This window comes from Myotis daubentonii, chromosome 11 (assembly GCF_963259705.1).
Source record: "Myotis daubentonii chromosome 11, mMyoDau2.1, whole genome shotgun sequence".
NCBI lineage: Eukaryota > Metazoa > Chordata > Mammalia > Chiroptera > Vespertilionidae > Myotis > Myotis daubentonii.
The window spans coordinates 18,640,563-18,711,332 of NC_081850.1; the positions used below are offsets into that span (position 1 = coordinate 18,640,563).

Consider the following 70,770-nt stretch of genomic DNA (forward strand, 5'->3'; position numbering starts at 1 on the left):
GAACAACTCTCCACAGCCCCACGGATGCTTTTTTCCCAAGGGGGCCTGTCAGAGGGCGGCCTCTTCAGCGCTATTTTAAGGATTCTTCCCTTGGAAGTGTCCAGCGTGTATGGATCTTGTGATCACGACGTTAGTTAGCATCGTGTTTAGATTCATACTCAAACTGAACCGGAAAAAACATTCTCATGACCTTGTATCTGACACGAGGAATCCAGCTTGTGCTCATTGTACTGGGAGGATTATGCAAACACAGGATCTTTTCAGTGTTTCTTTCTTTCTCCCTCTGCCTGGCTTCGTTCTCCTTCCTGCAGCCTGATTATGATGTGTGTAGCAGGAGCACAGGCACCAGCAATTTTCTTTTGGGGAGAGAGGGTGACCACAGGGAATAGAGACCACATTTTCAAAACATGTTTGCCGCTCGACTAATGCAAGTCACGTTCCCTTTCAGGTGGCCGTTGGCGCCAATGAGATGCATTGTTTTCACAAGTCCTGCTCGGCCCAGCGTTCTATTAAAATGAGGGTCATAGCTTTTCTTGAAACATTGAAGTATTTTACATAAAGAAATTTAATATGGCTAGAAAAGAAATAATTGCTTCTGTCTTGAGATGATGTAAAGGATTATGCTGCCTGTGATAAGCTACTCAAGAAAATACTGCCATAGCTTAACAGTCACATATAATTTATAAGTGGCCACCAGCTTTGAGGGTTTTTTTTTTTTTTAAAAATGTATTAATACATTTCTTTCCTTTTAAAGTGAATGAAAAATGAGTTTCTGGGGGTTTATTTTCTTTCTTGCTGTCGAGAAGACCTGATGGAAAAGAGAAGACAGGAACGCCCCTCTGTGGCGAAAGCATGGCATAGCGAGCTCCCTCTCACAGTGAGTGCCAAGAAGCAAACCACGTCCAGCTTACCTGGTCTCTCCATTGACAGATTAGCTCGTTTGAAGCAATCTGCATTAAGCACAGGAACACAAATGATCCGTAAGTGCATAATATGTTTAAATAAATCCAACCAGTGCAAAAGGCTTATATATATTTAGAAAATGCTAAAGGTGGCAGAATTTTAAAAGCATCACTTTTAATAAAAAGAATAGCTAACTCATGACTTACGCAAACTCGTGTTCTTGACCATTATTTTTTTTTTAAATCTTTAACTGGTCATTAATAATGTATACAATGAGAAAAAATTAAATTTATATTCCTTCTTAATTCAATTCTTAGAAATACTAACTATGTAACTCAAAAGAAATAGTAGAGCGAGATGGTGCCTTGGAAGCATTCAGGGTGGGATCTCATAGAGTCAGCTTTATTAGTGAATACATGGAGACCAGGCCAGACAGCCATCGATTAGGGTGGAGAATATTAGTGGCTTAGTCATTCTGTCTGCTCATTTTGTCCTTTTAAGTGGTTGTCTTTCTACCTGAAACTTCTCATGGACCTGACTTCTCTTCCTTTGGTGATACCAAAAATTTCTAAGATAACAATGTATATATCTTTAGATGATTCCTTTGGTACATCCTATTCTTGACTTGAGGCCATATAGAATCTATTCCCTAAAGTTCAGGGCCTGAACTCTTTGTGCAACAGAATTTGAAGTCTCTTTTTATTCAGTCTCTTTTGAATGTGTTTCAGGTTGTCTGATTACCTCTTAGTACAGTATCACAGTAAAACCTAAACAGTTTTAAGAAAAGTGTGCCTGTACCCATTTCCATTCTAGATTCTATTTATTAAACGATGCGTCCCCTAAGCCACATTAGCTTTGGGACATCAACATCACATTGCTGATTTCTAGAAATATGACTGTCATTTTATACCTCTGAGCATTTTCACACATTCTGCTCAGAAGCTACAACTTTTTTATCTCCTGCAAATGCAGCTGTATTTCTGTTTTTTTACCCAACTACAGGACCTCACATTTATCCCTGTTAAATTTCATTATGTTTTTCAGCTCAAAATGTTTCAGCCTGTCAAGATCTTTTGGGATCCTAACTCTGCCCTTCAACGCATTCTTTATCCCTCCCAGCTTTGTCATCTGCCAATTTGATTAGACTACCCTCTACAGTTTCTTGCAATTCACTAATTCTAAAAATGCGTGGGTATGACAAGACTATGGATACAGCCCTGAGGTTGTCGATAGAAATTTATCTCCAGATGGATGTTTACCTATAAATCAGGTCCTTTGGTTAACATTCTGTCAATTATTAGTTCACTTAATTATAAGGACACTCAATTCATACTTATCCTTCTTAGCCATGAGAATTCGTGATGTGCTCCGCACTAAATGAATTAGTGAAGTACAAACACTCCATGTCAAATGCTATGGCACCAGTTTAATAAGCTATCAAAGAAAGAGACAAAGTAAATCTGCCTCATTTGCTCATCGACCACATGGAAATCATCATTGCCTACCTCTTCCCATCACTTTCTAGGACTCTAGGATTAAAGAATTCCTTTCAGCTAAATTATTGAGTTTCGTGACAAAAGTGCATGAGCTAAAGGGAGATAAATGTAAACTCTTTTTTAAAAGATTAATTTAAATAATAAACATTAATTACTTTAAAAACAGTATAATCAATTTTTAAGTAAATATATAATAAAGTAGTATAAGTATTTAAAAGTTCTACATTTTATGAAGAGGAGAATATTTCTGATTAAAATCAGGGTTAGGCATGGAGTACCCAGGGCCTCACTGGTTTGAAGTTCTGATCCCTGCAGCTATTCATTAGGATTCCCTCAAGAATCCCCAGGAAGTCTCAGAACACAGTTTAAAAATCACTGCTTTAAGCCATTTGTAGCCATTTTACAATATGAATTATTTTTTTAAAATCAGCTTTCCAAAAACAGCTAGCTGTCAGCAGTCTCTTAAAGCAAAAATACATCTTGATAAGACAGAAGAAAGGAAATGTAGGATAGGATCTGAAAACAGGATCATGTGCAGACTCTTCAGTTCTTTAAAGGACTGGAAAGGTAAGATTCCTCTGAATTTTCTGACACAAAATAGCCAGCAGGCCAGTATATCCCTTCACATTGTAGCCACAGACTTGCTTCATAGATGTTTTGCATTCACACGAAAACAGGAGCTAAATGAATTGGAACTGTTTGCCTGTAACACAGTGCAGAATATTAAAAAAAATCTATAATAATAAAAGTGTAATGTGCTAATTAGGTTGGATGTCTTCTGGATGAAGCCAGGGCTGTGAGGGAAGCCCAGGTCCTGGGTGCCGGAGGGAAGCCAGTGCCTGCAGCCAGGGGAAGGAAGGCCTACTCTTGCATGAATTTCATGCACTGGGCCTCTAGTACTTATATATTTTTAGAATTCAAAGATAATCTTTTGTAACAGTTATGTAATTCTTTTATTCAATAGACATTTATTGAGCACCTACTATGTGTCAGGAACCCAATGAAGTACTTTTGAAGATGAGGGTATTATGCTAAGTGAAATATGTCAGCCAGAGAAAGACAAGTACCATATGACTTCACTTATATGTGGAATCTAAAGAACAAATAAATGAATAAGCAAAACTAAAACATACTCATAGGTACAGCGAACAGACCAATGGTTGTCAGAGGGGAGAGGCATTGGGGGACTGGGTGAAAGAGATGAAGGGATCTAGAAGTACAAGTTGGAAAATACAAAATAGCCATGTGGATGTAAAGTACAGCATAGGGAATAGAGTCAATAATATTGTAATAACTATGGATGGTGCCAAGTGGGTACTGGAAATACCTAGGGTAACATTTTGTAAAGTATCTGATTGTCTAACCACTATGCTTTATACCTGAAACTACTTAAAAATAATATTGAATGCAAACTGTAATTGAAAAATAAAAATTTTTTTAAAAGAAAATGATAGCATTATTCACCATCACAAAACAGTGAGAAACACATTAGAAAATTGAGACTCAACGCAGCTCATTTATTTGTCCAATTTCACAAAAGAGTAAGGTGCAACCAGGATTCAAATCCAAAAAATATTTCAAAGTCCTCGCTCTCAAGAAACTACTTGTATAATCAAATTGAAGGTTGTGCAAATCAACTGCATCTATAGATTTACATTGACAACTCTTCTATTTTAACCAGGGCTTTCTTTATCTTGCTTGAGAGAAGTATGGAAAACAGAAGGGAGAGCAGGCAGGAGCCAGGAAGTCTTTTCCCACTCCTAAGAAGGCAGGTGTCCGTTGCTATGCTGTGCAGGAAACAGAAAGTACATTTCCTTCACATGCTCTGTGTTTGAAGTACTGTCACCTAATAGGCAGCTGTACTGGGGTATGCTCATGACATCTGTTTTGAAAATGGCTTGCCAGAGAACTACTTTAGAGATTCCACTCTTAAACATCTCCAAGGTGTCTGCTAATGCTATGGTCCTGAAAATGCTAAAGAGACATTAAATCACGTTTATGTCCATGGCAGCTCTTAAGGCCTTGATTAATTTTGTTCATGGCAGCAAAGGGAAGAAAACAGGACCTGCATTTGGCACCAATATATCCCTGGCTTCCTTCCTGTGCCAACACGCCTGACTTGAAGCATGTGTAGTGGCTTGCAGCTGCTGCAGACCACCTCCACGCAGCTCAGCAGATGGTCAGAGCAGTAGTTGAAGCAACAGAGGCCATTTTAAGCTCCAGGAAATGTAGCAGGTGCTGCAGTTTCCAGAAGAAAATTACACCCAACTTTGCCTTTCATCGTTTTCATGTCTCTTGATATGTGAGATATTTTCTCCCTATCTCTCGCCTCTGTCTACACCTAACATGGTAGTAGAGTATGTCAATGAATTTGAGAAAAGGTTATAAATGTGCAAGGATAATTGCCTAGCAATTAAAAGGAATGCTTCTGGGTATTCTATGCAGAAGGCTGTGCGTTAAGATGTTTTCTACTTGAGGCTTAGGGTATTCCCTCCTAGGGATGCATCATTTCACTTTCCCGTGAATCCAGAGTTTGACCTAGGAGGACTCTCATAGGATTTGAGATCAGAGATATTTTAATGAGTAAGAACAGGAAAGTTTGGGAAAGTAACTTTAGGCCAATTACAGATAGCATTAAGTTTATGTAATTAGTATTCATTCCTCTAAAATTGCTCCCTCCTCTGTGTACTGGTGTGCTCAGCCAAGAGGAACTGTTTTAAATCTCTCTCTCTCTCTCTCTCTCTCTCTCTCTCTCTCTCTCTCTCTATATATATATATATATATATATATATATATATATATATGTGTGTGTGTGTGTGTGTGTGTGTGTGTGTGTGTGTGTGTGTGTGTGTATTTCAAAGAGGAAGGAAGAGGGAGAGAGAGATAGAAACATCAATGATGAGAGAATCACTGATCAGCTACCTCCTGCACGCCTCCCACTGGGGATGGAGCCACAATCGGGGCATGTCTGGGAATCGAACCATGACCTCCTGGTCCATAAGTCGATGTTCAACCACTGAGCCACGCCAGCTGGCCAATAAGAACTGTTTTGATGGCACTCTTTCCTGTTCCTTTTCAGGCCACTCCTCCCCAGGATCCTCATGCACCTGCCCTTCAACAATCTTAATACTGCACAGCATTCCACCCTTGAGTCTCAAATCTTGACATCCTATCAATTCTCCCTGGGTGACTCCATCTAAACTCAGGGCTTCACCTGCTATCCTTATGCTAATGATGGCTGGGATGGTCTTGTTCCAGATCTGCCTTATTGCCCAATTCAAACCAATGGATCCTTAGCGTAACCAACACCTTCGCCTCCCCCTCCCCACACAGCAAATATAGTTTTGTTTTCAGATTCCCTACCCAATACATCAGGTCTGTCTCTTCTACCATGGACTTTTCTCTGGAAAACTTTTGTGCTTTTCATTACTAGTACAGTTGCTTAGGCCCTCATCCCTTCTTGATTAGATTATGCGACTAGCATCTCAGCTTGACTCCCCTGTTAGCAGTTCATTTCCAATCTATTTTTCCTAAAATGAAATCTAAACACATTACTCTCTTATCTATCTGTCACAGTTTTCATTAACCCTCATAATCCAGACCCAGTCAATTTCTCTTCCTTCCTTTCCTAACATTCATGAATTCTATATGTAAGCCACACTGACCTATTTATAGCGCCCCTTAAGTGCTAACTTATTATGTACTCACATGCTATTTCTTCTGCCTAGAATTAGGTATTTCTCTTCTAGGTAGCCTCACTACTCTGGGAATTCATCCATCATAGCCATTAACCCTATAGACTAGAAGGCTGTTAGCAGACTGGTAGACCACATGGGTCCTGGGAGCAGACCAAGCCTCGCTTCATTCTCAATTGTGCTTCATACTAGTTGTGTGATCTTGGACAAGTGTCCCACCCTCTCTGTGCCTTTCTGTTTCTCATCCACAAAGTATAATTAATAATAGTTCCTATAGTTTAAGATTATTGTGAAACGGAAATGACATAAAGTGTAAAATGTTTGGAGCAAAGCTTGGCATATCCAGAGTGAACAAGATATTGTTGTTGCCAGTATTGCAATAATTGGTTTACTTTTTATGAACTTCTTGAAGACCAGGCGCATGACCTTCACCCCTATGCCATAGAGCAGTGGTTCTCAACCTTCTGGCCCTTTAAATACAGTTCCTCATGTGGTGACCCAACCATGAAATTATTTTCGTTGCTACTTCATAACTGTAATGTTGCTGCTGTTCTGAATCATAATGTAAATATCTGATATGCAGGATGGTCTTAGGCGACCCTTGTGAAAGGGTCATTTGACGGCCAAAGGGGTCGTGACCCACAGATTGAAAACCACTGCCATAGAGTCAGGTGCTTCATGATGGCTCAACAATGCTTCTGTGGAGGGCTTAAAACAATTCTTTAAACTATGCTTTGTGAAACTCTTCAATGATATTCAAGCCTTTTTTTACAAGAAATATTGTTAGCTTCTTCAGTTTACCAATAAATGTTATGATAGTGGATTCCTGAAAAGCCTATAATGCTTTTATAATTTGTCAAAACAGATACTGTCTCGGTAAAATTGGACTGAACGAAATGTCTAAACATCTCTTGATTCCTCATTAATTATTTTTATTGTTATTGCCTATCAATTTACCCTAAATTCCTAGAGTTAATATGCCTTGTTTCATCATTTAGCACAGTTTCTTTTTAAATGTGTATCATGTGCTCTGTTTACTAAACACCTCATTATGCAAAATAGTGTTCCCTTCTCATCACAGTCTTTATGACATTATATAGATCAGATATTGCATAAGATGATGAGGAAGAGCGGAATTTGAGGATGATTAACTTACTCTCTAAAGGACAATGACCACACTCAACTGCAACAAACATAATTTAAGAAAGATTGCATAATGTAGAAGCAGCAATTCCCTACCAAAGACATAGAGTAAAAACAGAATAAAAATAACAGTAAGTGCCTAACACACAGCCACGCATACAGCAAGCCATACATATTAAATGAATTCAAATTTAGAGCCCTTGCCACGTGGGATGATTCTGTAAGAAGTCTATGGCAATCATAGAGTTCATGCACATCTCAGGGACACCTTTTGAGAGCTTATTCCAGTTGCTGAGGTCCACTGAACCAAAGGTAGTCAACAGAATTAATTTGTCTACTATTAGCCTTCAGTGTCTGTAATTAAGGTGTTGATGCTGAACTGTTGATGTTTTCACATTAGCTGGAAAGGAAACAGAACTTCCTATTAGGATGTTAGATTAGATGAATCACTGATAGAAAGATCATTATAAGCAAACATCCAGTTAAAACCATCTATTGACAAAAACATTCATTAATGTAACAAATGCAGAGGTCCTACTATACTCCTACCAGTTTAATTAAATCTAAACTATGTGAACTAATTAGGATAGCTAGAAAAACATGTATTTCAGATTTATTAAAGAAAAAAATCACCAACATTTTAATAGACACCTTAATATAAACTTCTATACATCTGAGCTAAGTAATATTAATTTTCATAGTCATCATTATCTTCATTTAACCCACTACATATGTAGAGCCTTATCATCAAGAAATTACCTTATGGGGCCATGAGTATAATGATTGATAGTGATCTAGTGCATGACATCCAGGAGAGCTGATCAATCATATATCATGGTTGCCCAGTTCTTTGTATTTTAATGCCTTTATTGCCTTTGCCTGAAAGATTCCAACTGGAAAACTCGGTCATAACACTCAATTCAATTCCTACCTTTTTGAAACTTCTCCATTGACTAAAGCTGTGTTAGTAGCTTTTTTTCTTTTTCTTTAGCAAGTTAGTGAAGCATTTTGCTTCTATTTCAATTGCAGTACTTACCACATTGTGTTATAACCTATTGATTTGTCTCTCAATTAAACTGGCTTACTTATCTTTGCCTAATATACAACCAAATGCCAGACACACAGTGGGCATGCAATTACTACTTTTGAATGAATAAATATATGAAAGAATCAATAAAGAGGTTTTTATAAAAGACAAATTTTAGAGTAGTTTTAGGTTCAGAGCAAAATTAAGTGGACAGTACAGAGAGTTCGTGAGTACTTCTACCCCCACACCACCCCACCCCCCCCGCCACACACACACACAAAACCTCCCCACTATCAACATCCTACACCACCGTGGTACATCTGTTACAATCAGTGAACCTGCATTAACACATCACTATTACCCAAACCACAATTTACATTGGGGTTCATTCTTGGTGTTGTATATTCCACGGGTCTGTACAAATGTATAATGACACTTATCTACCATTGCAGTGTCATACAGAATAGTTTCAGCTGACATTTTCCTTGAAACCCACTGAAGTGTGTGTGGGAAGGGGATTTGGGGATGGGAATAGAGGAGCATATGGTGAAACAGTACAGGCACAAGCCCTAAGCAGGGGTGTTTCCCTCCTGCTGCTCACCACAGCCAATAGTGTGTATTGGGTAATGCCCTTCTAAACACTGGAAGATGAGTCAACCATTATTCCGTGGCCTGCCCAAATGGAAGGGGGATGGAAACCACAAGAGTCCACACTCTCTCAGGCAGAAGGTCCAAAATGCTCTGTTTCTAAAAATGATCTTTGTTCCACCTGTACATCCCTCATTTCTCCCCTCTCCCACCCTGCTGGAAAACCACTGATCTTTTTGCTCTCTCCATATTTTGCCTTTTCCAGATGTCATATTGTTGGAATCGTGCAGTACATAGTCTTGTCAGATTGGCTTCTTTCACTTAGCAATATGCATTTAAATGTTCCCCATGTCATAGTTTGATAGCTCATTTCTTTTTAGTACTGATTGCTATTCCATTGTCTGGATGTGCCATAGTTTATATATTCATTACTGAAGGATACCGGGGTTACTTCTAATTTTAGCAATTATAAATCAAGCTATTATAAACCCCATGTGCAGTTTTTTTGTGTAGATATGAGTTTTCAATTTATTGGGTAAAATTGCTAGATGGTATAGTAAGAGTATGCATAGTTTGTAAGAAATTGCCAAGTTGTCTTCCAAAGTAGCTTTACCATTTTGCATGCTAACCAGCAATGAATGAGATTCCTGTTACTCCACATCCTTGCCAGCATTTGGTGTTGTCAGTGTTTTGGATTTTGGCCACTCTAATAGGTGTGTAGGGTTATCTCATTGTTATTTTAATTTTCAATTACCTAATGACATACGATGTAGAGCATCTTTTCATATACTTATTTGCCACCTGTATATCTTCTCTGGTTAGGTGTCTGTTTAGGTCTTTGGCCCATTTTAAAATTAAGTTATTCATTTTATTATTGCTGGTTTTTAAGTATTCTTTGTATATTTTGAATAACAGTTCTGTATCACACATGTCTTTAAAAAATATTTTCTTCTGTCTGTGGCTTGTCTTCTCATTCTCTAAAAATCATTAGATTTTTATTTAATTCTATAGGACTTCTGTTGCAACCTTTCTGAAATACAGCCTCATAACTGAGGTCACCGAGGCCATGCCACTTTAATGTTTCATGCTAGAATCCACCATCAAATTACTATTTCATGACCCAATAGTTCTCAGTAACAAGCACCTGAAAATTAATTAAAATACATTACCCAGGACCTCTGGAATGTATTCATTTTTAAAATTCACTATAGTTATTTCCAATTCAAGTGACACTCAGAGAGCACTTTGCGGCAGGACTTCTCCTGGCGCAGAGGGACCCAGGAGCAGCCTTCAGCTCTGGCAGGAAGCGTGTGTGGAGACTCCAGGCCATCGGGAGTACCTTACAGCTGTGTTCTTCACAGAAACGTATTGAACTGTCCTCTCCCCCGCTCACAGGTCCCCCGGTTTCTGAGGCTGCAGTTCATCGTGTGCTTCTCAAACCTTATAGCAATGGTTTTATGCTTGCGGTGGCAATTGGTAACTTGCATGAAGATTAATTGGTTTTCCTTTTCTTTGGATCTCTGCCCTGAGATCAGACCAATACATACTTATTGATTTTCTACATGTATCTGGCACCGTGCAAAGTGCTAAGGACTTAATGATAAAAACATGGCCCCTATCTCATGGTTCATACAGTCCAACACACTTTCTTTTCTGGTCTTTAGTCCTTACCCATCTGTCCCAACTCAGGCTGATCTGTTCACTTTTAGATGGTAAATTCCTCCAGAGTAGAACGCACAGCTTATATACTATGTTTCATAGTGCCTTCACATATTTGACTCTTTTGATTTAACAATATAGATTTTTTTAAATGCAATAAACATGATTCTACCATCTAGAATGTATTATTACTATTTTGTTACTTTTTATTCAATATTTTATTAATAGAAGATAGAAATATAACAAGTCAGTCTTTTTTGAAAGTCTTCCCTAGTACCTCCCTCTCTCAACTGACACTCCACCTTCTAATTCTACCCAAAAAATGACTACTAGACATTTGGTATATAACTTTCCAGTTTCTTTGTATATTTTTAAAATACAATCTATAGATAGTCATAACTATGTATATATTATAATTCTATGTACATGTATATAATTTTGTGTATTTATATTAGTATATCTTATAGTTCTATATGTTTAAAATTTTCACAAATGCTTTTACATCGTACATAAAGGCATTTATGTGTTTATTTATCTCAACTTGTTCCACAAAAGAGCTTGGATTACATCAAAAGTTACATATTGAATTTAAAAAATATGTTATGGCAATTCATACATTTTATAAACCACCCAGCCTTCTTAATTTATTCATTTCAATGGGTCAACCCTATTGCATTGTGTAAATAAATTCTCAGTTCAAAAAATATAGATGCTATTGTAGTGATTTTTTTTACTAGAAAAATATAGATTATTATTGTCTACATTTTTCAAGAGGATTCAAAATACTTTAAGTCTCCTCGTCGGTGTTGTAATTAAATTTAAAAATCCACATCGGAAAACCTCACCAAGCTCTCCATTGAAATGATATATATTTTTTTAAGTTATGTCCCAAATACAAGACAGCAATTATAAATAAAACAATTAAATTCTCTGTCCAAGAAAATATGCAGCAGAAAACAAATGTATGTGGAACAAATGTAATAAAGATACTTATTGAGATAATTCATTGTAGAAAATACACAAAATTACAATTTGCAACTGTATTGACTTCATAATTTGCAGTTGATCATATGTTATGTCAGTCCCATCTAAAGTAGTGATCAAAAGAAGTGGGAGATTTCTAAGAGTAGCCACAGCCTTCACTTAGCTGCATGCAGCTCAACATCAACAAGCCTACTGGGCTCCCTTCCCTTCGGATGTAGCTCTGTTTTAGCTTGTTAGTTATGTAATTGGAGATGTTATTTCTCCCCCTGATGATTCCTTTCTACATAAGTTAATCAAGCATGACATATGGGATGCAATCAAATTGCATCTTTATTCTTGACTCCTGCCAGCCCTCTGGAATTTATTCAGTAGTGAAAGATTTTTAAAAATCTGTAAGCCCCATGACTTTCCTTTTTTAAATGTTGTTATGTGTATTTTATCGCAATAAAAACAACAAACTTTGACCGCATTAATTCAACGAGAAATAACCAGCACAGTAACATAATACTGGAATGCTGCACTGCCTGGGCCACTAAAACAGTCTTGCTAGTGCTGAGCGCCTCACAAGATCTTTCAGGAAGTTAACTCTCTCCACCTCTCAATGCACTGTGTCTGAGAGACCAGCAGAGGCCTGGGTGGTAACAGATACCAACCCTCATTCTGTATCTCTCGCCGCCTCCTCAGGAGCCTCAGCCCACTGGAAACATGATGTTTGCCTCCTTCTTCAGTCCCATCTCATTCCCATCAACATCAGAAAAGCCAGAGAACCACATGCCAATCAGTTCAAGTAAATCGGTGACCGTAGCTATAGCCGGCTCCCCAAGTTAGGATCCAAATTTGAGCCAGGAACGACCCACTTGTATAATAAATAAGATAGATAATATTATTTGGAAAATAATTTCATACTTGTCTTTATTCCCCTTGCAGGAAGCTAGTGAAAAGGAGAGTAGACTCCATGACTCTCAACATAGCTCACAGCAGGCCTTAGAGAAAGGAGAATAATGGTAGGTCTCTTCTCCCTTTCCCTAGTGCTCCTCCCCCGGTGTGTTACCTTGACTTCAGACCTCTGTGTGATTATGGCACAGAGAGAAAGAGGGGAGAAGAGCTAAGAAAAAAAGACTTCCTGGATCTGGCACTGTCAAAATTGAGCTTTGTGGCATCTGGGTCTGTGGGATCTTTAAAGCTGACTGCATCCTGGGGTACTTTTGTTTACCGGAAAATCCTAGTTAATCTTCACAAAAAGAGGTGACAAATCATTCATCATGAGGGTTAGTTACAGCAGCATTTGCACAAAGAGAAGGAAAGGATTATGAAACAAAGCTATCAAAGATCGTCTGTCTCTCATGCCTGCTCTTCCTAAGCCCTTCTTTGACACGTCTCTCTTTCTACATGTGTATCTGAGGTATCCCCTGCTTAGTAGTACATGGCCTTTGTTCCAAGCAATTTATGAAATTTTCACAAACTAAGACAACCTCTGACCGAGTCATTTTCGCTCTATCCACTACCATCCACAATATCAAAATCCAGCACAGGCTGCCTGAGTTCCAACCTCAGCTCTGCTGCTTCCTAACCAAGTAGCACAGGGCAAGTTCCTTAAACTCGCAGTGCCTCGGTTTCAAATCTGTGAAATAGGGAGGATGATGACAGTATCTACCATAGAAGGCTGTTTTGGGCATTAAATGAGTTAAGGCATGTGCATGCATGTATATGGTAAACATCAGGTGTAGTATATCAGCTCATAGCAAGTGGCTGGGCCACTGTAATAATGGACAAACAGAACACACACACATTATTTTTTTTTAATTTTTCACTTATTGATTTTTAGAGAGAGAGGGAGAGTGAGACATCAATCTTTTGTTCCACTTATTTATGCATTCATTGGTTGCTTCTTGCCTGTGCCCTAACCAGAGATAGAACTAGCAAGCTTGCATATTGGGACTACGCTCTAACCAACTGAGCCACCCAGCCAGCATCTCACACATAATTTCTTGTCACCACATTTCCTTAAAGGGTATTATTTAGAAATAAATGTTTTAAAATCCTATTAAAACTATTTCATTGTTGTTTTTACCACTTCCAGCAACTACTAGTAAATGCCTATTTAATGGATACATTATTTTACATTTAAAGGTTTACACCCAACTGTTTAAATAGAGAAACATTTTTTTAAAAGAGTATGAAAATAACACATTTTGAAAGTGTGCTAAAAACTTTTTATTAGTTAATTGCAGAAGACAGTTGTTCATTTGGACCATGGGATAACGACCAAATCATGTCACTTATTTTTTGGCAGAATGCCCTAATTTTAAGGTAATGTATCTAAAGAAAGTAAACAATATTTGGGGGATTGGGTTTTTAGATGAAGCTTATATTACAGAAACATTACAGCAGCAGCACATAATTACAGTAAAGCGATAAAGGTGACTACACCAACTTGAGAGTATTGTGACACACCAGAGAATGTAACTGATATATCAAAAGCAGTTAGCTGTTGTGGCTTTTATGTCACATCCTTTATATAGAAATATTAGAATCGATAGTTCAAAAACATTTTGCTTCTTCATCAGAACCATCTTTATGAAGTCACCATTGGCCATGGAAGGAATAATCCCATGGGGGAAATGTTTTAACAATATAGCAACAGGCATATGTATGACAAGTATATGACATAATTTTTACATGTGTATTCTTACCTAAACTTCAAAAATGTATCCTCAATTCCACCCAAAAACTGTGTTACTCCCATTTGGTAATCCCCAGTTTCCTGTGCACATTTCACAAATCAGTGAGTTTTGGACCACATGTACTCAAAATCATCAGTGTCTAAATCACCAAGTGGTAGACTCAAATATTTATGCACTCTTTTGCATTAAATTATACTTCAATATGAAATAATTTATTTCAAAAGGCATCACAATTTCAACTCAATTCCATTACAGATAATTTGCCTACCATTTGAAGGGGGAAAAACTTCCCCATTCAAATCAGCCAACACAGACCTTAATTATTGGTCAAAATGGAGATCAATGAGCCCTGTCTCCAGAGACACTTTAAATAAAGACTCCTCCAAAAGACCTGGTCTAGTGTTGCAATATAAGAAATTCAGTGGCAAATGTCTAAACACATTAATTCCCATAATCCTTCACTGGATAAGTAATGAGGTCTAATATCCCTAACCAAATAGTCACTGTGTAACAACACACTGGATATTAAATTCAGCTTTCTGTTTGGGCAAAATTCAATAGTAGTTTGCTTCCTGTTCCTAATTATGGCTTAGACTTCTGATGACACTAAAAAAATGTTGAAACTTCAAAACAGATATATTATTGATAATTTCACTAATCATCATTTGAGAGGTCTATAAATTTTTAAGTATCTTCCAGTAACTAGGCATCAATTAAGAATAATCATTTCTGATCATAACTTAAATTCCAGGCATTCAGAAACATTCTATAGTAGACTAATTGAACCATGTCCCGGTCCCAAATTATCTTTAAAAAAGTTTAGGATATATCCCAGAAATGATAAACAAAGCAAACATAATTTTAAAAAATCCAAAATTTATTATCTTTTTCAGGAGAAATGTATCAAAATAAAATGAGTCACATAAATAAAATTCAGCACTTGCATATGTCAAATATAAAGTGGATGCCGAAACCGGTTTGGCTCAGTGGATAGAGCGTTGGCCTGCGGACTGAAGGGTACCAGGTTCGATTCCGGTCAAGGGCATGTACCTGGGTTGTGGGCACATCCCCAGTGGGGGATGTGCAGGAGGCAGCTGATCGATGTTTCTCTCTCATCGATGTTTTTAGCTCTCTATCCCTCTCCCTTCCTCTCTGTAAAAAATCAATAAAATATATTTAAAAAAAAATAAAGTGGCAAGACTTGCGTTAATATTGCTCAAGTCTAGGCAACATGCTAGATGTATTCAGCTTTAATTTGGATTTCAGAAAGTGATACAGATTGCTTGCTTATAAGCTTAGATGCTTTTTATCTTATTAAAATCGCACTTTTAGCATTGAATAAAAAGAAAGGAGCCAAGGAGTCCTACTTATATTTGCCTTCACACACTAACCTGGTTGTAGGGATTGCCTATAGCCCAAATGCAGCTGCACAGCGAATTCCAGGCCTCCCAGCCCTGACAACACTCTCCTTTATAACAGCTGGCGACTAACCATATGGGAAAGTGTGATTGAACTCCAGATGGAGTTGACTTCTTCATATAGCTCCAGATCAGTCGATTTTTAGTGCTACTGATCATTAAATCATTTATTTCTTAAAGATTAAGATGATTCTGTGAGATTTTAATGTGTTAAAGAGAAAAATGACTTAAGAGTAAGACTTTGGTTCTTTTCTATCTATTGTGAGCAACTATAACAAAGAAAATGTAGAGTTAGGTAGCACTCTCCAGCACTGGCCCCAGGTAGTAGCACATTTACACACATGCTCACAGAGTTCCTAATGAGGCAATAAATGTTGTACTGCTTTTTATCAATCTTGAGAAGACGCATTATGGCCAGAGAAATTTTGAAAGATACCAGTGATAAGATAAAGCTAAGTGTTATTCTGGTCAAAATCATTAAGCTTTTCTTCTCAGAGGAAATCAGCATACACTATTCAAAATGAATGCTTTCTTAAATAATTAGTCTTGTTTCCTCTAAACATTATCAAGAATGGCAAAGGCAATGAGACAGTCAGATCAAAGCAAGAAACTAGAATAATTTTTTTCCTCCTAGAATAAAATAACCAGCTGATCACACTTATGTTAGATTATAACCCTTGAATTTGAGAGTTCTTTTAACTTAAAATTTACACATTATTTTCTGTATAAAACTATATTTTACATGCCAAGTAAGTTCATAATTGCCCACAGACTCACAGAATTTTGAAGTTAAAAAATTTTAGTTACCTATGATGTATATGACCATTCATAATTTTAGAGTATATATAACACTTCAATTTCAGTCCAGAGCTTCATCACTATAACACACACAAAAATCCCATTGGAGATTTTTTCTTTCATTACAATTTTTAATTTCAAATTAAAGTAATCTTAAACATTGGTGAAGTGAATTTTCTTTTACTTCATCTTTTATTTTGAAAAGCAATACTAAAAACTTGTGTTAACTCTATCACCCTGGCCAGGTTGCTCAGTGGGTGGAGCATCCTCTCAACACCAAAAAAGTTTCTAATTTGATTCCTCGTTGGGACATATACCTCGTTGTGGGTTCCATCCCTGGTCAGGGAGCTTATGGGAAATAACTGATCAATGTTTCTCTCTCACATATTGATGTTTCTCTCTCTCTTCCTCTCTCTAAAATCAATTTAAAAAATCATATCCTCAGGTAAGGATTTAAAAAATCTATTAAACATTTTAAAAATAAATCTATCATAAGTCAAAGTTCAAAAATTAAAGTCAAATGCACTTTATTTAAATTTCTATACTATATATAATAATTCATATCTTTACTAAATCTATTGCAAGCTATAATTTCTGGAAGTTATTTTTTTCTAGATTCTAAGTCCTGGTATTTACCAAATAATATTCACTGTTGCTCCACCAATTTATGTAAGAGTGTTGTTAATGGATTTATTATACATTACCTGATAAACACACTTTGTATAACAGAAGTCTTAACATTAAGTATGCAACCACAAAGTACACACAAATAAGAAAAAAACAAATGAAAAACCCATGTCAGCAGCAACAATTAGTTGACTGAGCTGCCATGCAGATGGAAAGGAAATCAATCATATTGAAATAATTAATAAAAGTCTCTATCATTTATGACTAATTATGTATGACTAGCTTAGAAAATCATATGTATATCAAACATTTCTAAAGAACTATGCAAACAGGCTGAAATAAATATTTATAATAAGGAATACAACACAATACCTGGTTAAATCCTGAACCACAATAATCAAAGACCATAAACAACACAATTAAGGCTTTCCAGTCATTAAATTAATGTATCTCTTGTATAAATAAAAATACACACAAAAGATGACATTGTGACAGTCTCTAGGCTCTCACAAATACAAGAATGACCTGGTAGAGCCACTCAAATAGCACTGAATCCAACTCTTTCACCCTACATCATGCTAATTCCCACATTTGTATTTTTCATGCCTTGATTCTCTTACCCTAAAACATCTCTTTCCAATGCCAACTACCCAAGTCTTTCAAGGACAACCTCTTCTATAAAATGTTCCATCATATTCAAGACAATGCTTCTTCCCTTATTGCACTGTCTGTGGTGACAATGAATATTTTGATCTTTTTATTTTTTTAAAAAAAATTCCATCTTTATTGGGGTATAATTAATGTTACTCTTTTATTTATTTCTCTTTTTTTTCAAAAGTTTCCTTATTAAATTCTACGTTTCAATGACAAAAGTAAAATTGAACTACTTGGTATATGTCAAAAAAATTTTACATATATCCAAGTAATCTTTGTTATTTATAAGTAAGGTACATTTTATACTTTTTAAGTGGTGTTTTACTAACAATTCCAAAATAAATATTTTCATTTTACTCACTGAGGGCAAATTAGTGGTTTAAAAGATAAAGCTAGAAATTATTTATTTGGTTTTTTTTTTTGTCTTGTTTTGTTTTGTCTTGTTTTTGTATTAGTTTTGCAAAATAACATTTAACTTTAATTTCTTTGACCATTTAATCATATTTCTCCCAAACAGAAAATATTCATACAAACTACTAAAAATTTTATTTTAAACTTTTGTAATTGCTATTCTCTTTAGGGGAAAAATACTATGTTATCATGCTATAGACTTTGGCATCTTTTTTTTCTCTCCAATGAACACATTAATGTTGTCTAATTTAGACTACATATTGAATTGATCATGTCATAATAAATTCAGGTATTTGGATCATATTAAAACTGTTTTAATCAGATTATTTTTGGTGTTAAGTTATGAGTTGCTTTTATATTTTAGATATCAACCCCTTAACAAATGTCTTCTCCAATTAGTAGGTTGTCTTGTTTTGGTAATGATTTCATTTGCGGTATAAAAACTTTTTAGTTTGATGGTGTCCCATTTGTTTATTTTTTTTCTTTTGTTTCCCTTGCCTTGAGGAGACACATAAAAAAAATTTGCTAATACCAATGTCAGAGAGTTTACTGCCTATGTTGTCTTTTATGATTTCTTTTATGGTTTCAGGTCTGCCATTTAAGTCTTTCATCCATTTTGAGTTTCTTCTCGTATATGATGCAAGAATGTGGTGTAGTTTATTTTCTTTTCATTTTTTGTATGCATCTGTCCAGTCTTCCTAACACCATTTATTGAATAAACTGTCTTTACTCCATTGTAAATTCTTGCTTCCTCTGTCATAGATTAATTGATCATATAGACATGGGCTTATTTCTGTGTTCTCTGTTCTGGTCCATTGATCTATGTGTGTCTGTTTTCATGCCAGTACCTTGCTGTTTTGATTACTATAGCCTTGTAGTATAGTTTGATATCCAGTAGCATGATGCTTCCAATTCATTCGTCTCAAGATTGCTTTGGAAATTCAGGGTCTTTTGTGGTTCCATATAAATATTAGGATTATTTCTTCTAATTCTGTGAAATATGTCATTGGTATTTTGAAAGGAATTGTATTGAATCTATAGATTGCTTTGGGTAGTATGGGCATGTTAAAGATGTTAATTATTCCTATCCATGAGCAGGAAATATGCTTCCATTTATTTGTGTCTTCTTCAATTTCCTTCCTCAGTGTTTTACAGTTTTCCAAGTACATGTGTGTTTTTTTTTTACCTCCTAGGTATTTTATCCTTTTGGATGCAATTGTAAATGGTTTTTCTCATTTCTCTTTCTGATAGTTTATTATTCTATAGTAGAGGCCTGATGCATGAAATTTGTGCAAGAGTCGACCTTCCTTCCCCCGGCAGCTGGCACTGGCTTCCCTCTGGCACCCAGGACCCTGGCTGGCTTCCCTCCAGCCACCCACAGGCACCTGGAATCCGGGCTGGCCTTGCTCTGGCCACCGGCAGGCACTCAGGACCAGGGCTTCCCTCCAGCCCTGGCTTCGTCCAGAAAGATGTATGGAATGACGTCCAGAAGGACATCCAGTCTAATTAGCATCTTACCCTTTTATTATTAACCTATATAATAAAAGCCTATTATCCTAAGTGTCCAGTCGTCCAGTTGTCCATTTAACCAATCAAAGCATAATATGCTAATGATATGAAAGGTTGCTCAACAGCTTGCTATGATGTGTACTGACCACCAGGGGCAGACTGTCGACTGGTCGACCAGTCACTATGACATACACTGACCATCAGGGGGCAGATGCTCCAACTGGTAGGTTAGCTTGCTGCTTGGGTCTGGCTGATGGGGACTGAGTGAGACAGGCCAGACACGCCCTGGAGCCCACATGCAGTCCCTCTCCAGCTGGCCAACCTCCCTCATCCCTCTCCAGCCCCAATTGTGCACCGGGGGGTTCCTTGGCCTGGCCTGCGCCCTCTCAAAATCTGGGACCCCTCAGGGGATGGCAGAGAGCTGGTTTTGGCCCTATCCCACAGGCCAGGCCGAGGGACCTCACTGGTGCACAAATTCGTGCACGGGGCCTCTAGTAGATAATAAAAGCCTAATATGCAAATTGACCAAACAGTGGAACAACCAGTTGCTATAATGAGCACTGACCACCAGGGGGTAGACGCTCAACACAGGAACTGCTCCTAGCCCACAGGCCCCAGGCCAGCCAAGGCGGGTGCCAGCGGGGGCCCCTTTATCACCCCACCGGTTGCCCCACAGAGGGAGGCGACCGGAGGTGGCAGTGGGAGACAGAGCTGGTGAGTGGGCAGTGCCAGGTCAGCCAAGGCAGGTGCCAGCGGGGGCCCCCCGATTGCCCTGCTGGTCACCCCGCAGATTGGCCTGATCTTTGGCCAGGCCTAGGGACCCTAGGGAATTTCGTGCACTGGGCCTCTAGTTGGTGTATAAAAATGTAATCAATTTCTGAGTGTTAATTTTGTATTCTGCTTCTTCTGAGGTCTCTCTCATTGGGTTGTAGAAGACTATCTTCTTCCTATTTCTTCACATGGTCTTTCCTGTTTGCACATAGTGTGTCTCAATTTCTTCTTCTTGTAACAACAGCAGTCATCTATATATATATATAAGCCTAAGCGACCATTACGACTGGTCACTATGACATGCACTGACCACCAGGGGGCAGACGCTCAATGCAGGAGCTGCCCCCTGGTGGTCACAGCGCTCATGCAACCAACCTCCCACAGATAACCAACCTCCCGTGGTCCCTCTCCCAGGCTGGCTGGCCAGGTGGCCAGCCCCGATGGCCCTGATGGGGATTGGGTGAAACGGCCCTGATCGCCAGCCAGGCCGAGAGACCTCACCCATATAGGAATTCATGCACTGGGTCTCTAGTATTGAAATATCCCCTACCCTAAAAATTTCATTATAACTTAATTACCTCTTTAAAGACCTTCTCTCTAAATAGGGTCACATCCTGAGGTGCTGGGAGTTAGGGCTTCTACCTGTGAATAATTCAACTTATAACAGACTTAAATAAACATTTTCCCAAAAACATACTTATTGTCAACAGGCACTTGAAACTATGCTCAACATCACTGATGACCTAGGAAATCACACTTCACATTTATTAGGATGACTATTATAAAGAGAGAGAGAGAGAGAGAGAGAGAGAGAGAGAGAGAGAGAGAGAGAGAGAGAGAGAACAACAGCAACAAAACAAACAAACAAACAAACAAAAACCGCCAGAAACTTGGTGAGGATGTGGTGGAGAAATTGGGACCCATACTACTGGTGGGAATGTAAAATGGTGAAACCACTTTGGAAAACAGTTTAGCATCTTTCTAAAAAGTTAAAAATAGAATTACTATATGACCCAGAAATTTCACTTCTGGGTATATACCCAGAATAATGGAAATCAATGACTTGACGTGATTCTTCTACACCCATGTTCACAGAAACCTTATTCACAACAGCCAACGATGAACACAAATCAGGTATCCACTGACAGAGAAATAAATAAGAAAGATGTGGTGTGTAGATATAATAGAATGGTATTCAGCCTTAAAAAGGAAGGAAAATTTGACACATGCTATAACATGGATAAACCTGAAGGACATTATGCTAAGTGAACAAAGCCAATCACAAAAGGACAAATATTGTCATTTCCAGTTATATGTAGTACCTAAAATAGTTAAATTCATAGACACAGAAAGTAGGATGGTAGTTGCCAGAGGCTGGGGAAGGAGGAAATGAAGACTCACTGTTTAATGGCCATAATTTCAGTTTTGCAAGATGAAAATAGTTCTGGAGATAAATGGTGAAGATGACTGCACAGCCATGTAAACGTACTTAATGCCACTGAACCAAATTTTATGTTATTTTTATTTTTACCATAATTAGAAATACCTAATCTGTACAGAAAATCTAACAACAGCCCAGCAAATATCTATTCCTATTTGAATTTTTCAGATGACGCAACAGAGGCTTAGAAAGGTCAAGTGGATATATTTAGAAAGTAGAAGAACCAGATGTCAAACCAAGGTCTGCCTCACACTAAACGCTTACACGTTCAAATGGACCACACTGACCACTTCCTCAGCATAGTTCAAATATTTGCTGGAGAAAGTACTGAAAATTATGAGACTCTTTGAAATATTGAGAAAGTTGAATTTTTACATTAAGGCTGTATTGATCATAAGTGTTAATTGATCTCTTTCCCTAGTGACCTATCTTCTGGGCAGCAATGGTGCATCTTGCCTGTACCAGAACAGTCTGTCATTAATAGAACTATTAGTAGAAGGCTTACATATTAATATCAAAGAGAAAAACACATCCCATTGCTGCTCATTCTCCTTTGAAAACCAGTATTTGGTTTTCCACCTTCCAGCTGAGAGATTATTGAGCCACTTAGAAACCTGCGTTGCAAGAGACCCAATGCTTTGCCCCAGTTTGTAGAAGAAACTGTTAATGTTTATGTAAGATATCTGGAATGCCAAGCTTTGTGCTTCATTTTCACACTAATAAGCCAGTCTTCTCTAAGGCCCCACGCTTAGACTCTCAAGAGAAATTGTTTCTTTAGCCAATTTCCTCTTGATTTCATAGTTTATAAAACAAAATGCTATCTGATATACAAAGAAAATACAAATTAATAAAACACAGAACCAGAGCCTCGTATCAGTGGGTAGAAGATTTATGTACATAAACTCCCAAGCACAGGTTTTGAAACAGACCCTATAGACTTCCAGTTGCCATAGTAACTGTTCAGTTTTATTGAATGTAAAAGTGTAAACAGATGAGCAGACTCAGATAAATCATCAGTGTTGCCCTTGTTGACCTCTGAGTGTCAGAAATAAGTAGCATGTGCTGTCACTTTCTAAAATAAAATAATCACGATCATAACTTACACCCTTGACTTCGTGGTCTATGAACATCTTCCTCTTAGAACCTCCTTCAGTGCTGCTTTCCTAATTACTCCTGAAGAGAAAGGTTCCAATGAATTATTAATAATTTTGTTATTGAAATGGGTTGGAGAACTACACAGCAAACGTCAAATAGTACAAATATAGCAATCCTACCAAATGCTTTCGCTCTGTTCTCTCATTCCCTTGATCCTAAACTGTTCTTTCATTTACCCATGGAAGAAGGGTACGGTAGGGACTAAAACAACTGTTAGAAATGCAAGCCCTCCTCTGAGAGGCAACTGCTTTCAGGATAAAAAAAGGAAGAAGAAGAAGGAAAAAGCTTTCATTTGGAATAAAGGAAAGAAATGTAGGTGGAGACAGATGCTAAGGGGCTACAATCACTAAAGCACTTGAACACCAAACTAATGTTCCTGTCTTTTTCCCCCCCACAATTACAAATAGATGTTTTTATTCAGAGTTCTAATTCCATATTTAGGCCTATTCTAAAACCTTTGTGAGTGACAATAAAAAGTAAATAACCAAACATTTTTCTTTTGAGTTTTTGGAGTGGGAAGAATAAAACCTGGAGTGGTAAAAATAACATGCTCAATGTCACATCATTAGTTAATTACAGTGCTAAGATTAGAGTCCATAATATAAGTATTTCTTCTTTTAGAAATCAAATGAGAATATGGAATACTTATTCTTAATGCTATGAAGTTGTTAGAGAAAAGTATGTTAGATTCATTGTTTGATAAGAGGGTGTGAAATGAGAAATCTCCTAATTGTTTCATTTACTCAGGAATACATTACAGGAATAGTTTGCTAAAATAATAGAATTATTATTATTATTGCTAAAGTATAGAATTCATAAATATATGTAACAATTGAAAGACAGACTAGAATGCATCCATTCATTCATCAGCAGGCCCTCAAATCTTATAAGATATTCTTCATTCTAATAAAACTGCTATCACTCATTGAATATTTAATAAGAGCTGGTCATTGTATGCACATTAAATTTTACTGATTAGGAGCATAAGTATTGAAGTCAATGTTGAGTTCAAATTTTCACCCTAGTGCTTAAGAGTTATAATCTTGGGCAAGTTACTTAATCTCTAAACCTTAATTTTGTTGGCTATTAAATAAAAGTAATAATAATATCTACCTCAGTGTTCTTCAATAAGTTACTATAAGATATTAAATGAAATAAACACCTAAAATATTCAGCTATATTATTAGTAATGTATGAATGTTAATAATTTTGTATTATTATTACATTTAATATTTACATTAGCAGAGCAGGGTGATACAATAACCCTCATTTCACAAATAAAAAATTGAGTTTTAAAGGGTTTAACTAGATAATCAACTTTGAGATATACCATGCCCTAAAGATCTATGTTTTTAACAGCCATACATAATGAATCAACATGAGAAGTAAGGTTTTGAGGTCTGGTTACATTTCTTATTTTTTCTCTGTAGTCTTGAAAAAGTCCTTTAGTCAATCCATAATTGTTCATTAAGCTTCAATAATGTTCTAATGCTTTTCTACATATCAAAGGGATACAAAATCAGAGGTCATGACCTCTTGTAGGTTATAATTTATCTAAGAAGACAATGTAAAATAAGAACTCAATAAAGAATTAAACCATATGGTCTCATGTCTAAGATTCAGGATTCAGTTACAGAAAGCAAAGGTAGAGCCCAGCCAGGATGGCTCAATAGCTGAGCGTCGACCTATGAACCGGGAGGTCATGGTTCAATTTCTGGTCAGGGTACATGCCCTGGTTGTGGGCTCGATCCCCAGTGAGGGGTGTGTAGGAGGCAACCGGTCAATGGTTCTCTCTCATCCTTGATGTTTCTATCGCTCTCTCTCCCTTCCTCTAAATCAATGTAAAAAATATAAAAAGAAAAGAAAGCAGAGATTGAGGTATATTGACATCATTGGAGAAGTATTCATAAAATTAAGCTGTTTTAGGAGATGAATATATATATAGTCTTAGAAAAGAAAGAAGGATATTTTTAGTATAAAAAAAAACAGAATAAGGGAGAAACCAAGATGGCGGCATAGGTAAACACCAAAATTGCTGTCTCCTACAACAACTTCAAAAATACAACAAAAAGACAAAACGGACATCATCCAGAACTACAGGAAGGCTGGCTGAGTGGAAATTCTACAACTAGAAGGAAAGAGAAAAGCACACTGAGAGTCAGGAGCTGCGGAAGTAAAGTGCAAAGGTACGGAGGCTCACACGTGGAAGGGGGCTGGTACCTGAGGATGCGGCTGTCTTTTTGAATTGGGAGGGAATCACAAGCTCCCGACTGCTCTGAACTCCGGTTCCGGGAAGTCTCTGGGGACCCAGGACTCATACAGGGAGAAACTGGACTGTCTGGCAGCGGGCAGAACTCGGAACTCGAGGGTGGCATTCCCTGAGAGGTGCTTGCAGCAATTAAATTACCTGGACACTGAGATGCGCGGCCCCTTAGGGCAGGGCTGAGGATCTGCCATAGCTGCTTGCTCTGCCCTGTTGATTCCTTGAGGTCCCGCCCCACCCAGTCTGCGGCAGAGGCTTTTGCATATGAATGCCCTGGCCCTTTGCAACCTGAAAATTACCTAACAAATTACAGCTGGGCCACACAGACCCAGAACTTCCAAGAGAAGGCCCAAGGCCTCACAGCAGCTTGCATTGCTTCACAGCTGGGCCTCATCTGGGCCCCTCCAAACTCCAAAAAAGGAAGGGGAATCTCCAGATCTTTTCGTAGCTCCTGCTGGGTAACCTCAGGCAGAGACTAAATTAGCACCTCCTTAGATCCAAGAGCCGTGTACCCAGTGGTCAGAGGGGGACCATCCAGATTACAACTCCTCAGATCCATAGGGACACACTCAGGGCACAGACTCAGTGAGCACCAAAGCCCCACTGAAGCAAGTCTTGCCCCAGAAGGGTGTCTTCAGCACAGAAGTTCTCCCACTGCAGACACAGCTGATTCTCACTGCCAATTGGCCTGGAGGTCAATTCCTCCCAGTGATACCTACAACAATCAAGGCATAACTACAACAAGACTGTGCACAAAGCCCACAAGGGGGTACACCAAGAGTGTCCACCTCAGGTAACTGGGGAGGCTGAGCCACTGGGCCCTATAGGACACCTAGCACACAAAACCACTCTACCAACACAGGGAAGCATAAAAAATGTGGAGACAAAGAAACAGGTCACAAATGACAGAAATGGAGGAAAGCAAACGACTGGATATAGAGTTCAAAACCACGTTTATAAGTTTTTTCAAGAATTTTATGGAAACCGCCGATAAATTTAGTGAGACCCTGGAGGAGATGAAAAAAAACCAACTAGAAATTAAGCATACACTGACTGAAATAAAGAATAATATACAGAGATCCAACAGCAGACAAGAGGATCCCAAGAATCAAGTCAGAGATTTGAAATACGAAGAAACAAAAAATACCCAACCGAAGAAGCAAAAAGAAAAAAGAATCCAAAAATATGAAGATAGCGTAAGGAGCCTCTGGGACAACTTCAAGTGTACCAACATCAGAATTATAGGGGTGCCAGAAGAAGAGAGAGGGCAAGATATTGAAAACCTATTTGAAGAAATCATGACAGAAAACTTCCCCTACCTGGTGAAAGAAATAGACTTACAAGTCCAGGAAGCGCAGAGAACCCCAAACAAAAGGAATCCAAAGAGGACCACACCAAGACACATCATAATTAAAATGCCAAGAGCAAAAGATAAAGAGAGAATCTTAAAAGCAGCAAGAGAAAGACAGTCAGTTACCTACAAGGGAGTACCCATACGACTGTCAGCTGATTTCTCAACAGAAACCATGCAGGCCAGAAGAGAGTGGCAAGAAATATTCAAAGTGATGAATAGCAAGAACCTACAACCAAGATTACTTTATCCAGCAAAGCTATCATTCAGAATTGAAGGTCAGATAAAGAGCTTCACAGATAAGAGAAAGCTAAAGGAGTTCATCACCACCAAACCAGCATTATATGAAATGCTGAAAGGTATTCTTTAAGAAGAGGAAGAAGAAAAAGGAGCTCTTACCATTTGCCACAGCATGGATGGAACTGTAGAGCATTATGCTAAGTGAAATAAGCCAGTCAGAGAAGGATAAATACCACATGATCTCACTCATTTGTGGAATATAATGAACAACATAAACTGATGAACAAGGACTGATCCAGAGACGGAGAGGCATTGATTGGACTGTCGGGCCTTGGAGGGAAGGTAGGGGAGGGTGGAGGTAAGGGGGAAAGATCAACCTAAGGACTTATATGCAAGCATATAGGCCTAACCAATGGACATGGACAATGGCGGGGGAGGGGGGGGTGAGGGCATGAGCGGGGGGTTGGGGGGGTGGGGGTAACGTGGGGATAAGGACACATATGTCATATCTTAATCAATAAAAAATATATTTAAAAAAACAGAATAAGGAAAGATATCAGAGTGCTCATTGAAAAAATAATTTGAAAATAGATTTGGAAGCCCTAAATTATAGAACTGGAAATGGAAATAAGTGGGTAAATCAAAGGTGTAATTGATAGGAAAATTACATAACAGAATAGAATATGACAGTTAGATAGATAAATAGATTAGAATTGAATAGAATAGAATAGAATAGAATAGTATGGAATAGGACTTAGAAACAGATTTGATAGAAAATGTGAAGACAAGAAACAATAATGGCTTGAAATGTTCTAGTCTGGGACATGAGAAAATGTCTTCATATACCAGAGGCAAAAGAAGAGAAACTGAAAAAGAGAACTCTTGTGTTGGGGGATGGGATCATGTAAAGATGATATTTTTAGGTTTGGACTTACGGTATTTGAGAAGCTGCCAAAATAACTGTTGGTTTTTCTGAAGATATTTATGAAACAATGAACATCAGCTCAGGTGATAGCCAAGACCTAAAAAAATAATGTTAACTACTGTGCATGTAATGATAAATACATAAGATAGGTTTTGTCACTTTGCATAAAGACTGACATCATCTTGAGAAAATATACTGGTTTGGTAGAGATGTCAAAAATAAGAGTAGTCAGCTCAGCCAGCTTGGCTCAGTGATTGAGCATTGACCTATGAACCAGGAGGTCATGGTTCAATTCTCGGTCAGGGCACATGCCTGGGTTGTACCAAATAGGGGGCATGCAGGAGGCAGCCGATCAATGATTCTCTCTCATCATTGATGTTTCTATCTCTCTCTCCCTCTCCTTTCCTCTCTGAAATCAATATATATATTTTTAAATGAGTAGTCAAAAATCTGAGGTGAGCAAATTGCAGGCAGAAAGGAAGATAAACAGAAAAGTAGTTTTACAGAAGCCAAGAAAATGCCACCAGTGTGCGGAGGATGATTCAAATAGAGCTCTATCAAGCTGCTTCCCTCTTGTAACATCTGCATTCCCCATTCTAAAAACAGAGACTTACATAACTTTATACATCTTGACTAGAAGAGTATAGGTTTTTTGAGTCATTGTTAGTGTTTTTGTACTATCTTCCACAACCTCAATTAATCCTAGGCCTCTGCTATGTGGACACATCTTATATCCTCATTTGTAGAACAGTAAAAATTATACAGTCCTTTGAAAAAGTCACAACCAGGTGTCTTAAAGCTATTTGGGTGCTCAACAAATTGTAGTAATATTTATTTTTGTTTTTACTTGAGCAAAAAATAGAGCTGATTGTGGTGATTATCCTGCAAACAGGTTCAAATCAAATACTTAGGTCTGCTTTGGCCTGAAATATCTTCCATTTCCTATGTCTAAATCTGGGGTAGTATCATCTCAATCCTGATATTTTTCTATATTTTACATATCAAAAACAATTCCCATTGAAACTCTATGACACTGACATGTCACTGAATGCGGGGAGTGTTATGGAACTATATCATATTTTACCATTTATTGTCCAAATACAGAATTGGTTGTAATGCCCTTCTCCTTGTGCATGCCTTCAAATATCCTCCTTGATATTTAAGGTAAATCTTTAAGACTTCCTAGTGTAGGTGAAGATTCAATTATTTTGTCCATGGGACCTCCTCACTCAACCTGAATAGTACACTTGCCCTCACTTTGGTATTGCTTAGTACAGAGAGCAATTTTATGCTTAACATATAGATAGACTCACAACATATTATATGCATGTATATAATGCGTGTATCAAGTTTCACATAACAATACATTATCAAAAACTAAACTTTATTCTCAATAAAAGTACTAAGTTTATAAAGATACGTGAGTGTAAAGAAAATGGCCTCTGACAATAAATATTTCCCCCAAACCCTTTTTCTTCATCGCATATTTACTGCAATTAGGCAAATAATTATTTCCTGTATCACAAAAGTGCTTTGAGAGGTACATTCATCTAGTCTTCTAAAGATCACCGAGCACATCAGAACTATTTTCATCTAATTTTTTTTTTTATTGCTTGTGCAATGTTAGGGTCAAACAGAATACTGTAGCTTTTCTCCTTAGAGTGTGTGCTGAATTCCAAAACTTTGGTCATCTTTATCCCAATGATGTTCAGATCAGTTTTAATTATGAAAACAAGATGTTTTAGCCTGTTAAAACAATTTATTTAACTTAGGTAGTAGATGCATAATGAGCAATTAGAATAATCGCATTTCAAAAGCCCATTTAAGAAAAAAGTCAATACTCCTATATAAATAAATTTGTTTCTTCAAATTTTCTTATTTTATTTTATTGTTACTCTTCACCTGAGGATTTATTTTTCATTGATTTTTTTTTTTAGAAAGTAAGAAAGAGGTAGGGAGGGAATGGAGAGGGAGGGAGAGAGTGAGAGGGAGGGGGAGAAAGAGAGGGAGGGGGAGAAGGAGAGGGAGAGAGAAGGGGAGAGGGAGAGGGAGAGGGAGAAGGAGAGGGAGAGAGAAGGGGAGAGGAAGAGGGAGAGGGAGAGGGAGAGAGAGAGGGAGGGGGAGAGGGAGAGGGGAGAGAGAGAGGGAGGGGGAGAGAGAGAAGGAGGGGGAGAGGGAGGGGGAGAGGGAGGGGGAGAGGGAGAGGGAGGGGAGAGGGAGGGGGAGAGAGAGAGGGAGGGGGAGAGGGAGGGGGAGAGGGAGAGGGAGGGGGAGAGGGAGGGGGAGAGGGACACATCCATTGGTTGCCTCTTGCACAGGCCCCAACCGAGGCTCAGGATGGAGCCTGCAACCCAAGTGCATGCCCTTGACTGGAAATGTAACCAAAGACCCTTTGGTGTACAAGCCAATGCTCTAGCCCCTGAGCAGCACCACCCAGGCTTGATATTTAAAATTTCCACAAAAATAAACTTCAGAAATTTTTGTGTATTCCCTTCAACACTTACATTCAAGGTAAACAGATTTGGCTGGAGGCCAATTAAGGCCAACTGGAAACATCAACATCTGGATATGTGTGGTTGACTCTCTAACAATCCTACACACACACACACACACACACACACACACACACACCCCAGGTGCTCAAAATATTTTGAAAAAGGTAAGTGAAAGGAGGTTACTTTCATATATAGATTAAATTGTTGTATGATAATTTTAGGACTGAACTCTTTTGGAAGGTTGGGTTTTGCTTCCTTCATAAAAATGTGCTAGTAGCAGGATGTTAAGTGGAATTGGTTTTATAGACAAATTCACTTGTGTTACCTATATATGTTCCTTTCCCCAAACAGAAACAATAAAATATAGTTTTGTTTCTGAGACTATTTTATTTTAAAGTCAGTTAAAACAGAAGTCACATAAAGTTCTGATTATTACTAAGGTTGAATCCCAATAGTTCTCAGATTGTCCTTTTCTCTGTGTTAAGAGTGAAGTTCAAGTGCACACCTACACTTTCAAAGCTCTGGAGAGAATCAGTTTAGGACACAAAAACTCTAGCTAGCAATCTCTCCTGGTTTTTTTTTTTTTTTTAATATATTTTATTGATTTTTTTACAGAGAGGAAGGGTGAGGGATAGAGAGTTAGAAACATCGATTCAGCTGCCTCCTGCACACTCCCTACTGGGGATATCCTCGCAACCAAGGTACATGCCCTTGAACGGGATCGAACCTGGGGCCCTTCATTCCACAGGCCAACGCTCTATCCACTGAGCCAAACCGGTTAGGGCTCTCCTAGTTTTTAATAAGGACTCGAAAATACAAACATGTAAGTCTGTTTATATTGATTTTATCAAAATTTCTTAAAATTTAAAAGAGATCCAATTCTTATTTTATTTCAACTATCTCTTCAACTCTGCGCTCCCATCTACTCCCCAAGAAATGATGACATCTCAGCTTTTCTCTAGGAAGGCAAGTATTTTGTCACAGCAAAAGATAACTAAATCTTTAAAAAGTAATAAATTCTTGGCTACAAATACATTTTTAAAATTAAAAAGTAATGTACAAAAGTTATCATAATGACACATAGTTGACTCAATCTCTTGTTTCTCTGATCAGTCTTTTAAAGATATTCTATAGCAATATATGAAGCTAGAATTTTGTGTCTGTGTGTGACCAATATTTCTTAAAGAAATCAACAAAAGTTAAAATTGCCTAAGGATGCGTTAAAAAACAGATGGTTATTTTTGTAAGTCGCAAAGCATTTGGTAGAATCACTCCTTTAACTCCTTAATGCCAAAAGCACAAAATGATCGTGGGATCATTGTACTTGGAATAAAGAGGAAGGGTGAATGGCAGAACTGCATACAAACTGTGGTTGTCATGGTGGACATTTGCTTAAGACAAACAGATAAATACCCACAACCCATAAAATGTGCTCTTCTATTTCTAACTATTGAATGCACGTTTTCACATTGCTTATCATCTAGGAACTCAGACATTTATCATGCCATCTCCTCTGCAAAGCATTTGATAGGCATTCCTCTAACAGCCTCAGCCAGAGAACATTGCCTAACAATGAAGCATTCAGAAACTCTGTGCATGTTTACAGAATGCTTAACCCACTAGGATGAAAACCAAAATATGGAAACAACTTCCTGCATCATCTATTTCCTCAACTTTGTAGATTTAACTTCATATCACATAGCAGCAAAAAATCACTCTTCTCTTCCCCAAACAAATTCAGCTGAAGCTCTTAATCAGCATCTTTGAAAGCCTGAGCGTGGCTTACATATTTATAGATGCGAACATCCTAGTCACCATAGGCTAAACTGGATAAGTCTTGTCAAGGGACTTTGTAGCTATTGCTATATGCAAAGCCAGGAAGGATCTGCTAAGGCTGTTATCAAATGCAGTCCTATCAGCACTAAACATTTGGCTTGGCATTTTGATAGCAACATTTTAAAGAAAATAGACAAAATAGAATTCTCCTTTATATGGTAAATAGATAATAAATAAGAAGTTTCTCTTGTTGGTTTAGCAACTTAAAAACTAGCTGAAGTCTGGAACATAAGACATGTAGGAGATGGCATCCATGATAAATTCTCCAACTGGGTAATGAACACTCTAAATGGATGTTGCTAAATTTGTGCTGTAATTCCAATTGAAGGGCTGTTCATTCATATGACTGTTTCACATGTGATATTTATAGGCCTTGCAGTATTAATAAAGACTTCCCAGCTTTGCATTTTGCTAAATCTCTAGATTATTCCAGTAAGGAAAGTCTTATTCACTACTTACAGAATAAAAGAGTAAAAATCTAGTTAGGGCCAAAACCGGTTTGGGTCAGTGGATAGAGCGTTGGCCTCCGAACTGAAGGGTCCCAGGTTCGATCCCGGTCAAGGGCATGTACCTGAGTTGCAGGCACATCCCCAGTGGGAGATGTGCAGGAGGCAGCTAATCGATGTTTCTCTCTCATCGTGTTTCTAGCTCTCTCTCTCTCCCTTCCTCTCTGTGGAAAATCAATAAAATATATATTTTTTAAAAAATCTAGTTAGGGAAGGAGCACTAGGCGGATACAGTGGTGGAAATGGGACTGAAGAAAGAAGAAAACTGTGGCTATCTCTTGGCCACAGCAAACCTATCTTTATCCATCAGCCTGACTCTCTGCCTTCCTGTTCATCTTCCACTGTGCCTTTCTAGCTTGTGGTTTCTCTTGCTTCTTGCTAAGATTAAGAAAAAAAAAGGGGGGGAGTGTTGCCTGCTGATTTTTATTTATTTGTTGTTATTAATCTTCACCCGAGGATATTTTTTCATTGATCTTTTAGAGAGAGTCCAACAGAGAGGGAAAGACAGAGAAAAACATTGATGTGAGAGAAACACATGGATTGGTTGCCTCCTGCATGCACCCAGACCGTGGCCTGGGTGGGGGAGGAGCCTGAAACCAAGGTACATGCCCTTGACCAGAATCAAACCTGGGACCTTTTGGTCCACAGGCCAACATTGTATCCACTGAGCAAAAACGACTAGGGCATCTGCTGCTGATTTTTAAATCTTTGTCTCACTGGTAGGTTTATAAAATTTAAATTTAAAAGGTTGACTACTTATACAAGAGTTGGCAGAGAAGTTTTTCTATTTTGCAACTGTTATCTGCCAGCAGTTTGGTGAATGGGTGTCCTTATAAGCACCATAACCAGCAAGAAAAGAAGTGCAGAGAGGTTGAGAGGCTTGTCCAAGACACTTGATGAGCACCAGGCAAAGGCACATTTCCACTGGGCTTTTCTGAAATCACACTTCACATTCCTCCCACACCACTATCCTCTCCTTTCAGAAGAAGAGTACAACCGAAACAAGAATAGTCAGTGTGGCTTTCCTCCTGACCAAGATTTCTGAAGAAACCAAAATCTGCAGAGCTATCCTTGATTCCTTTACATAAAGTACTTCCCTCCCATCCCGACTGTTCTCAATCTTAGCTCTTTATTTCCTTCTTGTCACTTATGTAACGTATAATTATTTTTCTGATTACTTACTTATCTGTCTTATACAGTAGAATATGATAATCTCCCTGAGGGTGGGAGAGTATCTTGTTTGTTGTACTCACTGTATCTAACTTTAAGCACAGTGCCTCATACATAGTTGGGTGCAATAAGTGTTTGTTAAGTGTGAGAATAGTTAAATTTCTTTATCATTTACACAGAATAACGAAGCAGAGTTCCTTAGGATAGCACTTAGAATCAAATCCCCCAAGTGCAAGAATTTTTCAATAAGAATAAAACTTGTGGACTTTAAAACCATAAAAGGGCTTATGAAAACCACTTAATTTAAGCATTTTGTGTAATTGATGAAGCACTGAATCCCAGAGAGGTTACTCAGCTTACCCAAGTCATACACTTAGCCAGGGAGCTGAGGCCAGAACCAACTGGGAGCTTATCAACGGTATTTATCTACATGTGCCCCGCATTCCTGAAGAAAGGGTAGGGAGATTGACGAATAATGCTGAGAAAAGGCAGAAGTGAGTTCCCTGAAACAAAGTTCAATCGCAGTTTGTCATACAGCTGGATACATTCGATTCCGATTCCACCTAACACTAATTTACACAAGAAAATATGGTCCACTGTATACCACTGATCAATCATGAGTTCTGCTTCAGACCTTAATGCACTTTTTAGGATAAAAGACATTTTAACATGCTTGAGCCCTCCACCTCCCCCTGGCCTGCCCCAACACACACACACACACACACACACACACACACACACACACACACACACACAATCTGCCATTTCTGAAATAAAATCATTAGGAAGGTAGGGTAGCTTATCAAATAAAGCCACAGGTAGGAACTTCATATCCAACTTTCCAATTTCTGCATCAACTCAGAGAAAAAAATTTTGGTGGCATAAATAAAATAAAAAAGTCTTTTCTCACTTACCTACTAAATATATCATCTTAGGTACATATAAGTGATATTTCATCTTCAAATGCAGGCTGCTTGTGGATATACACCAAAGATTATTAATACTATTTTATGAGTATATTTCTGCATAACAAAAGGAAAGGGTGTGGGAAATGCCCAGACTGGTATCATCTGCAATTCACACCAGAGAGCGTAGTTATTACAGCCCATATGGAGCGAGGGTGACCTGCTGCTGCAAGTTCCACGAGGGTGTGGCGAGGTGACCTGCAGAAGTAAAGTGCTGGGTGCTGAGTGGCAGCTCCTTTGGGAGGGGTGCAGAACTGGTGATGTGAAGAGGACGCACAGAAGCTGCCACGCTGATGGGTGAGAACTAGAGGATCAAACAAATGCTGCTGATTCCAAGTTGTTCTCCTACAATAGCAACCAGCACCAAGTGAGACGCTGTGGTGGGGAGCATGCTGTGCTCGGAGACTAATTGCTGCACTTGTTAGCGTGTGCAAGAAGGTGTTTATTTGTTTTACATGTGTTTGGTGCCAAGGCATCCTGGGGATTTGGAGCTGGGGTAGAAACAGAATGACACTGTTTAGAAAACTAAACGCAAAAACAAAAGGGGAGAATTTTTTTTTCCCCTGAAAGTGGCTTGAACATTAAACGTATGAAAAGCTGGAGGCTCTTATCCTGGGTGATTAATTCTTCAGTCTCCTTCAGATCAACCCGTGGGAGCCCACGCTAGAATGGAGTGTGCTAAGTCTGGGATGCTTTGATGTTGTTACTTTCATTTAGATGGTGAATTATTCAAAGCAGGGAGGATCAGACTGAGAGCTACCAATAGAAATGAAAGGGAATGAACTCAGGGAAGAGAAGGAAGTGAAGCACAAAATGTGGGTGTTCAAGCAGTTCCACCTGAATGGCGAAGTGTGGAAGATGTACTATGGGGAATTGGCCACACTGGATCTTTCCAGCTGCAGGAATAACTAGATTTTGACTGACATTTTCAAAGGTTTAATGATGGAACTACTTTTACTGAACAACCTTGTTATTCTTCTCTCATATTTCATAGGCTTCCAAAGTCTCCCTTTGTACAGAATTTTGCTACTTCAGATCTAAGTCAAAAATACTTCTGGAATATGATTAAAAAGTAAGTTTACCAATGACCATGGTAAGTATTAAAAATAATTATTGTTACTCATTATTTTTCTTCTGAGATGCAGAGATATGTGAGCACTAATCAACTTCCCAGGACAAATACATTTTCCATTTGCTTAGCATATTCTGCAGATTATTTGTTATTTAAAATTGAGGAATAATTTGAATAATATCCATTATGTATCATATGTCATTTTTCATGTACCTGTTTTACATAAACTGTAATAAATTGAGCTATTGATTGGCTTTTTATTTTTTATTTTTAAATTACAGTTTACTTTCAATAGCACCCACCTCGAACATAGTTATTACAATGTTCTTGACTATATTCCCTATGCTGTACTTTACAGCCCTGTGACGGTTTTATAACTTAATCCCTTCACCTCTTTCGTCCAGTAATTATATTTTTTAAAGTTCCCTTTATTACTTCAAAAATTTATGCAAAATATTTTGCTTGGTTTGATATTCTCTCTCTCTCTCTCTCTCTCTCTCTCTCTCTCTCTCTCTCTCTCTCTATATATATATATATATATATATATATATATAAAATCTTTCTCCCTACCCCCTTTCAGGTATTTAAACATTTCACAAAAAGGAGGAAGTGGCAACCTTCATTTTCACACAAGGACAATAATGCAAATCTACATACACCATAAAACATTTTTCATCTTAATGTCATTTACTTTTTGTTTTTTACTACTTCCTGCCACTATAGTGTGAATGGTTCATTAATGTGCAATGAAAAATGTATGTCTAATTGGGATTCATGCAAATCATCAGTCCTACACAAAAAGCAAATTTTATATCCCTGAAAATCTTACAAGTTTGTCAAGATTAAATTTTTATTTAACTTTTAAACTATATTTACTTGGTCTTAGAAACGTTGTCAGCAAGAGGATATAGTTTGTACCCTCTCTAATGAAAATTAATTTCATGCTTTTTATCTGGTCTTCTGTGTATATAAAACAATGTGTTTGCAAAAAAAAAAAAAAGCCTATGGCAAAGAAAAGTCAACTAATTTACTAAGTAAATGAGCCTCTGTCACTTATTCAATGCAAAACACACTAAGTAAACCAGCCACATTTTTTAAAAATATATATATATTTTTTATTGATTTTCTACAGAGAGGAATAGAGAGTTAGAAACATCCATGAGAGAGAAACATCGATCAGCTGCCTCCTGCACACCGCCTACCGGGGATGTGCCCGCAACCAAGGCACATGCCCTTGACCGGAATCGAACCGGGACTCCTCAGTCCACAGGCCAATGCTCTATCCACTGAGCCAAACTGGTCAGGGCCAGCCACATTTTAAAAAAATGTTTTTATTGATTTTATAGGGAGGAAGGGATAGGGAAAGAGAGAGAGAAACATTGATTGGTTGCCTCCTGCATGCCCCACTGAGCATTGACCCCACAATGCTGGCATGAGGACTAACTGTGAACTGAACCAGTGACCTCCTGGTGCATGGGATGACATTCAACCAACGAAGCCACACTGGCCGGGCTAGCCTCATGTTATTAGCATAGCTGTTAAATCTACACAGGACCTATTTTACCTCATGAAAGCTTCTAAAAGAGAAGAGTACCAGAAAAACCAACAGAACTAGTATGTGCAGGTGTGTGTATATGTGTGCGTGTTGTATGATTTACCCTGATATTTGTAATTTTAATCCAATACACAGGGTTCTCCTTTGTTTTCTGTATTCTCTATTTGCAAAGTTATGCTATCTTCACTTTCTTCACCAACCACTCAATTCCAAGATTGAGATGTCACTCAGAAAAATGCTTGTCACTGTCGCCATGGCCAGATCCAGAAATAACTCAGAGATTTTGCTTGGGGGAAGAAGAGACTATAAAATAGATGGCTCCTAATGTGTTCCAAAAGAAAAGGCTTTGTTTGTAGCTCAACTTACTCCAAGTAGAAACAAAAAGAGAGCCATAAACAGACACACCCTACTAAGAATGCTAAAAGTCAAAGACAAGAAAATCTTGAAAGCAGCAAAAGAAAAACAATGCATCACTTCAATGAAACTACAATAAGATTAATAGCTGATATCTCAGGAGAAGTCAGAAGGCAATGGTTAACATAATCAATGTTCAAAACATCCAGTCAACTAAGAATTCTATAGCTAGCAAAATTATCACTGCCAAAGGAAGGTGACCTGAAGGCTTTTCCAATAAATATATATATATTTGCTGATAGCAGACCTGTCTTACAATACATACTAAAGGAAGTTGTTCAGGCTGAAAGCAAGTAGCCTCAGATAGTAACTTAAATTCATACACACAAAGAGCACCAGTAGGAATAATTACGTAATTATAAAGGATTTACTACTGCATATTTTAAAATTTTCATCTCTTAACTGATTTATTATTTTTTTTATTTTTTTTTAATTAAATCTTTATTGTTCAGATTATTACATTTGTTCCTCTTTTTTCCCCTCGTAACTCCCCTCCTCCCAGTTCCCGCCGCACCCTCCACCCTCACTCCCCACCCACTGTCCTTGTCCATAGATGCACGATTTTTGTCCAGTCTCTTCCCGCATCTCCCACACCCCTTTCCCCCCCCCCCAAGAATAGTCAGTCCATTCCCTTTCTATGTCCCTGATTCTATTATGATCACCAGATTATTTATTCACTTGATTCTTAGATTCACTTGTTGATAGATGCATATTTGTTGTTCATAATTTGTATCTTTACCTTTTTCTTCTTCTTCCTCTTCTTTTTTTTTATTTTTTTTAAATTAAATCTTTATTGTTCAGATTATTACATTTGTTCCTCTTTTTCCCCCCCCCATAACTCCCCTCCTCCCAGTTCCTGCCCCACCCTCCGCCCTCACTCCCCACCCACTGTGCTCATCCATAAGTGCACGATTTTTGTCCAGTCTCTTCCCACATCTCCCACAACCCTTCCCCCCCAAGAATAGTCAGTCCATTCCCTTTCTATGTCCCTGATTCTATTATAATCAACAGTTCATTCTGTTCATCAGATTATTTATTCACTTGATTCTTAGATTCACTTGTTGATAGATGCATATTTGTTGTTCATAATTTGTATCTTTACCTTTTTCTTCCTCTTCCTCTTCTTAAAGGATACCTTTCAGCATTTCATATAATCCTGGTTTGGTGGTGATGAACTCCTTTAGCTTTTCCTTATCTGTGAAGCTCTTTATCTGACCTTCAGTTCTGAATGATAGCTTTGCTGGATAAAGTAATCTTGGTTGTAGGTTCTTGGCATTCATCACTTTGAATATTTCTTGCCACTCCCTTCTGGCCTGCAAAGTTTCTGTTGAGAAATCAGCTGACAGTCGTATGGGTACTCCCTTGTAGGTAACTGAGTTTCTTTCTCTTGCTGTTTTTAAGATTCTCTCTTTATCTTTTGCTCTTGGCATTTTGTGTCTTGGTGTGGTCCTCTTTGGATTCCTTTTGTTTGGGGTTCTCCGCGCTTCTTGGACCTGTAAGTCCATTTCTTTCACCAGGTGGGGGAAGTTTTCTGTCATTATTTCTTCAAATAGGTTTTCAATATCTTGCTCTCTCTCATCTTCTGGCACCCCTATAATTCTGATGTTGGTACGCTTGAAGCTGTCCCAGAGGCTCCTTACACTATCCTCGCATTTTTGGATTCTTTTTTCATTTTGCTTTTCCGGTTGGGTGTTTTTTGCTTCCTCGCATTTCAAATCATTGACTTGATTCTTGCGCTCCTCTGGTCTGCTGTCGGGAGTCTGTATAATATTCGTTATTTCAGTTCGTGTATGCTTAATTTCTAGTTGGTTCCCCAATATAACATCGAAGGTCTCATTAGTTTTCTTGTAGATCTCATTAAGTTTATTGGCGGCTTCTAAACAGTTCTTAAGAGACCTTAAAAGTGTGGTTCTGAACTCTATATCTTCCATTGACAATTTTGTCCTGTTTCTTTGTCTCCGCATTTTGTTATGCTTCCTTGGTGCACCCCCTAGTGGTCTTTGTTCGCAGTCTTATAGTTAAACCTTGATTGTTGTAGCTAATACCAGGGAGGGTTTGACCTCCAGGCCAAGTGGCTATGAGAATCAGCTGTGTCAGCAGTGAGAGAACTTCTGTCCTCTAGGGAGGTGCTAATCTAGCCTTTGCCTGAGGCTATCCGGCAAATGCCTCTGTGCAGGGCTTGGGCAGGGCGGGTCGCACAGGATCAACAGGGTGGGCCGGAGAGAGCAGTTATGGCGGCTCTCAGTCCTGTCTCCAGGGGCTCTGCCTCTCTGAGTCCCAGCACCCGCTGCAAAGCTCGGAGAGAAAGCTGCACTCGCTCTGACCGCTTCTCCCGTTTGAGTCTGGGTCCCTAAAGACTCGCCTGTATCTGGAGCTCAGAGTCTGCGACTCCCTCCCGATTGAAAACGCCAACCGTGCCCTCCGCCACCAGCCGGCTCCGCCCACTCCGCACCTCAGAATTTGACTTCAGCACTGCGCCTCCTCTGAGTGTCTGTATGCGTTTCTCTTTCCTCCTAGTTGTAGGACTTCCACTCAGCCAGCGTTCCTGTGGTTCTGGGTGATGTCCGGTCTGTCTTTTAGTTTCACTTTTGAAGTAGGTGTTCAAAGCAGCAAACTCCGGCGTTAACCTATGCCGCCATCTTGGTTCTTCTCTTAACTGATTTAAAAATCAATTGTACAAGATAAAACATACATATGATGTATTGTTGGATTTATAACATATGGAAATGTAATATATGAGTAACATATTTGTTAATAACAGAAAATGTAGGAGAGGAGAGCTCAATGATATTATGGGTTAAAAGAATAATTATAAATGTTAAATTAAAAATGAACACTATGGATTTTTGAGTTCATATCATTAATAAATGTAATATGTATAACAATAACACCACAAAAATTGGATAAATGAAACAGAGTTATATAGAAGTAGTACTTTCTATTATTACTAGAATTAAGCTAGCATAATCAAAGCTGATTTTGAATAATTAAAAAATATGTATGGTAAACCCTAGAGCTATCACTAATGAATATAACTCAAAAGAAAATCAACAATAAAGCTAAAATGCTACATCAAAAATATTCACTCAATGCAAAAGAAAGTAAGAGAAGAGGAATAGAAGAACAAAAAGAGACATGAGACATAAAAAAATTTAAAACAGCAGACATAATTTATCACAATATTAATAACGTTGAATGTGAATGAATTGACCAAGCCAATCAAAAGATAAAGATTGTCAGGCTGGATTAAAAAAACAAGATTCAACTATATGTTATCCATAGGAGCAACACTTTAGACTCAAAGACACAAATAGATGGAAAGTCAACTGATAGGGAAAGATGCATCATGCAAACATCAACCACGTGAAAGCTGGAGTAGCTATACTAATATCAAGCTAATATCAGACTTTTAAAAATGTTATTAGAGATAAAGAGCAACATTTTATAACAATAAAAGGCTCAATCTACCAGGAATATGTAACAATTTAAATGTATGTGCACCTAATAACAGAGCAACAAAAATATGTAAGGAAAAATTTGACAGAAATGAAAGGAGAAATAGATAATTCAAAAAGAATAGTAGAAGCCCTGGCCAGTGTGCTCAGTGGTGAAAGAGTTGACCCTTGCACCAAAGGGTCATGAGTTCGATTCCTGGTCAAGGGCATGTACCTGGGTTACAGGTTCTCTCCTAGCCCCTAGTTGGGGTGAATACCAGAGGCAAACAGTCAATGTGTTTCTCTCACATCAATGTTTCTCTCTCTCTCTCCTTCCCACTTTCTCTCTCTCTCTCTCTGAATAGCAATGATTGGGCTAGACCCGTGGTCGGCAAACTAGGGCTCGAAAGCCACATGCGGCTCTTTGGCCACTTGAGTGTGGCTCTTCCTAAGCCTTAGGAGTACCTAATTAAGTTAATAACAATGTAATGACCTATATAGTTTAAGTTTAAAAAATTTGGCTCTCAAAAGAAATTTCAATCGTTGTACTGTTGATATTTGGCTCTGCTGACTAATGAGTTTGCCGACCACTGGGCTAGACTATATTTCTCTAGCATAATCTAGCCCTCAAATCAAGACCTCCAAATAACCCAGGAAGTGAGCTTAAAAATCAAAATGTCAAACAAATTGGTAATCATAAGCTTTGCACAAATATTCCTGGTCTCATGCTTCCAGGTCAAATATACGATTATACTGTCCCTCCCCCTGTGTTCAAGTTAAGCATAGCAATAAGTTGCTTGTGCCAATGAAATGTGAGTAAAAACGAAGCCTGTTACTTCCAGGCAGAGGAGTTTATAGGCCAGCATATGACTCACCATATTTTTCCCTCTACCACCAAAGCCAATAACACTCCATCCTACTTCAAAGTCAGACTGCAACTAATTCATTTAATTAGTCTTTCTCAAATCAAAAGAGATCTAAATAAATATGTGCTTCATCTCTTTTTTTATCAATTCTAAAATACACATTTTTTTCACAGTTTAACTTCTCTAAAATGTCACAGTTTAATTGGCAGCACTCTTCACTTAGTAGTACACAAAATAACAGTGTGTCTTAAAAGTGATGAAATCTTAGACTTGATGGAAATGTTTATTCTACATTTTTTCTTTATTCTTGTAATATGTCATAGCCATTGAGATGATGTTTTTATAGAGTTTTTAATAATGTGAATAAATGCTTGTGATACAATAGCATGTGGGGGGAAAAAAGCAGAATACAAAATTAATGAGTGGTAGAGATGTTAATCATGTAAAACTATGGTCTGTTATGTTATAATTCTGTGGCACTAGTACAGAAAGAAACAGCTCAATGGGACAAAATCCAGAAACAGGTGTACTTGGGAATTCAGTTTTCAAGAAGGTGACATCTCACATCAAAATGGAAGGGAATTTTAATTAATGGTGTTAAAACTAATGAGTAGCAATTTTGGGGAAAATAGCATTAGAACGCTATCTCACACCATACATCAAAATAAACTCTAAATATAGTAGAAAGATTTAAATGTATGCAAAGCTAAAGGTAGTAGAATAAATGCATGTACGCATTTACAAATTTTCAAGGTGAGAAAAGCATTTATAAATACAAAGGTACATTTATCTACCTTTTAAAAAATATATATTTTATTGATTTTTTACAGAGAGGAAGGGAGAGAGATAGTGAGTTAGAAACATCGATGAGAGAGAAACATCGATCAGCTGCCTCCTGCACACCTCCTACTGAGAATGTGCCCTCAACCAAGGTACATGCCCTTGACCGGAATCGAACCTGGGATCCTTCTGTCCGCAGGCCAACGCTCTATCCACTGAGCCAAACCGGTTACGGCCACTTATCTACCGTTTTATAATTTTTTTAAAATTTTGTATTAAATAAAGTGGTAGAATTTAAAGGCAAAGCTGAGGAAAAATTTACAACACATATGAAACCCAAATCGTGTGTGCATTGCAGGAAATATGTACACACAAGTATGTATTTTAAAAAGAGGGAGGTCTGATTAAAATTAGCTACAATGAAACCAAATATATCTCCCGTTTTAAAAAACATAAAATACTGTAACTTACTGAAAAATAGAAAATTTTCAGATTGAACTATATATTCAAATAGAATTCTGTGTTGCATGCATAAATAATGCTAAAACAAAGTGAATCTTAAAGTTTGAAAATAAAAGAATAGTAAAAGGCATACTATACAAAAAAAAGATGGGGATTATGATATTACTATCAGATGAATCAGAAGAGGTAGAATTTAGGCCAATGCAGTCAAATAAAGCCACAAAGGCACTTTATAAGTCCAAAGGGTACAAATTACAATGACTATATTAGCGTCATTAATATCTATGCTTCTCATAATATGACAACCTTTTAAAACACAAAATAATACAGAAGATACAAGCAAAATTATAATATATTAGTAGTAGGATATTATTAGGCCACACACAACAAACAAAACAAATATTAAAAAGTAGAAAGAATAAGACATTTTCTGATATAAACATTGAAATGTGAAAAAATAACTTTAAAATCAGAAACAAAACATCCTTTTCATCTGTAAATCTGAAAAATGAAACTCACAAATCTTGTGTCAAAGGTATAAATATATATATAGTATTTGATGTTTTCTTGATAATTCCATAATGACTATTACATATTATTGATTTATTTGTATTTCAGTAATATTTTATATTTATATATTTGTTTTATTTTACTATCTTAATATTTTATATTTGTTAATAATTATAGCTAATATATATAACAAACCACTAGAATAAAACCTAGGACATTCATTTTATTGTTTTGAAGTACTTGAGAGCTTTCTATTTGGACTCAAAGTGCAGAACCAAATAATAAAAGATTAATGTACTTTATTATATAAAAATTATAACTAGCCGGAACCGGTTTGGCTCAGTGGATAGAGTGTTGGCCTGCGGACTGAAGGGTCCCAGGTTCGATTCCGGTCAAGGGCATGTACCTGGGTTGCTGGCACATCCCAGTGGGAGATGTGCAGGAGGCAGCTGATCGATGTTTCTCTCTCATCGATGTTTCTAACTCTCTATCTCTCTCCCTTCCTCTCTGTAAAAAATCAATAAAATATATTTTTTAAAAAAATAAAAATTATAACTAAACAAAAATCCCATGCAGAAAAAAAATGACCCTATGTAAAATCAAAAGACGGAAGAAAAACTTATATCCCAGAAATTAAATACAGTGGGGCCTTGACTTACGAGTTTAATTTGTTCCGAGACCAAGCTTGTTAAGGAGCTCGTTAAGGAGCTCGTTAACTCAAATTACTCTGTCAACTCAATGCAAAAAATCTGCTGAGAGACAGCTGGACACTCGTAAGTCAAGGCCCCACTGTATTGATTTCCCTAGAAGAAAGATTTGCTAAGAAAGTTGATAAGAGAATAGCAACCCAATAGAAAATGAGCACAGTATAGGCTATTCGCAGAAAAATAAGTAAGGAACTACGCATCTGAAAAGGTTTAATTTTATCATAAGAGAAATGCTACATTAAAACTACATTATATTATTTTTATCTAGAAAACCCAAATATTTTTACCTATTAAAAACCAACACATTTCTGACACACTGTAATAATGATACTCATAAATTACTGCTGAGACCACAAATTAGGTTAACCTATTGACACCAATTTGGCAAGATCTTTCAAAATGATAAATTACCTGGATTCAATTTTATAGACTTTATCCTACAGATATAATTGTGTACACAAGCAAAGTAATGTATATTTAGAATTATCCATTTTGATATTGTTTGCAATTGCATAAAATTAGTGACTACGCAGATGGCCTTTGATGGTAGAGCATTTAAATTGCTACGTTCATCACTGAAATATTATTTAAAGTGGGGAGAGAAGACAAGGAATTTCTTTGAGTTTAACATAGAAAATCTCTAACATACATTTTTTTAAAAAATATTTCTATTGATTTCAGAGAGGAAGGGAGAGGAAGAGAGAGATAGAAACATCAATAATGAGAGAGAATCATGGATCGGCTGCCTCCTGCACAGCCCACACTGGGAATCGAGCCCACAACTTGGACATGTGCCCTGACCAGGAATCCAACCTCGACCTCCTGGTTCATAGGTCAATGCTCAACCCCTGAGCCACGTCAGCTGGGCTAATATACATTTTTAAATGAGAAAATAAAAAAGCACAAGGTGCAACCTTTGAATCATATAAAATAAGGGTGGGAATAAGAATAAAACATACCTATTTTTTATATTTGCATAAAGAAACTATAAGTATACCGAGAAAATTAATAAAAGAAAATAAATTGAGATAGTTTTGTTCTATTGCGTGTTTTTGTTTGTTTGATTTTTTAAAATAAATATATTTCAATATGGACGAAAAAAACCTCAATTGCTTGCTTACATATTTCACTGAGCTAAAATGGTTGTCAATGTCAAATAGTCTTTATATCCCAAGCTGCTTTTTTCTTTTTTTTTTTTTTTTGACTATTTTTCTCTTGTCTGACCCACTGCTTATAATTTTCATAGGATTATGCAGCTCTCTCTACAGAAAGTAAATGTCGTAATTTTTCCTTTTGGTCTTCAGATTTTAGGAAGCAACATCTCCATCTCAAAGCCCAGCAGTGATCAATGCTATCAATCCTACAGGTCCTCTGACATGCACAGAGGTCTCAGCCAGAGAGTTAATCTTAAATGGCTCTGCATTTGAAGAAGGAACAGGCACATTTCAAAAAAAGTCCAGGACTTGGTTTTATGTTTTTGACATTAGTCCACCAGGTCTGCCTGTCAGGCGTACTGCGTGCGACAATGTTTTATCCAGTTCTGACATTTCTCCAAGATTTCATCAGTCCTGCCTCTGGAGGGCCCAATGAAAGCTGTTCAACTAGAACTTGAGGCAATGACAGTAGCCAGCCTTGGGCAATTCCTGCTCTTGGAATGTTAAAGGTCAGTGGTAATATTTATAACATATTGTTATCTAACATTAGCACTCCCACTGATGTATTCTCAAAAAGTTTCCTCTTTGATGTGTCTGAATCAAAGTTTGTTTCATGATCTGGCTTCTTAAATGTGTCCCTGTATAGGGAGCTCAACACAGCAGTCAATTCATTGGAATATTTATGCAGACACATCCACAAGTTGTGAATTAGTTAGTTATTTGGTTCTGAGCACAGGCGACCTGCCAGACTCTGAAGAAAAGATTATTTTTGCTGTGCCTCTAATTATAACTGATTTGGTGGTCTTTGCCCTACTTGCTCACACATGGCATTTTATAAATAAACTAGCAGCCCAGTGCACGGATTCGTGCACATTGAAAGGAAATTAATTAGAATTCCTGGGGTGGCACCGTGGCTCGGAGGGTATCTGTGGAGTGAGTAGGATCCCTCCGTCAGGTGAGGCCCCCCCCCTACTGGCAAGTGGGGTCCCTCAGCCTGGCTTGCAGAGAACTGGCTAAAACCAGCTCTACGACATCCCCCGAGGGGCCCCAGAGTGTGAGAGGGCACTCTGCAAAGTTGCTGTCATACAGGGTGTGGATCGCAAACGCAAGTGTGCAGTAAGCCAGATTCGGGCCTACAGTGCCCCAGGAACACATAACCCACGGCTGAATGTGGAATGGCGCGGACCCGTGAGGAATCGGGCTCCTTCCTCTCTGGTTCTGGGGTGCGTCACTCAAGAACCACAGCTGCCAAGTCACCACAGCTCAGAAGCTCCTGAGTTGAGCATCTGCCCCCTAGTGGTCAGTGTGCGTCATAGGTACCGGCCAGTAGGACAGTTGGACGGTCCCTTACCCTGTTATATATAGAGAGATGCATTATATGAAGAGAACACTATCACACACACCATTCGCACACCCATGTATTTTTAGAAGCATTAAAAACAGAAGTAGCAGAGCACACACAATCTCTCAAACTCTTGTTTATCTCACAGAGCTGGCTGTGCTTAGGCCAGGAGCAGCTATACTGCATGTAACACGCCAAAGCTCAAGGAGGGAATCTAACTCCATAATCCTCTACATAGAAGGAAAGGGGGAGAAAGAGGACTTAGGAAACATACAGGCTACCAAAAACCAATGCTGCCTTCCTGGTGAGGGAATAATTGGGAAGGGGAGGGGTTCACCCTCTAGTATCAGCCTGTTCTTCTCTTGACCTAACTCAGACCTGCTGAGCCAGCTTCTTGTTGAATTACCAGACCGATGGTAAGAAATGCACTTCCATAGCTATGCAGGTCCATTTTCTCTCCTGGAAATGCCTGGAGCATATTTAACTGCATGGCATGTGGCAAAGCACTGTGTAGGCAAAGTGGTGAGAAATGTGGACATCTTGTTCAAGGCCTAGTCTTTCTGTGCTGTCCACCTCCCTTACTCCCGTGGCCCTTCTGTATTTCCCCCATGAAGCCCTACTTTTGAAAAGGGCTGGAAATATGCTTTACCCCTGCTCGGCACAATGCCCAGGACACCACAGATATCCAATAAATGCTTACTATTGGTTATGAAGAAAGCATTTACATATATAAAGCCTAAGTAATACAGTGCTCTCTTCAATCACCTTTCTGTTCATGGGATTGCTCAAATTTGAAAATAAAAAAAAAATTCAATCTGGACACCATTTAAAAATGAAGAGGTAGTAGATGACAACTTGGTTACCTGGAGGAATTTTTATGCCAATGGTAATAATATTTGCATATAGATGGAATAATAATAATGCATACTATCTCTTTTGCTTTTACTTATGTTAGGAAATAGTCACTTTATGTAAATTAGTGGATCAGTCTGCTCAGGGAATTGGTTCTCTATAAATATAAATATTTTATAGTCTGAACCTAATTCAATTTTACAAGAAATGGAGAAAAATGGTCCGGGGTGCTTTCCTTTTAGTTAAAGCAGCTCATGGTAACAACAAAAATGTGTTTGCTTTCTAGACAGTAATTTGGTGTTTTATTATCACTTGCCAATCTGACAAAACAGTTGGGCAAGCTGGCTCCACTTTAACACATTTATTGCATTATTCAGCAAGAAAACAGAATTTTCTCTGCAAGCAAACAGTTGTATCTATGTATTTTCTTCAACAAGATATTTAATTTGAACCTGTTTTAAAACATAATCTAAATATCAAATGTAATTTAAAAAAATATAATTTAAATATAATCCTATATTATAAAAGGCTAATATGCAAATTGTCCCCTCGACTGGGAGTTCAACCAGGAGTTTGACCAGGGGACGGGCCTAGCCTGCCAACCACCTGTGGCCCCTCCCCCTGGCCGGCCAGATCGGAGCAGGCTGGCCAGACCCCACCTGTGCATGAATTTGTGCACTGGGCCTCTCGTCCTAATATATAAAACCCAGGGTCCATAACATCCAAAACGACCGAAGGCTTGACCAAACACCAGGCTAGTGAGCTGCGGAAGCGGGAGCTGATCAATCAGTGGCAGCGGTGACTGACAAGCAGCTAAAAGGCACACCTGTTGGTCCCTCCTCCCGGCCCTCAGACTCCAATCAATTGGTGGTGCGGGCGGGGCGGAACTGGAGACTGGCTCCCTTAGTCCTGCAGGTGCAATCTCAAGAGAACAGGACAGGCACTAAAGGACCAGCGCTGCCAGCATGATCCTGACAGCACTGCTGTCCTCCTGGAACTCGACCTCCGGCACCCTGGCCACTTCTCCTCCCTGGATGCTCCACAAGTTCACTCGAGCCCACCCCTCTCCAGATAAACTGTGATCACTTCACACAAAAGAAATGTAGTAAAAAAATAAAAACCAATGGCCCAGGGCCTGCCTCCACGAGCTCATGGGAGCCTCTGAGCCCTGGGCCCACTGTTTTAGGGGCTTAAGGTGAGCGGGGGATGCAGAGGGGTCAGGAAACCTCCCTGGAGGTTGGGCTGTCAGTCTGATCGACAACAGCTGCCTCTGCAGAGAATGGGAGAACAAAGGGAGGGGGCGGTTCTGCAACCCCCAGAGGGAATCCAGGGTCCCTGGTACTCTGCCCCACCCGCTAATACTTTCAGTTTCTCCCCGAATCAGAGGTGCTACCCGAGAGACCCTGGGTGGGCGCCTGGTGCAGCCACCTCTCCGTGTTTGCCTGTTCATCTTTGTGTCTGTCTGTCTGTGTCTGTCAGGCTGTCCCCGAGCTTGCCTCCACTTCTAGAACTAAGCTTCTGGTATAGCGACAACCCACAACCCCTCATCCCTTTCCTATGGCAGGATACTTGCCCCCCACAGGCTAAACCCCATCGCCCCCTCCTCCCTACGCTGTGACCACTGGGTACCCGGAGCAGGTGCAGCATCCTGGGCCTGCCCGCCCACGCGCCTGCCCCTGTGTCCAGCTTTGCTCTCTTCCCCTCTTCCAGCCCCAGTGCCCTGGGGCCTGCTGCCAGGCCTGATGCCCCGCTCTTGCCACTGCCCGGGGTACCTTCTGGCCTCGAATTATTGGTGCTGATTGATCAGATCCTGATTCACCAGAGGCTGCACAAGTGGAAACGCTCCTAGGCTGGGAGACAAGTAACCAGTATGAACTGCACTCAGGGGCTGGACAACCCCTGGGTGAGGCAGCTGAAGAGAGCAACTGCTGTGCATGTCTGTTCTGTGGGGCCGCCAGCCCCTTTGCGTCCATCCGGTGGACTCTGGAGACCAAGAGATGGAAGTACAGTTGCCACCAGACGCCACCATTGGCCATGTGCTGCAGAAATGGCATCCCTTCCTCCCCAAGCTCTCCATTCAAGATGCTGATCACCAAGGATCCTGCAAGTGCTGGGGTCCTGCTGGACCTGTGGCTGTGACACAGACACCAACTTTGAGGTGAAGACTCAGGATGAGTCCCACAGTGTGGCCTGCATTAGCAAGTAGGGTGGGGGAGGGGCGGGGGGGGGCGCTGCTCCAAGAAGCCTTCACCAATGCAGATGACTTTGGCTTGCAGTTCCCGCTGGATCTGGACATGAGAGTGAAGGCTGTACTGCTGGGAGCCACATTCCTCATTGACTACATGTTCTCCGAGGAGTGAGGAGGCCCTCTGCCATCACCACTTAGATGGCATCTCAGGGTGAGGACCATCACCTCAGCCAGAACTCAAGATGGTCACCTGGCCCGGCCTGGCCCCTCCTCAGAGGCAGCCCTTTCCTCCATGTTCACTGCAGAGGACAGACAGGGATGCCTAAGAGGCTGGGGCCATGGCGCCCCATCCCTACCCTACTCCCCTGGCCTCCTTCACCTGTGGCCCCCACAGAAGGGTATGTATGAGAGCCCTTCCCCTGCTACCTCTCACCACTGTCTCAGGCCCTCCCTCAGTACACAGGCTTTTCCACTTTCAAACTTGCCCTACTCACTTCCTCTCACCCCTTTCCAGGGCCTCTGCTCTGGATGGGGCCTTAGGAATCCAGGGCTCTGGGGTTTTACAACTGAGCTGGGGTGGGAAAAGGTAAACAGCACCAAAGATGGCTGATATGGCCACCCACCTCTGCCTCAGCTTGACCAATTAGTTCATCCTCAGAACGTGGCACTCAGAGGAGATCCCTACTTCCCCAGCAATGGCTCTAGGGCCTTGGCCCCAGTACCAACCTCCTCTCCCCCTTGGCCCTCCCCAAAGTTGGTGCTTGCTGCAGCTCCATTTGCCTTACTTAACCGCTCCTTCCTTCCCTGTTCCTACAAAGGAGGCTGCCTCTTTGTATGTTATATTCAGATAAGCTTTGTAATGTTTTGGAAAAAAGAAAAAAAAACGATGACCAAGAGAATGCCACAATCAACATCCAGAGTCCGGCTCAAGAGAACAGAGAGAAGGGAGAATTCTATAAGTTGGCCGATGCCAAAATATTTCTGAGTGACTGCCTGGCTTGTGACTGTTGGGTGACCACAGAGGAAGGAGTCCAAGTTTCTCAGCAGTGGTAAGGACCAGCAAGCAGGCGGGCGGTAAGAAACGAGGGAACAGGCCTAAGCTGGCAGGCAGACATCCCCTGAGAGGTCTCAGACTGAGAGAGGGTGCAGGCCAGGCTGAGGGACCACCTGCCCCCAGTGCACGAATTGCATGCACCGGGCCTCTAATATATATATATTTGCCCACCAATTATAAAATTACATATGCATATACTCACATAAACACACATGCATATGTATAGTATATGTATATGTATATATATATATATGCTCACACATATTTGCCAACATATATGTGAGAGAAAACATGGAGGACTATAAACTAGTTTTTTAATTAGACTGACCTAGAGTTAAGTTTGAGCTTTATACCACACACTACTTAGGACAAATTGGAAAAATTAATTAACCTTTCTCAGGCTGTTTGCTCATTTACAAAATTGATGTAAGGATTCTCCTCAAGATATTTGAGAAGATCAATGCAATATAATGAAATGTCTAATATAAAGTGCCCAGCACAGGTCAGGATGGCATCTGTACTATGCTATTTACACCTATGAGGCACCAATCTACAAGGAGTTAACATGTCACTGTTACTAGTATACATTGGAAATAGGGTACAAGTTAAATTGAGTTCTTAGAAAAAAAGGTTCCTTGAGTAACTGGACATTTGTGCAATTCCAATTCCCACAGAAGTAGACAGCACCCTCAAGTGGAAAATTTAAAAATCACTCCTTATAGAGGCAATGCATTCTGAGTGAGGTGTAAATAGCATAGTACAAGTATGGGAACATTCCAGCCTAAAGACTACGTATATAGCTGAGGTTGCCTCACGCCATCGGATCTGAAAATCTGAAGCACAGGATTGTGTCATAAAGTGCTATTTTCTAAGAACAAATGAGTTGTTTAGTCATCTAAATTTTAACTCTTTAAAAAATCGTGTTTCATTTTCAGAGTCTTAATGCCCCTCACTATTGAACTGAGGTAGATGTATTATTTCCTAATTTTAATCTACTTTCCTCCCTACCCAACAACCTATGAGCTAAGTATTAGTATTATTGTGGTCCCAACTGTCAGATGAGGAGACTGGGACATTAAAAAGTCAGTTATGTCACCCAAGATCAAACAGGAAGGAGCAACATCAAGAGTTAAACCTTAAGACCTTGTTTTTAGCGTTGATGTCGCCCAATAAATTTTGCAGGCCAGAAAATCAGAAAAGAAAATTGGAGAAAGAACAAAAGCCACAGAAGAATAGGAAATGTTTTGCTAACAGAAAAGACAGATAAAACAAAGTTCAAGTAATAGTTTAAATAAAATTTGAAGCTTCCACTCTTCTGTCCAAGTGAGGCATCCCTTTCTTTAGAGCATGCATGACCAATGCAGTGCAACAAAAGACAACTGCAAATAAGTTCAACACTGTGGTAATTAGTTTGTGGAATAATCCCTTATATAGAACATAAATATTCAATTTTTATCAACAGGAAACAAGTTTCTAACTGCCCAAATTAAATAAACTCTAAATACATATTTCAAAACATTAAATGTAAAAGATTCCATATTAATAGCCTAACTGTGCACTAAACTTCCTGTTTAAGGGCTGGCACACTTGAGGTGCTTAGTAAATGTTAATTTCCTGCCACCTACTTTTTTTCTCTAAGGTAATTTCTGTATTTATCTATATAGTCCAGAATACTGTTTTGTGCATGTTGCTTAGTGAATTAAAAAATCAATTAACACTTATGCATGAATTAAGAACCTCTTTCTGATTGCTTAGTTCCTAAACTCCTGGGAAAATTTTTTTATGCTGACAGCTCTCTTTTGCTATGGGAAAGAAAGACTGAGGATAAATATTCCTTGCTTGTTCAGATCTATTACCAGAGAAACAGTGAGACTAGAATAAACACAAAAGTAGTTTCATCACTTCAGCCATGAACTTGGCCAACAGAATTTAAATTAGTACAATCTAATGATGACCCTAATCACTCTAATATATATGAAAGAGTATTTTTGTATTGGATAAATGAGTATTTTCCTCTTTGATGTTTTTAAAAAGTTTTAAAGCCCAGAAAATAAAAAAAGGATGATGCAATATACTTCTTGAGTTAAGTAAAACGGACATTTTGTCATATTTCTTAGGATGTTTTAAGAAATAAAACATTTGAGATTATTTTCAAGAACCTATTTTACACTCCCCACTCCCATTCCTCTCCATTCCTACTCAGAAGTAATTAGCATGATTTCTTTACTGTAGCTAATCCATAGGTTTATACTTTTATTACATATCTACCCATAAACAATACATAGTATGTTCTGTACTTTTAGTATAATTTTATGAATGGAATTGTAGTACACATAACCCTTTCTTTTTTAAATTCAATATTTTGTCTTGAGATTTATCCATGCTGATACATGAAGATTCAACATGTTTCACTTTAACTGTTGTGAAATGGTTTACATCATCTATTGGTTATTTAGTCAACTTCATTGATTCGTAGTATTTCTATATCCTGGACAGTTATCCTCTGTGTGTTACATATGTAGTTTGTTATGTGTATTTGGTAATTTTGTGTATTGTTGTTACAAAAATTTAATTTTACTACAGTTCCAACCATCTGTCTTTTGGGAAGTATATTTTTGGGATCTTGGTAAAGAAATATTTCATACCCTTTGGATATAAAGATAATCTCGTATGAGCTTCTAATTATTTCAAAGTTTTGTGTTCCACATATGGGCCTGTATTCTATCTGGGATTTATTTTTACAGTGAGGTTGTACCAAATATGTTCTGTTAGACCTCCAGATCAACTCTCGCACTTCTCGACTATTCTCTGTGTCCCAAGAGGTGGATCCGTATGGGCACCTTAGCCAGCTCCCCTTCCCTCTGGCTTCTAGTTGGGCTTACTCAGTGAGTCTCAGCAGAAAATCTGAGGGAGGGAGGAGAGTACGTTCATGACTCTATGCAAGGAGTAGAACATCTGAAGAAAATATGAGTTAAAAGGTATATCAACACATCTCATGGTTTAGAAATTATAAATTTCATTATTATTCTTTGGTGATGACCTTTAGGTTTTCAACTTGCATACTTAAGCAAATATTTTTTTCTTATAAGCCCTAAAATTATTCCAACATCTCTGTCCCCCACTCCACTCCCCACAGAAGAGAAAAGAATGTTAACCAGCTTTAACTACCTACAAATACCCATTCCCCCAATAATACTTTCCATTTGTTGTCTAAACCTATATTCCCATAAATTTCTATTTTTAAAAAGTAGACATACAGTAGGTAATAACATTTACTGACATATTTAAACTGTGTCATTGTTTGTGTTCTCTTTCTTCCCAATACTGCATAGCTAAATATATTAGCTATTATTGCTTCTATACAATTTCTTCAATTCTCTGCTCTTAGAACGTATGTTGGAGCCTCTCAATCTATTTCCCATCATCATTTTAAAAATCCACCTATCTTTTTCAATGCTTCATCTCTTTGTGCTAGGCTACAGATGAACTTCTCAGTTTAATTTTCCAATTAGCTAATTATTTTCCCACATTTTTTATTCCTTAGATTTTGAAATGGTTTTTTACCATATCCACCTGTTTGTCAGAAATACATATCAATCTGAATTTGTTTCATAAATTAATTTCCTTTTAACTACTGCTTCTACTTTTATACCTTTGAAGTTCTTAAATGTTTATTTTAAAGTCATGCCCAAATTGTTCTGTAATTTGAATTTCATGGACATATGCTCATGTCCCTACTATTTCTTGCAATGGCTGTCTTGGAAGTAGATTTCCTCATGTGTATTAAAATTTCAATTTGCATGCCTATCTTTAGTGATAGTTCACTTTTTCCCCTTTCTTATTCTCTGTGATCATGCTCCCCTATCTAGCAGATTTTTTTCTTGCCTACATGGCACCCCTCAAGACTCCCATGGCCCAGGGGTTGAGCACTGACCTATGAACCAGGAGATCATGATTCGTTTCCTAGTCAGGGCACATGCCCGGGTTGCGGGCTCAATCTCCAGTGTGGGGTCTGCAGGAGGCAGCTGTTCAATGATTCTCCCTCATCAATAATCTTTCTATCTCTCTCTCCCTTCTTCTCTGAAATAAATAAAAACATTTTTAATTTTAAAAAAAAGACCTATAGTCCATGACCATGCATTATATTGGCACCTCAAGGCTCCCATTTCACATTAGTATAAAAGTGATATCAACAGCCATAATAGAGCATGATCCAGATTCTGGTTACATAATTGTGGTGTTTTGTTTTTTTTCCCTCTTTCCTATCATCTTATCCAAGATCCAACTTTAGGCAATTGCGGCAACTGTTTTCCGCCTTCTTTCCTTGGCACAGAACCCCAGCCACATCCTACAAGTTTCATTCATCAATGTTTTTTTCCAACTACCCAGGAACAGAAGGCAATTTGTGTTGACATTAGTCCAAAGTAGTCAAGTTCCTATGGCCTTTGACCGTTTGGGTTCCTCAAGTGCAAGAGACATGTACCTTTACCCTTTTGTTTAGTTGCTGATCTATTTCTTGCCTATAGAAATATTTACCGTTTTTGAGCGAGGCTATGTCTTTTTAATTTTTAAATAAATACAGTATATTTGTGTCTATCCCCACTATGTATATTCAACAGGAAGGGTAAATTGTGAATTCACGGCTGCTTCCTGACATGCTATTTTGTTGTTGTTGTTGTTAATCCTCACCCGAGGATATTTTTCCATTGATTTTTAGGGAAAGTGGAAGAGAGAGGGAAAGACACAGAGAAACATCATGTGAGAGACATTGGTTGGTTGCCTCCTGCATGAGCCCAAACCGGGACCCAGGCTGGGGAGGAGCCTGCGACCAAGGTATGTGCCCTTGACTGGAATCAAACCTGGACCCTTTGGTATGCAGGCCGATGCTCTATCCACTGAGTCAAATCAGCTAGGGCTTGACATGCTATTTTTAATCAAAAGTATCTTAATGCAATAAAAGCTATAGTGTGTTCTATCCATAGAAATAACCCTAGGTTTTTACATTTATCTATAAAATAAAGACTAGAAGGCCTAAAAATTATTACTTTGTTTATCTTAGTATTTTTATAAAGTGTTAAAATATATGTTAGAAAATGTTTTCAAATTTAAAAAATCAATGAATTATAAATTATGGAATACATTAACCAATTATCTAGTTTAGTTTTAAAAATTTGAAAGCCAATAACAAAAACTCATATACTCAACAGTCACCAAATCATACTATTCCTGACTAATTTACATGAGTAAATTATTTAATTTAAATTAGTCATGTTTTCTACATGCAGGGAATGTTGTATGTGTGTATGTTTTGCCAAAACAGTGAGACAAAAACACAGTTATAGCTGGCAATTTTAATACCCTATTCTAAGCATCTCATAGAACTACTAGACAAAAAATTAGCAAAGATATAGAAGTACTGGAAAACACAACCAACCAACAGTATTTAATTAACAGAATAAAAACACACCACTAAACATCACAGAACACACATTATTTTAAAGCACTGATGGATGGACCTGAATACTAAAAAACATGAACATTAAAAAAAAGAAAACGAAAAAAAAACACACAAAAAAACACCAACATAGAGCTGAAGCAGTCGCCACAATGTCGCTACAGAGCTCTTTAGTCGCTACAGAGCTCTTTGGCATTAACGAATCATTGTGTACCTAGGAATGAAATCAATTAGGAAACTACCTAAGGTCATACTAGATTTGTGCAATTAGAAAGGTTCTAAATCTGAAGAAACTCTTTCTTGAATCACCGTAATAGTTGTGGCACCTCAACAAATTCCTACACTTGACCCTGTTTATAGATGCAGAGGCTCTTATAAAAATTGAGGATGGGTCCCCTTGATTATGGATCATGTTATACTTCTAGTGATTTTAACAATAAATCTTCTTCCTGAATTTCCCCAAAAGAGCCTGAGTCAATTCACCAGGTGACTGTATTGGTAAAAGAGAAATAATCATATTTTTCAGGGTTTAGTGGACAATGGCTATCCCCTGGGAACCTAAACTGCCACTGTGATCCACCAGGTTGGATAAGGTTTAAAAAGGGGAATGAAGTCTAATCATCAATGGCATTTTGGTTCAGGTCTATCTCATAGTGAACCAATGGGTGCCCAAAATTACCCCATGTTTATTTTCTCCACTCTGGCAAGCATAGTTGGAAGAGACATACCCTGCAACAGGTAGAATCTTCACATTGGATCTCACTTATAGATTGAGGATGATTACAGCAGGATATCAAATGGAGATCTGTAGAACTCCTACTCCCTATCAAAGTAGTGAAACAAAAGCAATATAAGATTCCTGAAAAGATTCCCAAGGTTCATGTCACCATCAAGCACTGAAAGGGTCCTACCACATCCTCATTCAACTCATCTATTTGGCCTGTAGATAAGGCAGATGGATCTTGATGAACAACAGTGTACTATCATAGACTTAATTAGATGGTAACTACAATGTAGTTGTATTTCCAGATGTGGTCACTTTATTGAAATAAATCCACACTACGCTTTTATTCCAGTTTGAGACAGTTAATCTCAAAATCCTTTTTCCTGTACTTGTTAGTAAGGGCCACCAAAAACAGTAATATGGTTTAGTATTCCTTCTTAGGACTCTATCAACTCTCCAGCTGTCTTCTTAGTTTAGTCTGCTGGAAACTTGCTTGCTTCTCTAATCTATAGGACATCAAGCAAGCTCACTGCAAAGATGATATGCTGATTGGCTAGTGAGCAGAAAGGATCAAGTACATTGGATATCTTGTTAAGATAAATGCATGTCGGGGAATGAAAGAATAAGTACCATAATAATTCAGGAATATGTTATATCTGTGAAATTCCTAGGGAACAATGTTCTGGTGCATGTTGAAATACCTCTTATCAAATGGTGAATGTGTCTCCATCTGGCACCTGCTACCTCTAAGAAGTAGGTGTCTTTATTTTGGTTGCAATAGATACCAGATTTGGACATCTTACTTCAACCTACACATCAAAAAACTCAATTAGCTGTCAATTTTGGAACTAGATCCAGAGTAGGCTCTACAATAGAAACTGGCTGCCATTCAACCCATCTACCACTTGGGTCATGTGCCTGAGTGTCTATGGCAGTTGGGAATCCTAATGGGAAGCTATGGCAGACCCCTATAGATAAGTTACAGTATACCTCTTGGACTTTGGGAAAAGAGTTATACTTTCTCTGAAAATAATTGTTCTCATTTGAGAAAAAAGCTTCTGTCTTGTTCCTGGGTCCCTAACTTAAGAGTTAGGACTCTATTAAATAATCATGTGATCTTAAATACTCATAATGAATAGGATGTTGTCTGACTCACCATGCCCTCCATAGCGGTATTCAGTAAAGTGGAGGTGATAGATAGGTTCTTCTCCACAAGTTTTGAAGTCACAAATAAGTTGCATGAAAAGTGGCTCTAATATCTATAGCTCCTATCTCTGCCACATTACCTTCTCTCCCCAACCTCCCCTTCTCTCTCTCTCTCTCTCTCTCTCTCTCTCTCTCTCTCTCTCTCTCTCGTCTGTAACAGCAGAATGAGGAAGGACAATTTGGTCTTTGTTCACAGACAATTCTACACACCACTCTGGCACTTCCTGAAGTGCACAGCTGTAGCACTACAGGTGTAGCCCTGGAGGATCATGGTGAGTAAAACCTTTCCAATGGGAGGAACTTCAAGCTGTGCACCTGGCTGTTCATTTTTCCTGGTAGGAGAGGTGGATAGAGGTACATAACTAAGATGAGTCATGAGCAGTGGCTAATTTTGAATGGTTGGTCAGCAACTTGGAAGAAACATGACTTAGAGAAGAGGTATGTGGAAAGAAATATGAGAATATTTTTGTTCCATATAAAGGCTCACCAAATAACTTTATAACAGCAGATCTTAATAAACATATGTACAACGTTACCCATTCTTTTACTATTCATTTATACCCACAATTGTTCAATTGGCTCATGAAGACAATGATTATGAAAGCAAAAGTGGAACTTATGCATGGGCTCAGTAATATGGATTTTCACTCACAAAAGCCAATTTGGCAATAACCACGATTGAGTACCCAACCTGCCAAGAGCAAATTTCAACAGTGAGCCCCTGAAATTGCACCCTTGCCTAGGGGAACCGGCTACCTACCCACCTGGCAGCAGGTTGATTATATTGGATCACTTCCATCATTGAAGGACCAGCTCTTTGTTCTCACTGGAAAACACGTTTATGCTGGATAGAGTTTTGCCTTTCCAACAGTCAGTGCTTCTGCTAAAACCACCATCTGTGGGCTACAGAAAGCTTTACTCACCATCATAGTATTCCATACGACACTGTTTCTAACAAAGAAACTCATTTTATAGCAAATGGAGTACAACATTGGGCTCAAACTCATGGAATTCTCTGGTATCATTATGTTCCCCTCATCCAGAAACAGCTGGCCTAATAAAATTATGGAATGGCCTTTGGAAGACTCACTTATGGCACCAGCTGGTGACAGCATTTTATGGGATTGGAATAATGTCCTCCTGAATGTAAGATAGGCTTTGAATCAGCTTTAAATTTGTAATGATGTTTCTCCTATACTCAGAATTCAGGAGTCTAGGAATCACAGAATAGACGTGGAAATAGCTCCTCACCTATTAATGCTAGTGAATCACTAGCAATATTTCTGTTTCCTTTCTCTACAACTTTTGGATTGTTTATTTGTTTGCTTGCTTGTTTTTGGTTTAGCAGTCTTACTTCCCAAAGGAGAAATGATTCCACCAGGGAATACAACATTGTACTGGAAACTGAGATTACCGTTGGCTGCTTCAGGCATCTCATGCCACTGGAACAACAGGAAAGAGGTTAGAGGAAGTATTTTCAATAGGTAGGAGATCCTAGAATGTCACCTAGTCTTCCCAGGTTTTTTGGTAAAAGTTAATGGAAAGCTACAAAAAAAAAAAAAAGGGGACTGTAATGACAGAAACTCTTCATGAATGAAGATTTGAGTCACCCCACGAAATAAGGAACTACAATTAACATAGACACTAGCTGGGGCAAAAAGTGTATAAAATAAAAAAGTGGAAAACGTAAGTTATAAATACCATCTATGATCCCATGACCAGTTCCAAATATGAAGTCACTTGTAAATAAGAACATTATATCTCCCTTGCTCCTAAGTATGTGTTTGTATAAACCCATTTTCTCTCTCACTCACTTCTTTACTCTAACATAAGATTGATTAATAGTGGTCAACTATGTCTCAGAATTAAAATTCTAGGATATTCAATGTGGGATTTGACTCTGCTAGAAGAATGAACGTTCCTCAAAGATGGATAAGTCACTTTGTGTATCCTCTTTAGGGAAGAGGTTTAGCATGTTTTTGTTGTGCAAAGAATACTTGCATCAATTTTAGGTGAAAGAATGATTTTTTAATATTTTTTTTGCCTTTAGTTGGAAACAAGTATAGTTAATATGAGTGAGTATGAATGCCAAGTTGACAAGGGCTGCCCTGGACTGCAGACCTCGCTGACCAGCAGTGGGGGCAGACCCACCACCAGGTGCTTGTTTGCAGACCCACAGCGTTAATAGCTCTGCAGAAGCACTAGCTTCTCTAGACTCCCTTCACAACTGCCTCCCTGGAACTTCTTGAATGATTGGACATGTTGAGCTTCACAGATTCCCTGTGAGTTCTCATTTCTTCCCACTTGTCTACCCATACCAATACTTTAGGCAGATCACTTTGTGACTCTTCTCTGATCTGTCAATTTCCCTCTTATAGACTTTCACTTCCCAGCTCCCTCTATGTTTATGTTAGGTCAAATTTCTATAACAACTCCTTTGTTTCCATATATACTTAAAGAGACTGTTTCCCTGACTGAATCCTGGTGGTAAGTGTAAATGAACACTAAACTGGGTTCGCATAGTCCTTAAAAGAATCCAATTAACGTACAATAGTGTGCTATAAACATGTGGCTCATCTATGAAATGAACAACCAAATAAGAAGACTAGAACTAAGACTGTATATTTCTCTGGTGATGCCTGCCTTTTGGATCCCAAGTCCACTAGAAGCAGATTAAGTGTAATTACAGTACCCTTGTTGAAAGACTGCCACAAAAACAATATCTAACTACAGAGTAATCACAGCGAGAGTAATTTATTTAGTACTCAGTATATAAGCATTACTGTATTATGCAGCTTACTTGGGTTATCTTAAGAAACAAATGCCCAAGAGTTTAAGTAACCTGCCCAAGTTGTACAGCTAAAGTCCATCCTAAATCTCCTCAACTCCGAAGCAATGCTCCCTCTTAGGGAGACATATTTGCATATGCTTTATGGAAAATATTTTAAAGTTTATCTTCAGTGTCCTTCCAGGTCTTTTTTGAGCCCTCCTCTTCTTCCTTCTGCCTTGTATACCTACTGACCTCATACTAACCTCTACCACTCTGAACCCCTTGTAAATCATACACTGTTCTCTCTTCCTTTTTCATATGCTCCCAAGAGACTATCATATAGGAAAACTTTTGGTGAACAAAATTTCAATGTGTTTTATTGACAAATAATGGTTGGGAATTTTTATCTTAATGGTCTTAGAATTTAAAGTCATTTATTCATTTATTAAACAAATATTTATCATGTTTTTGATTAGCTTTACAAAAATGATTCAGTCCCAACACTAAAGCAATAATGAAAACTCCCATTAGTTAGGTCTCTGATTGATAATATCTACATGGTATTTTCAATAAGTAGAAAACACATCATAACACCAGGCAGCCATTCGACTCTTGAACAGTATGTCCTTCCTTATATTCCTCTGAATTCTGTCTCCATGTAACTTTTCTTCTATACCCTCTGCACTATAAAGAGTAAGCCCAGTTCATTTTGTCAAAAATGCTTTAATTTCTATTTCTAAAACTGCCACCATGATCACCATTTAGCATCTATGCCTCTTTGCTTACACCCCAGCCTTTAGAGTCCCTCTTATAGATGGCACTCAGAACTGATCACACTACTTCAGCTAATATCTAACCAACTGATATTTCAGAGCAAATAGTACTATCATCTCCCTCATTCTATATACTTTGTAATCTAAAGTTCAATAGATTTTTAGAACAGCAATATTACATGGTAATCTCATAGTAAATCAATAAATAACACCTTCTTTTTCTCATTAAAAAAAACTGTTGTAAATCCTGATCTCTTTCCCTGTTGCCTATGTATGCAATTTATTTTTTTAACCCTAAGGTCTTCATTATCATACAGGAACAATAGAATGGAAGTCTGAGGATGAGAATAAATCATTTTAAAACATGATTCTGGACTTTCGTCGTAGAGAGGATTTTATGAACGTGACCTCAAAGGCAAGAGAAGTAAAAGCAAAAGTAAATGAATGGGACTATATCAAACTCAAAAGCTTCTTCACAGCAAAAGAAATCATCAACAAAACAAAAAGGCCACCAACTGAATGGGAGAAGATATTTTCAAACAACAGTTCTAAAAAGGGAGTTAATATCAAAATAAATAAAGAACTCATATAACATAACAATAAAAAAAAGAAATAATCCAATTTTTAAAAAAATGGGCAGAGGACCTGAATAAACCCTTCTCCCCAAAATACAAATGGCCAACAAAAATATGAAAAGATGCTCAATTTCATTAGTTATTAGGGAAATGCAAATCCAAACCACAATGAGGTACTACCTGTTAGAATGTCTATTATCAACAAGTAATAACAAGGGTTGGAGAGGTTGTGGAAAGAAAGGAAAACTCATTCACTGCTGGTGTGAATATAAATCGGTACAAGCACTATGGAAAACAGTATGAACGTTCCTCAAAAGACTAAGAATAGTCCTAGCTCAGTGGATAGAACATAGGCCTGCAAACTGAAGGGTCCTGGGTTCGATTCTGGTAAAGGGCACAAGTCCAGGTTGCAGGCTCGATCCCCAGTGGGGGCGTGCAGGAGGCAGCCAACCGATGATTCTGTCTCATCATTGATGTTTCTATCTCTCTCTCCTTTTTCTTTCCTCTATGAGATCAACAAAAATATATATATTTTAAAAAGCTAAGAATATAGCTACTATATAACCCAGCAATCCCTCTTCTGGCTATTTACCAAAAAAATTTGACATTTATTTATAAAGACATATGTACCCCTATGTTCACTGTAGTATTAATTCATGGTGGCCAATACATGGCAACTGAAGTGTTCTTCAATGGATGATTGGATAAAACAGATGTGGCACATATATACAATGGAATACTGCTCAGTCATAAGAAAAGATGAAATACTGCCATTGCAACACCCTAGATGGATCTTGGGAATATCATCTTAAGCAAAATAAGTCATACGGAAAAAGTCAAGAACGAGTAAATTTGACTCATTTGTGGTATATAAAACTGAAAGCAACAAATGAACAAATAAGAAAGACAAAAACTTGTAGATAAAAGCAGTATTATGTATTTTATATTATAGAATTGTACACTTGAAACCTATTTATAATAATAAAACGGCAATATGCTAATTAGCCCGGATGTCATTCCAGATGTCCTTCCTGATGAAGCCGGGGCCCGGGGGAAGCCAGCCCAGGTCCTGGGTGCCAGAGGGAAGCCGGTGCCGGCAGCTTGGGGCTTCCTTCCCCTACTCTTGCACAAATTTTCGTGTATCAGGCCTCTAGTATATTAGCCAATGTCACCTCAATAAATTTAATAAATTTGAAAAAAACACTAGAAAAAAATAACTTGATTCTGTCATCCAAAAGATTAGATGCCATTTTCACATGTGTGCTATCCATGAGTAAGATGACAATGAATTTTATATCTTTATTCCTTCAAATATTTTGTTGACAAACATTTTATAAAAGATCAAAGACAGGAATCTAAAATACCTCCTGTCTTTTTTTAAAATATATTTTTATTGATTTCAGAGAGAACAGGAGAGAGAGAAAGAGAAACCTCAATGATGAGAGAGAATCATTGATTGGCTGCTTCCTGCATGCCCCACACTGGGGATCTAGACTGCAACCCAGGCATGTGCCCTGACCAGGAATCAAACCGTGACCTCCTGGTTCATAGGTCGATGCTCAACTACTGAGCACCCCAGCCGGGCAAAAAATACATCCTGTGTTGATCACTGTGAATAATGCTGCAGTGAGCATAGGGGTGCACATACTTGAAACCTATATAATCTTATTAACCAATGTCACTTAAATAAATTTAATTTTTTAAATATTAAAAAGATATAGTAAAATAAAATTCCTCCTGGTTGACATGAACTTTCTTATCAATATTCTTTGACATGTTTGCTCAACTTTTTATATATTTTCTCCTAATTTTACCAAAATCTAGTCCATTTGTCTTGATGAAGTGGTCTGTAGAATGGATTTTAGCCATAGCTGTTTTGGCTCAGTGGATAGAGTGTTGGCCTGCAGACTGAAAGGTCCTGGGTTCAATTCCAGTCAAGGGCACATACCCCAGTCCCTACTGGGGATTGTGCAGGAGGCAGCCAGTCAATGATCCTCTCTCATCATTGATGTTTCTCTCTCTCTCTCTCTCTCTCTCTCTCTCTCTCTCTTTCTCTCTCTCTCCATCTCTGAAATCAATAAAAACATATTTTTTAAATGGATTTGAATAAATATTTGCTATTTAAAAGCAACTTCCTGGTATATGTATATTGATAAGGCTTCATTTGTGCATCCATTTTAAAATTATGAACATACTCATAAGACTACATAATGTGGCCAATGTGACTTAAGGATATGTAACACAGTCTAACAAAATTTTAAATGTCAGGTTTTGTGGTGTGTTTTTTTTTCAATTATCAAATTTGCCAAGGGGAGAGAGAGGCATCTTCACAGTTCTCATTCTTAGTCTTTTCTTTCCTTAAATTCCCGTCACTAGCATGGAATTAATTTAGAAAGGGCAAATGGTAATGAATTTCCCTCTTTTGAATAATACTTAGCAGCAAGAGCAAATAAACAACAAAAAAAGGTATTTTAATGTTTGGCATAGCTGCTATGAAGTATTATATCAAAGCAGCTTCCATGTTTAAGGGGACTTAAATAACTAAGGGCTTAGCTTTGCATCATAACAGGATTATTTAGAGATGTGGGGGTGGGGGTGATGAAAGGAAAGGGTCTGAGCCAGAAATTACCCTTGACCTAAAAGATGAGCATCTATCATGGGCTTAAGAATCAGGCTGCCCTAAGAAAAGATTTGCCTTTATGAAGCTGATTGACACACTGTCTCAATTTGTGCATGGGAGACCTTTCTATTTACAGTGGTATGTGGTAAGTGCTTTTTCCTTAGCTCCTCAAATTCTGAATGCTTTTTAATTTCAAATATTTTTAAATGTCTAAAAATATATTTTAAAAATAAAGAGTTAAATGGCTAGGACACTTCATAAATAATTTCCTTAGTTCTGAGTTCATAGTTAGGAATTTCTAGGAGGGGAGATCTGAAAATCTCTAGAATCCTTTTGTTTCAGCAGAAGTTGCAGAGAAAACAGATTTGACTCATATAGTCTTCAACTGTCCCCTCAGCCGTAACCCATTTTCACAGAATAGCCAGAGGAGAGCTTAGACCAGGAGGCCTATGCGCTGAATCAGATGAATTCCAGAAGACCAACCCTGAGATTGGGCTGGGGCAATAATTCTGATCCAGAGGCCACGAGGAGACTTGGGTAACGTCCATACAAGACTCCATGAAAGTGAACAACAGCCTCCTCTTTGCTCATGTCTTTCATCACAGACCGGAAGGTTGTCTAACTAATAGAATGGACCTGCCTAAATACACGACATGGACACTGACGTTCTCCCTCCTCCTCTCACCCCTCCTTAGAGGCTTAGGAGGTCAGGCTTCAAGCAGCATCCATGGGCATACATGTCAAGAGGACAAAGAATTCAGTGGTATAATGACAATGTCAAAGAGTGCCAACAATGGTTGGTTGTTTTTATACATCTGGTGATACAGACTGTGAGCACTTTCAGGCAAGGTATTCTATCTTGGTCACCTCTTTGTCCCTTGTACAGTGCCTGGCCAAAGCAAATGCTTAATAAATAGTTATTAAATAAATTCCTAAGCTAATACTTTGTTTTTAGTTTTTATTTAATTCGTACAAAGCTGTGAACAGACAGACATGAATCCCTCCTCACACCTGATAGCCTAATTGAAATTGATGAAGTAACTTACACTCCTGATTATTAACACTATTGTTGTACCACTGGGGATGAACAACACTACTGCTGAGCCACTATTTCCTCACAGACAACTTAATGGTTGAACAAAATTACCTATTGAAAGAGCATTCGGAGGCCGGAAACCAGGTGACACAGGCGTTATTAGAGGAAAGACCTGCCGGGCTGTCCCGCAAAGGGAGAGCAGCAGCCCGTGCAGCGGTTAGAACTCTTTTTAAGGAGAATGAGGAAGGCACAAGGACTTGGGGTACTTGGCGAGAGCTGGTTGGTTAGTCAATGTATATGACCATACAAGGTGTTCCTTCTGGGTTGGGGCCATATCATATTTACAGTAAGTCTTTGCCATTCCAGGGACAGGTGGGTTTAGTAATTACATTCCAGGGAAAGGTGAGTCTATCACCTATTCTATAAAATAATCTAAATTATGAAATTATTGTGAAGGGTATGAAATATATAAAGCAATATATAAATTAAGTTTTAAGATTATAAAATTATTTTTTTAATTTGAATACTGCCAAAAATAGTTCTTCAATCTCAAAGCAATCTAGTCTCTCAAATGGACACATGCACAGCATTATGTAAAACACATAAAGAATTTAGCAATTCTAGCACTGTTGTATTTTTAAACTAAATCTCTATTGTTTAATGTAACTTCCTTGAGAATGCAACATTTGATGTTTGATATCTTCTGTAAGATGTAGCACTTTTCAAAACAAAATAGTATTCAGCAAATGAATTCATACAATGGAAACAACTTAAGAATAACCAAGGATTCTAACCTGAATAACATTTAGGAGATTCAAAAACCCCAAGAAGTTATATGCAAAACGGCGGGTCTGAAGGCCACTTGGTATAATTCTTTGGTTTTATCTGATTCTCAATGAGTTCTACTATCCAAAATAGTTTTCTTCACTCAGTGTGCAGCAATTGAATATCAACTACTTGCCAGGCATTGTTCCATGATTCAGACTTAGAATCTAAAATATTTTTTATAAATAATGAATGTTAATTGCATCAAATTTTTACAGAATCTGCTTTCTCAAATTCACACCATTAAAATTAATGCATATTCTACTGAACATATTTACATTCTAAATCAGTGCTAGATATCATGAAGTCATTTACTATATTTGCTGGTAAAATGTACTTTAGAAATATATTCTTATTTGGCTTCATGGAAAAGGCTTCAAGATTACAGAACTGATGGGGCTTGAGTGAATAATATACATATATATGTCTATACATATATGTGTCTATACACACACGCATACATATAATTTAAGAAATCTCTAGTGAATCATAACGCTCACACTGTTTAAACCATCTTTCATTCGCCAACTATCTTACACCACAGCTGGGTTTCTATTTATTCCTAACAATAACAATAAAGCTGTTGTCCTTTAAGAAGAATGATGACACATTAAAAAAATTCATAAAATTGCTTTGTAATCAGTTTTCTCAGGGACTTTTCATTGACTGAAATAAACAGCTTTCAAATGCTCCAGGTTTTTTAAATCTCGAGAAAACCTTTAAAATTTAATGACAATTTTTTCCCTTTGGAAATTAAGCATCTCCTATCAATAGTCAATATTTATCTGAAGAGCTATGTAAATTCTCTGAATAACATTTTTACCTTTGAGAATGACTGCTATATTCTTGTCACAAACATATAGAAAAGAGCATTTTCCCAGATATAGGCATAGCACACTGAAAGACTAAAATTCTCACCCACAGCAAATGTTCACTTTATAATGTGACAATTTATATGTAGCATAATCTAAAGTTACTGTGTCGAAAAATGGCTACCTTATATGAATTAGCTAATTCCTATATTCTATCAGAACTGAATTGCAATTAGTGATAGTGGCCAGGAGATGGCGGAGTCTCATTTTCTAAGATTTACTTCATTGGCCTTTGTATGATACATAACATTCACTTTAAAGAGAAATGTTCTATTAATGGCACTGTTATCACAAATGACAAGATACGAATGAAAAATAAGACATTCAGAAAAAAATAAGGAATTTAAATTTCTCAAAAGTTTTACTTATTACTAATCATTTATATGTGAATAAAATATTTTAAAATACTTTGAATAACTTTTTTCTCTCCAGTGTACAAGGAACAGAAGGAAAGAAAAAGTTTAAAACAATAATTATTTAGAAGTACCTCAATTTTTCAATTCTTCCTTTGGTTAGTTTTATATAATGCTGGATTGTTTTATACTTACAAATGTATTTTACAACTATCAACTCCAGTTTTCAATAAAATAAAAACAAGTACAGTTTTAAAATAGAAATTTAACAATGTATATTTTAGGGAGAAAATGTATTAGTTTAAAATAGAAGTATTTCTTGAAATGGCTTTATTCAAGGCACATACAATGTTTAAATGTTTCTTTCACTTAATAAATGCTAAAGAAGTCTTTAAATCTCAAGTTTATTATATTGCTTTTAAAAAACAGCATCTTTAAGGCCTGGTAATCCACTCACCTACACAATGAACACATTAACAGATGTGGATGTGGGTGTAGGTGTGGGGTTGCATTGCCTGCCTTCTAGAAATGCCTCGGAAAGGGAGAGCGGGCGGGTGTGTTACAGATTGTCCTGAGTCAGCCTGGAGCACAGTCTGCGGCCAGTTACAGAGTCTTTACTGGGATGGTGGGAAGCATCCCGAATCATCCCCGAAAAGGCATAATCCAAAGCTGGGTGAAAAGGCAACGCTGGTACCAGCCCAGGAGTGAGGTAGGGAGACATGAAACCAGGTAGCCCTCTTCCTGGAGAGGAATACGCCAGCCGTAATGGACTGATACCTAGTCTAGGACTTAAGCTGTAGAGACTTGAATCACGTCCATAGGAAGCAGAACTGGTTTGAAGAGGAGAGAAGGCTGATTTATTCCCTAGAGTTCCAAAACCAATTCCAGCTAAACTGAAGTTTGAAGCTCTCTGGAAAGATGCATTTCCCAATTCTCCTGAGCCCGCGAGGTCCCTGCTGTCTGGTTGGTGTTCTTTCCCGTTGAGGACCTGTTCGATAGCTTGGACCACATCCCCCCTGCAGAACTGCAGAATGCCCTCCAGCCGGCTGCGCCTGTAACTGGGGAAGATCTTGGTAAGGATATCAAGAGGATCTCTTGGTCTTGAGGACAGGGTGCGAAGTCTGGATCGGGGAGCAGTGAAGTTTTTGGCCCACTCACTTTCATTTCCTGATTCCAGATCAGAGGATGAGAGAGACCTGGGACTCTCTTCACCTCCTGATTGCTCCCCAGGGTGAGAAGACACAATGCTATCATCCTTGGTTGAGTTTTCTGAAACAGATGACCTAAGATTGTGTTTTCCAATGACACCAATAGGCTTAGGAGATGATTCCAGGGTAAGTTGATGAGGGTTAGAGACTGGTTCTTTTTGTCCATTCTGGTATGAGTCACATTTACTCTCTTTGTGTTCTGGGGGAAAAGAAAAAAAAGAGGAATCAAATAAGGAAAAACTTCCCAGAACAACATGCTGCCTACTCAAAAACAATGCTGGATAGAATAATTCATTCCCTCATAGTTTATTAGTAATACTTATTCATGTAAGAAATTTTAATGAATAAGAATTTTTAAAGCTCATTTGGAAATGCCAATGTTGGAATAGTGGGAAAATGCTATTTATTATGCCATTTTAAGATCACAAAATTAAATAATACATATATTCAGTAGTTATTTAGGAATCAGAAATGAGAGTCCATTGCTATCCCAAATTGTTAATATAACACCCAATATCACACACTGGCAATTTGAAGTTTTCATAAATGTCACTTAAGTTTTGCTGTTATCCAAGTGAGTCTTCTTTTCACAATGACATGATGCAAAAAGAACTGAGAAAATAATTATGTTTTAGATAAGAAGTCAAAAGAAGAAGCAACCTGAGTATGAAAATGAATATTCTATTTAATCATTAATGCTACATTTCTACAATTGGTTTTTAATGCTCACATTAGCAAGTTTCAACTAAATTACCTGAATAATGTGGAAAAATAACAAAATTGTTTACTCCATTTCAAATCTAAACCAATAATAATGACTGCTGTACCAATCTCAAGTCACACCAGTCACACACTTCATTTTAGTGAAAGGTGATACAGAGTTGGTATTTTTTATAATCCTCTGCGAAATACAGGCTTTCCTTTTCAATCCTATGAAAATATCAAGAAAAGAGATTAGAGTCAAATTGTTTCTAAAAGAAAATTAGAAACAGCACTATTGCACTATTGTAATCTGTATGGACCTTCAAAGTGTGTGGTAAAAATAATATATTAGGTATTTATTTAAAATCTCAACTCCCTTGTAATCTTAAGGGGAATTTTCCAAAAAACGTTTTTACAGAGCAATCTGATTTTTCTACCTCAAGTGGTTGAGCATGAATATTAATAAAAAAAGAATATCTTTAGGAAAATAATAATGCATATACTCACTAAGTAACTTTTATTTTGGTTTATACTATAGACATATTTT

The 70,770-nt window shown here is 38.1% G+C and overlaps 1 protein-coding gene and 1 pseudogene across 1 annotated transcript in view; one reads left to right on the forward strand and one right to left on the reverse strand.

Moving 5' to 3' along the window:
• Window positions 1–49,350: 49,350 nt before the first annotated feature.
• On the forward strand, window positions 49,351–60,674 carry LOC132212692 (phospholipid scramblase 3-like; annotated as a pseudogene).
• Window positions 60,675–68,717: 8,043 nt separating this feature from the next.
• Window positions 68,718–70,770, reverse strand: part of DMRTA1 (DMRT like family A1) — a 5,445-nt gene continuing 3,392 nt past the window's right edge. Inside the window, exon 2 of the mRNA XM_059658740.1 lies at window positions 68,718–69,720. Within this exon, the coding sequence (XP_059514723.1) occupies window positions 68,873–69,720 (848 nt within the window). The 3' untranslated portion in view covers window positions 68,718–68,872. The remainder of the gene's footprint in view (window positions 69,721–70,770) is intronic.